Source organism: Chelonoidis abingdonii, chromosome 5 (assembly GCF_003597395.2).
Source record: "Chelonoidis abingdonii isolate Lonesome George chromosome 5, CheloAbing_2.0, whole genome shotgun sequence".
In the NCBI taxonomy this organism is placed as follows: domain Eukaryota; kingdom Metazoa; phylum Chordata; order Testudines; family Testudinidae; genus Chelonoidis; species Chelonoidis abingdonii.
The window spans coordinates 69402047-69474135 of NC_133773.1; the positions used below are offsets into that span (position 1 = coordinate 69402047).

Below are 72089 nucleotides of genomic sequence, written 5' to 3' on the forward strand. Positions count from 1 at the left end.
ATCTTTACAAACACTAACGAATGTATCTTCACAACACCTCTGTGAGGCAAGGCAATATTATTCCCATTTTACACATAGGGAACTGAAGTATTATAGCATCTCACATGTCCAGAATTGAGCTCCCATTGATCTTAGTTACAGTTGTGAGTGCACAGCAATTCTGCAAAGCAAACCCCAGATGTCTCAAGTTAGGCACCAGAAAAGAAGGAACACATAATGGTCATCGTTCAAAAGTTTGATTTACACAAGTTGCAACCTTAACATTCTTTAACATAGTAAATTACATTAAAAATCTAAGTTGTTTAAAAACATAAAAATTACATCATATAGAATAATATTGATCCCCACAGAACAGTTCTTTATCACTTGAGCAAATAGAATAACTGGTAGCAATAGAAGGTTGTTATCTTCTACCTGGACCTGCCTTTAAGGGGAAGAAGTCCCTTTGCTAGTGGGTTTCACAGCTATTTTCTAGCTAGTAAAGGAATGTTGAAACTCAGAAATAGGGTTCAGTACCATAGGAGCATTCTCTAACAGTTACAGACCCTTCTGCCCTGTCCACCCACCTTCTCCCAGTTCCCTTCTGCTCCTAATCCCTGTTTCTTCAGCTCCTACTCCTGTTCCCTCCCTTTCCCGCTATTATCCTCTCCCAACTATGGTCCATTCCCCCACACCGCATCCCTGCTTCCCCCTACTCCTATCCTCCCCTAGTCCATGTCCATCTTCTCTTCCTCTCCACTTCTATCCCTTCGCTACTGCTCTTTCCTCAACTCGTCTGTTCCCCCACCCCACTCCTTTGTTCTCCCACCCCACTCCTTTGTTCTCCCCTGCTCCTATCATCTCACTTTCCATAGCTTCTGCTCCCACTCCTCACTCTACATCTCCTACTCCTAGTCCCCCACCCACCCATCCATCCATGTATGGCACCATTCATCATACCTCTGCATTCATGTCAGGCTGCCTCATACTTCTTTTCAACATACTCTGGGTGCCAGCAGGGGGAGCAATGAAAGCAGAAAACAGTCTTCTTGCTCCCGTTCTATTGTCCTGCTCAGCCCCTGCAGATCTGAGATGAAACTCTTGTACAGTAGGGATGGTTCATGTTCAATCTGGTCATCACAGTGCAGCACAAATATTCAGAGAATGTAGCCACCGAAAACTAAGTCTCTACTGCGTAGGTGAACTGAGATTTCTTCAGAGGCTGATAACATGGCAAAATGTGGGCATATGTTCATGGAAATGGTAAAATAATAAATAATGATGATATCTAGCTCTTACATAGCACTTTTCATCAGTAGAATTCAAAAGCTCTTACAAGAGAGGCAGCTAACAGTAGGGAGATTCTCCCCCACCACCAGATTTTAAGTCCTTGCTCCAAAGTATGAGTTGCCAGAGCTTCTAAATGAAATGCTTGTAATTTTTTTAAAATATAGGCAAATTAATGTATTTTCCTCTAATCTTGCTCTCAGAAATGGCTGAATCATTTTAGATTTTAGAAACCTTTTGGGAGGAGAAAAAATAATCAGTCTTAGGCAGGCAGCCAAGCATAGAAAAGTTTCTTTCAGAATGGTTTAAGTTTGGGAAAGGTTTAAACAACTGGAAATGGGTCTTATACTGGAATAAGTCAGTCGTCCTTAACTTTAGGCATTGCTACCTGCACTGTCTATAATATTGATATTAAGGAAGATCAGAGAAGGGAAGTAAGAGACATGCCTTGCTCTTTTCTTTCAAATAAATAAAAAATGACCTATTCTAGTCTCCACTATTTTAACACTAACTGCACCTTTACTTCCCGATTGTTTGTGAGCAGATAACTCCACCCATTTTTTCACATGAGAGAACCCTGGACTGGAGTAGCAGCAGCAATAACCCAGGTAATGAACAACAAAGTCAACCTCTGCTCCTTTTGCTGCTGTTTCTCAACAACTAAAGAGGCTGAGGGTAGAAATCCATTGATCCAGGGAACCATTCCTACAGCACAGAGCATCTGCCAGCAACATACCCTACACTTGTCCAGATCTCCAATGCACCTTTGATTGCTTTCCCATTTCTTTTGGGCCAACTAAAAAAAGATGGGGAGAAGAAATACACCATCATGTTTTTGTTTTATTTGTGTCTGTTCAAGCACTAAATATGACAAAAGAATTAAGTGTAGATTTGAAATAAATCTAAATTTCAAAAGAATTATATATCAAAAGTCAAACTATCAGTTTGTCAGCAATTTCTACAGCAGGAGCATGTCAAGGAACTCTCTAATCTAATGGCACGGACCAGACGTAAATTATTTTTTGTATAATTTTAGATAGTATACTGAATAAATAATGTAGTCAGAAAAGGTAGAGAATATCGAGCCTAGAATGCTGTATATTATTTTTATGCCTCATATTTCAGTTGTATCTTTAAGTACTTCTGCTCAAAATATTTGTAGGTTCTATAGCATGAAAGGACTGCATAGCTTGGGGAAACTGGCAATGGTCTATCTTTTTAAGTATTTACAAAGTACCTATCACCCTGGAATTTAAGCATTTTTCACCTCTAAGGCCAGGTCTACACGATGCGCGAAAATCGATTTTAGATACTCAATTTCAGCTACGAGAATAGCATAGCTGAAATCGATTATCTAAAATCGATCTACTCACCCGTCTTCACCGCGCGGGATCGATGTGCGCGGCTCGCCATGTTGATTCCAGAACTCCGTTGGTTTTGGTGGAGTTCCGGAATCGATGTAAGCGCGCTCAGGGATCGATATCTCGCGTCTAGATGAGATGCGATATATCGATCCCTGAGCAATCGATTGTAACGCGCCAATATGGCGCGTCGTATAGACATGGCCTGAGTTATTGGTTTGAATCAAAGGCAGGTCAGTGCTGATTGAAAGTCTTTATCCTTTAGGAGCCTGTATGAAAGGAGTCAGACACAATGTTCTAATTCCTAGTGAGCAGATATCCATACCACCAAAAAGGTGGTCCTGTGGATAGAGTACTGAACTAAGATTTAGAAGATTTGGTTTCTAATCCTTGTTCTGCCACTTATTTGCTGTGTGATCTTGGGCAAATCAGTTTCCCATTCAGCTCTGTCTTTTTAGATTGTAAACCCTTGGGCAAGGAGTATCTGCCAACAGGAATTTATACAGCATTTAGCAGAAGTGGCCCTGATTTCAGCTGAGATTTCTAGGCACTAGAATAATAATTGGAAGTCTAATCTAAAGGGCTAAAGACTGAATGGACAGAGAATGAACTAACCTCTAAGACCTGGGGGTTAGTGGGAATGGGGACACACCACTGACCAATGCTGACTTAACCTCCAGTATCAAAGCAGCTATTTCAACAGAAGTATTCCATCAACTGGGGAAGGTGGTGTTCAAACACCAACAGAAAAACTCCTTTTGGTAGTGTAGGCTGAGTCTATACCACACTGCCATAGTGGGCATCATTTCCATAGCATAAATATACCCTAACTTTTAAAGAGAAATCTGGGGAAGTTAACAATGTCTGTAGTACACCAGCTCTATGATTCTATCCATCAACAAAGGACTTCATTTTCTAGTGCTGTCAGTCTAGCACCTTCCTCAATAAATTTCAAGCTCAAATAATTATTTGGATCAAGTTGCAAGTTACATTTTTATTATTCGATGTGGTTTACACACACATCTCTGATTCATATCAGATCACTAGTCCCATAACCATGTCCTTTCTCTTATGGAAAAGTTCTATAGAATTTAATAGGAGGGAAACGGAATACAGTTTTTAAAGAAACTTAGAGAATTATTTAACAAGGATTTAATTCTCTATTAAATGTAATAGGATGAGGTAAACTTTTCTGTAGACAAGTCTCTCTATAAATTCTACAGGATATTTTCCCCATTTTCTATGGTACTAGTCTGTATTCTTCCAGCAAATCAGCAGATTGAGAATAAATAATAAGGATCACTTTAATAAAATTTTAACTCATGCCAGTATTTCAAAGACACTATGTGCCTCAATAAAGGTTTTGCAAGGTTAGTCCTTAGGACTGTCTCTTTTCTCTGAGCTCTATATAGCTGTGTTTTTATTGTATATTAAATTCTTTCAGCACAGTTTTGTTAAAGGTAGTTTATCACCTTATTTGAGTAAAGAATGTAATGAATATCTAGGTGGGTTTTATAAATACTAAATCCTTTTTAATCTCTTCCCCATATTCAAATTGTTGCAGCACAGTTAATAATATCATTTAACAAAGCCATACCTCTACCTTTTCATTTTACCAAAAGAAGTGTCAAAAGTCATATATTCACTCCAGGATATTCTGAGCTTCTAGGAACACTTGATGTTACAAAAGCCACACATTAGGTTTAACAGGTTACAGTTTCACTTTGAATAGAAACTACTTTGCAGCTAGTTTAGAAGAGAAAGCATTTGGGCAGAACAAGGACCACAATGCTTTGGGGGAGCTTGAGTTTGTGCTTCAGAATTTTCAGAAGGGACAAAAGGGCTGGAGGGACTTCCTGTCATTTCCATTGCTTTCTGCATATGGGACCAACATGGGCAACGCAGAGTTTAAACAGTTGCAAATGGAAGGAGGGAACATCGTGCCTTGTTTTACATATTTCTCCCCGACTGGGTTGAATTTAACATGAAGTTGCTCCATTGTTCACATGGCTCCCTGCCCCATATACATTGACAGAAGCTACTGTTTACATGGACTTTTCATTCCTTCATTGTTTGCTTATGGAAAATAAGGGGGAGTGACAAAGAAGAGAAGGGAAAGGGAGAGAGAAAAGAGGGAGGCACTGACCACAGTGCAGAACCACCCAATAACCTTGTCTTATGTGATCATTAACCTTGCTGGAAAATGCAGCTGGCAGTTTACATTAGAATGTGAGCAGAGACACAGATACTGCAGAGGCATTTCAAGGATTTTTGATTTGCTGCAAGTATTATAAATATTTCATCTATTTTGTGTGACTTCAAAATGAGATTCCAACAGCTCCTTTATATCTTATTTTTTCTCTTGATGAGTCTAATCCTTATCAATGGACAGAGGCCAGGTAGGAATTGTGTCTTCACATTACGTGTTAATATGTATATTTTATATGAGTACCGACTATACCGTTTAAGATTATTGCTATGACTTTGTTCCGCTTATGAATTCTTAGTTATTGTACTTTCATTGTTATTGTTTTGCAGGATTTTTAAAGCCCTGGGTCTACAGACATATGAATAGTAATAAAGATATACATGTATATAGTGTAACTACTAAAAGGTCTAAAGAAATTAATTTAAACTAGATCTAAAGATGTTGCATTTCCATGCCTGCTCATGAGAAAACACGCTCAGACAAATGCTGTATCAGCTACATCAAACGTACCTTGGTATGTAGCATCCACAGCACTCAGCTTTTGATGATTGACTTGACTAGGTTGAGTTTAAGCCCTGATAAAAATCACGGTGAAACAAAATGAAGCTGTTAAGACGTCAACAGCTATAATCACTGTGGCGATACAGATGAATTCGGACACTTACGGAGCAATACATATGTTTAAAAGGGTGTAAGTAGCCTCTTTAGGAATATTGGCTGGGGGGAGAAAGAGTTCTACACTTGCTGCGATGGTAACCTATCATTCAAATCTGGTGTCCGTGTTGATTGCAATTTTAGAGTTTCCTATGACGGCTTTAAAGCAGTGCTTTGATCATATCTATCATAAAAAGCGATAGTAAAAAAAGCAGCAGCTTGTTTCCTGTACAATTATTGTTAGACTGATCTGAAACAACCAGCCATTCAAAACTTCCACACACCTATTTAAGAAAACGTCAGGAGGTTTTTGAATGAACAAAATATGGAAGCAAAATTCCAAGCAGTATAATTATAGTCTTTAAGTTAGGCAACTGTAGTAACTCCAGCAAAATAAACTAATTTCACTCTATTTTGTGATTAAGGAAAAGTAAAGTTGTCAGCAGGAGCACAGAAGGTTGCATTTCTGACTCTTCTTGGTTAAGGGAAAGTTTTATCCGGAGGGGGGGCAGGGGAGAATCTCTCAAATGTGACCCTATGTCTGTCTTCATCGGTGCAGAAATCAACGCAAACTTCATAACTAGTACGCCCGCTGTAGAGCCAGATTAATTTCAAGTCAGGGCGCAGATACATAGAAAGGGGGCTTGATATACAAAGTATATAAGGAAGGGATTCATCCTGTAAGGTAGAGAGCACTATAGCCCCGAGTCAGAAATGCATTTATTTTACGCAACTGTTCAGAATGTTTGAGGGTGATACACCTTCTGCTCCAGGAATGGTGGCTGCAATTTTTGAATATGCTCTGTCAACAAGCTTATGGGGGGGCGGGGAGAGACACTGCTATTTCTGAAATAGGAAGATATCTAACTTTAAGGGATGTTTTTAACCCAAAAAAGTGGGGAGGGGGAGGGGAGCAAAAGGCTGTGAGGACAGCTAGCGCGAATATGGAAGACGCGATATGGTTCAGTGCAAAGACTTTTGGTCTTTCTTTCCGTTGCTTTGCTACTTAATATCCAATAGCACTTGCCAGAAATTCAGAAGGGGAAAAATGCAAAAACAAACAGGTTGGTGTAGGACATCAGCGCCCGCGGTGATGCCTGAACAGCAGGTTCTTTTGCATGCTGCGTGCTGAGTATACACAAGGGTAATTGCGTGATTGTTGAAGTTTTCGATTCAAACCGTGTGGTTTCAATTCCCGCTTCTGCCTTTCAGCTAACCTGGCCCTGCGCAGAAAGCTGCACAGACACAACTGCTCCCACAGGCGCTGTATGCCTCTCCACTCCAGAGTGCCCTTTCCCTGAGGTATCTGAAATCCAACCTTACTTTGCTAAAGTCAGGAGAGTCTGGTAATAAAACCAGGCGCCAAGGAGGATGTAATTATCAAAGCTTCCCAATATATTTCTTTGGAAACACTGCTGAACATGCTCTCCAGAATAAGCACATTTCCAAATTCTGCTTATATTTCAAAACAGTTTACGCTGCATTTTACTAACCAAACCACAGACATGATTTCATTTGGTCTCCAGTCTTTGCGATTTCTTTGTTCTGAAAACAGGGCTTTGAAAAAGCAGTGGGGAGGAGGGGAGGGGATGCTGTATTTAAACTCCATGGCAGGATCCCAGATGTGCTAGAATTATTGGACTTGATTACAGTGTTTTCAGTATGGCAGATTCTGCACAAGAAATTAGCTCGTTCGGATAACGTACTGTCCCACATTAGCGTTCCCTTATACTTCTCCTCTAGGCAAATTCAAACTCCCTCCCCTCCTTACACAGGCTGAAAATTCTTGAATCTGTTACATCCGAAACGTTGCTGGGCTAGAAACACTTCCCACTGTACTAGTGTAGTTCTGAGTACATTTCTCTATGTATGAAAAGCTAATCCCCAATGTTTAAAAAGGAAGTGCGGGACAGTGATGAGAACTTCAGACTAGGCACCAAGAGTACTCGGTTATAGCTGTAACTTATTTGCTGCGTGAAGTGGCACAAGTCACTTGATCTCGCTTACTCTTTGCCCTATGTTCCCCTATCACTAAAATGGAGATACCACTTACCTACTTCAAAGAGGATTGTGACACTTAATTAATGTCAGCAAGGGGCTCAGATCCTTGAATGAAAGACTATGCATGGGAAAAACATTAATGCTCTATAGCAGATTACAGTATGTGCATTCAAATACGTGCCTATTCAAACGCATTCCTGTGACTCCAGAAGGATACAGGTAGCATATGTAAATACAGTAGGGTAGGCATCAAAAGGATATCAAGACTCCCTTTCAGGGAAGCATGGAATTTAAGAATGAATAAAACATGCAGTCAATAGTTTTGCATCCTTTAAACTCTTTGTTATAGTAAAGATAATGTGCTAGCCCTAGGCATGTCAGCATAATTAATGAATAAATGACAGAATCTATATTAGGAGGAGCCAAGAGGTTTCAATTTGCTAAGTAAGCATTTGACTGTATAAAACAAAGACCAAAGCAGAGCTTCTGACAATGCCATGAATATAATTTGTATAAAGCAAACACACACCACTCCCAAAACTACCTACCTAAGGGCATCCTTGTTTCTCTGCTGCTACCATGACCAAGTAGCAACTGGCTACACTGGTCTATAAACACAATGGTATGTGTATATGACATACATAAGAAAAGCACAGGAAGCTGGAAAAGTCCAAGCCTAAGGAATGATTGAGAGATATCTTCAGCATAACCCCTGATTTACTCCAAGGCTGCACTGAGGCAGTAACTAGAATATTTTCAGGATGCAGGTTTAAAAAACATGCTCATATTAAAGCGCTTAAAGAGAGATCTGCCTAACTGGTGCTTCAGTATTGAGCACCAAGGCCAACCTGCCTGCTCATTTCAAAGGACACAGTCTGAGACAAGATCCCTCATCAGTATCAGTATAAAGATAACCAGCTAAGCAACCAGATCAGCTCACTCAGCAGGCAGGCAGGAGCTAAGTGAGCTGAATGTAGAGAGGGATAGTAGAATTTAGTTTAGGAGCAGGGGGTTTGTTGAGTCATTCCTGAATGACTTGCTTCAATTCTGATTAAGACAGTGGACTCAACACCCCTTCCCCCAAACCCTGCATCTATAGGCTAGAGAGAGTCTGTGCACAGAGTAGCTACATTTTCTCTAATTTGCCCCCGAAATAGTATATCATACATTTGGCTTCAGATTGCACTGTCTGGGTGATAAATATGGACTTATTCTGTTTTTTTCTTCCCTATACAGTATACCAATTTGCCAGACTAAAAGCTATTTTCAAAGTTATCTGCTTTCGTTCAGGGAGCTGACTTCTAGTAACAAAAAGTCAGTGACATAGCAAAAAAGGTACTCATTAATGCATACCCAATTTTATAGGTGTTTAGCTAAAGATTGTTATAATTCTGTTCTGTCAAGCTGTTTAGAAGTCTACAGGGCTTGATTTTGGGAGGAGGAGGGATTTAGCATCTGCAGCTCTTACTGGAGCTGTGGGTAACTGTGCTTTTGAAAAAAAAAAAAAAAATCAGGCTTTATATCCTAAGTGGGCTTTACCGTTGAGTTCCAGTTCCTTTCCAGTTTTAAACTGGAAATTTATTTTTGTGTATTTACCACAATTGTAATTTAGCATCTTTCTTTATTTACAGTGGCATCTAGAGACCCCAACCACAATCAGGACCACATTGTAGCTGGATATACCTATAGTAAGAGACAGTTCCAACCCCAAAGAGTTCAGTCTAAACCAGGGGTGGCCAACTTGAGCCTGAGAAGAAGCCAAAATTTACCAATGTGCATTGCCAAAGAGCCACAGTAATACATCAGCAGCCTCCCCTCTAAGCTCCCCCCTTCCCATTCCCAGCACCTTCAGCCCACTGGCAACCCCATTGATCAGCACCCCTCCCTCCCCCCACCACCTTCTGATCAGCTGTCTGGGGGAGGAAGAGGTAAGGGGGGGCAGGGCTTGTAGCAGAGCCAGGGATTGAGCAGTGAGCACCCCCTGGCACATTGGAAAGTTGGCGCCTGTAGCTCCAGCTCCGAAGTCTGGGCCTATAAAAGGAGCCACACATGGTTCTGGAGCCACATATGGCTCTGGAGCCATAGGTTGCCCCCGGTCTAAACAGACAAGACACACAAAGCAAGTATTATTATTCCCATTTTACAGACAGAGAATTGAGGCCTGGATCCACAGAGAGACTGAATTGATAGGTTGCAACCTAACTTTAGGTGTCTTGAAAATCACTGGGATATACAAGTTGCAGTGAGGCACCTAGGCTCCCTATACAGGGAAGCGAGAGAGAGAGTTGCTTTACAATGGGATCCATAAAAGCCAGCATGCTGGGCAGCAGTCACCTAAGCTAGCCAATGGGAGGTGGTGACAAGAGGGGTGTATCCTAAGCCCTGCCCCAGACAATGTTCAGCTCCTAAGTCCAGCTGCAGGGAGGAATCTAGCTGGTGATCCATAGTGGACACCTTCCTGGAATCAGGCAAGTTAGGCCTTGAAATAGCCAGTTCTTGCAACACCCAGCTTAGGTACCTGCCTGCCTCTACACAAGCCAGTGACTCAGCCAAGATGTGGAAGACCCCACTTTCAATTCTCACCTATGCTTGATGAGGAGGTGAATACTGTAACCACTGGCCTGCAGAATGCTTCACCTTCTCTCTCTCTCTCACACACTCTCTCTCTCTGACCCAGTTAATATTTAATTTCAATGGACAGGCTTTAACAAGAGAGACCCACATCAGAATATCCCCCAGTTTAGTGGTTATGGCATTCTCCTGAGAGATCCTTGTTCAAATCCTTTTTCCTCATCAGGCAGAAGGGGGAATTAAACCATGGTCTCCCACAGCCCAGGTGAGTGCCCTAACCACTGGACTAACAGTTTTAAGGGAAGCCACTGCTGTCGCCTTCTCCCCCTACCCTTTTGCACAGAGTTGGGGCCTACCAAATTCATGATCCACTTTGGTCAATTTCCCAATTAAGGGATTTGAAAAATCATGAATTTCATGATTTCAGCTATTTAAATCTGAAATTTCACAGTGTTGTAATTATGGTTCTTCTGGCCCAAAAAGGAGTTATGAGGAGGTCACAAGGTTATTGTAGGGGGGCTGCGGTGCTGTTATCCTTACTTCTGTGCCACTGCTGGCAGCAGCGCTGTCTTCAGAGCTGGGCAGCTGGAGAGTGGCAGCTGCTGTCTGGAAGCCCAGCTCTGAAGGTGGAGCTATCGCCAGCAGCAGCACAGAGGTAAAGATGGCATGGTATGGTATTGCTACCTTTACTTCTGTGCCGCTGCCTGCAGAACTGGGCCCTCAGTCAGCAGCTGCCACTCTCCAGTCACCCAGCTCTGAAGGCAGCAGCGCAGAAGTAAGGGTGGCATGGTATGGGATTGCCATCCTTACTTCTGCACTGCTGCTGGCAGGACACTGCCTTCAGGGCTGGGCACCCAGCCAAAATCTGCCACTCTGCAGCCACCCAGCTCTGAAGGCAGTGCAGAAGGGTGGTAATACTGTGACCCCGCTACAACTCTCTTTTGGGTCAGGACCCCCAATTTGAGAAATGCTGGTCTTCCCTGTGAAATCTGTATAGTATAGGGTAAAAGCACACAAAAGACCAGATTTCAAGGGGGAGGGGACACCAGATTTCATGGTTTGACATGTTTTTCATGGCTGTGAATTTGGTAGGGCCGTAGCTATCAGCTACACTTAAAATGCTGCAGCTGCGCTGTTGGAGCACTTCAATGTACACTCACTACTGTGACAGAAGGGGTTCTCCCATTGCTATAGGTGATCCACCTCCCCAAGAGGCAAAAATGAGGTTGACAAAAGAATTCTTCTGTTGACCTAGCACGGTCTATACTGGGGGTTAGGACAGCATAGCTACATTTCTCAGGAGTGTGGATTATTTTATACCCCTGAGACACATAGCTATGCCAATGTAAGCTTCCAGTGCAGACCAGCCCTTTGGTGTGCTTTAAGTAAACCGCCAGATCAGGCCCTGCAGGCGAGCTAGAACGATAGGTGCCTATCTTCCCGCACTAGGGCTTAGATGGGAGATAGATAGGCACCAGGATGCCTAAGGCAGCAAGGTGCATGCCCAGAGGCAGAAACTTAGGCACCTAGGAGACTTTTTTACAGCAAAAGTTAGGCCTGTCTGAGTTTAGATCCCTACAGAGTTAGGTGGCAGCCAAGTGGGGATTTTGTGGCTCACAGTGGTGCCTAAAAGTAGAAGTTAGGTACCTGAATCTCTCTGTAGATCTGGCCCTAAGCGAGTTCTCCACTGTGGTACAAAAATCTGGGGCAGAACTCAACCCAGATGTTCCAAGTCCCACTCCAGTGCCTTAAGCACAAGACCATATTTCCTTCTGTCTAATGAGCTGTTATTGCAAAGCTTACCATTTGTTTTCTGCAATCTGAGCTGTCACAGGAGACAGTTGTAATTTATCTGGGAATTCAGTAGTTGGGATCTATTAGCCCTTCCCAGACCACTTGAAACAAAATTATGAGACTCACAGGCTCCTCCAAGCCTACACAAACAGGCTTGAATGATTTACTTATTTAACAGATTTAAACAAAATGAGGCCCACTGGGTGAATATCTACTGTTTACCTGACTCAAATGAAGCAGAATAAGCAAACTATGACCACTTCATTTAAGGATATTGGCTTCCACTACAAACACCCTGTTCAACCAGTACAAATAAAAAACAAACCACCAAAGAAAATCATTGTTTGATTAACCTTGATTTTCTGTAGTAATCACATCCTCTAATTAAAAGGAAAACACTATTGGGAATGTGGCACCATAGTGAAAGAGAAACTTAAATAAAAAGAAAGCCATTCCTTCCTGGGCCAGAGGTCAAGAATGCATTTGATTTTTTTTTAAATCTACACACTTCACAGCTCCTTGCAACCACACATCAGCAGAAGCGAGGTGCCTAATTCATGCAATCAAAATAATGAGATGAAATTCTGGTAACTATTACAAAAACAAAAACAAAAACGATGGTGGCCTTGTAAAGTCGATACACTTTCTCTGCGTCAAAATGTGAGGAGCTACTGAACATCCATGAACCTCTTTAAAGATTAATGGAATTGACAGTGCAACGATTTTAAATCAAGTATGATTTTTGTCTTCCCAAACCATACTTTCTAACAGAAAGAAGAATGAAAGAGGAAACCAGTAAAGAAAATGCGATGTGATAGCTGCAGCATTCTAATCAGTGCAGGTGTCCATGTAAAAGCCGTCGCCACATTCAGAACCTTATCAGACTCCTCCTGGAACAACTTCACAGGAGTTTCAGATTTCTCTAAGTTGGGAAAAACAATGGAATCACAAAGGACCCCTTTTAGGAACTTGGGAAAATCAAGAGTGCCATAAAAAGATAAGTCATTCTTTCTACATACCAACAAATAGCCATGTGGGTAACAACAAAGCATTGTAGCTTTGAACATTTTCAAAAATTAGACCATTATACCACTGAAAGAGCTAATATAGTTATTATTTACCATTCACATATGTCTGTGTATTTCTATTTAGATTTAATACCTAGTAAAGAACATGAAAAAGAATGGTGAAAAAGAAATATTTAATAGTTACATTTTATGGACAAATATATGGGTTTTAATGTTTATGGTAGTACTGGATGTTTATATGTGGCCATAATTATGCAATTAACTTTACTATATTCCCAAGAAAAGCATAATGTATCTATCAGAAAGCTGTAAGTGCTAAACTCTCTTAGGAAGCAAAAATCTTCAATCTAGACTTTAGAAAAGAATCCTGAATGTCTTAGCTCTGTTTTGTCATGTTGCATACGATAAAAGACATAGGTCATGATCTTTGATGGTTATTTACGTTTATAAAATACCTACGTGCCTGTATATTTTGTAAAAAAATAATTATGGTCTTCAATTAATGTCTCATTTTAAATAAACTTTGTACAATTTTTGGTTTTAATTTTATACTCCTTATGTATAAAGGGTCCTGCACCCAAAGAAAAAATAAGAATTTACCTCATTTCTTTTGTAAATTTCAAAAGGGGTCAATGTTAAACTTTTCCTACTCAATTTCTGACATACAGTTAAATAAAAATCAGTTATTCACTTGATGTTACATTTTCAGCAGATTTTTTCCCCCATTTTTAATTTGCATTGTGAAAGTATTAAAAATAATTCTAGTAATGCTGATACACATAAACAACTTATTATGAGATTCTTGCATTTAACCTATAGGGCAGTATAGTCAAAGCATTATACTGCATCATGTCCCTTGATATGATAAAACAATGTGATTTGCATTGAGATGCAGACATAATTCCACATCTCTAAGTCTGAAATAAATGTGAGTCTTTTAACTGTCATATAAACTACACTAGGCCTTGAAAACTGAAATTTTCCTGTAAATAAAATGAAATGTCATTGCCCTGTTTTAGGGCAAGCAGCAACTCAAGCAGTAAAAGAGGTGGTCCTATTTCCAAATTGAGAGCAAAAGCCAAAATCAGCATTAACTCATTCCTGGAAAGGATGAATACTACAAGTAAATAATATGGTGCTTAACGGAGTCTAAAATGGGAAAAAAGTAGTAGCCATTGAAGTCAACAGGAATTTTGCCATCAACATTAGTGACAGCAGAATTGGAACTAACAGGCTCGATAGTCAACTGAGCCTCAAATCGCCCTTGACTTATGTACAGGGGTTTTGTTTGTTTGTTTTGTTTTTTGTTTAAGGTGCACTTTCAGTTGGAGTGTAGAATATACACATGCAAGCCCATTTATACCAATGAGCTTTTACATGTGAGAATCTGATATCACCCACAAAAACAGGAGACATTTGGGCCCCAGTCCTACCACAACAAACCCACGAGTAATCCAATTCATCTGCCTGGGTGTTAACAGTATTAGAGCCATTCTGTGTGTATACACCTGCAGGGTTGCACACATACAAATGGAAGCTGCTGAAAAAAAATCACAACTCAATTACAAAAGGAACTAACCTGACTTGAATTTTAAAAAACCTTAATTAAGTAGTGTTTAGTTCTCAAGCTGCCACAGTCAAAATGTGGGTTTTTGAGACCGAAATAAAAAACCCAAAATAGAGGAGGAATCTGAGATTACGTGGGACTATTTAACAAATTTTATCTCCAACTCCCTTTCATCAACTCTTTAAATTACATTAGCTATTTAGAGTGAAATTCAAAATGATATAAAACCAGGTCAGCAGGAAATAGGCTGTGGTGAGAAACAGCAGAGCGATATGTTCACAAATGATAAACAATTCACCTCTTTCCTTTCCAGTATAGAAAAAGGAAATTATAGAAGAATAAGTCTGGTAATGCTTCTCTTTTGCACACACATACCCTCCCCCAGATGTCTTAAAGCTATATACAAACAAATTCTGCTCTCGGTCACAGTACATTTATCCCAGTGTAATCCAGAGCAGAATTTGACCCACAAATGCTAGGGTTAGTAAGCGAAACTCAAATATTTTAACTCCATAGCACAAGTGAAACAAACTGATACAGACCAGTACTTTGTAACTGATCTCCTGCTAATATTTATCTTATTTCTTTCTAGTAATAGCAATCAATATATTTGTCAACCATAGCACAATTCTGATTCAAAAAACATTGTAACATACCTTTTTATTCAGGAGCAATGCCTAAGTGCTTAGCTAAATCCAGTAATGATGGTGCTTTTTTGCCTAACTCTCAGAGTTAGGCTGTTGATAGACTTGTCAGCTGAATGGCTTTATTCCTTGATTACTGTTAATTAAATTGGGTTAGTCTTGAACAGATTAGAGTCTTGAAATAGTAGAGATTTGGTAAAAGATCATTTATTGCAAGAGATCATTCAAGATACATTAATAACTGTTTAGGTAGAAAAAAGTTGTCTTCACAAAGACATAACTGTACACCAATGTCTACTGCGGGGGGCGGGGGGATTTGTTTTGCTTTATCTAGCATACATACATGAGAGCTCCTTTGGGCAGTGAATATCCCTTGTTGAATGTTTAGAAAGTGCTTAACAGATCTGAGCAGCACCTCAAACTATAAGAAAATAACAAACAATAATATTAATAAAATATGTGCATTTTGGTGCAAGTAGATTTTGTATGTACTTTTAGCATGGTTTTTATAGCACTATTTTTTCTGGAGAAATAAAGACAAAGCTTTTATTGACTGCAAACCAAAATATATACTTTGTAATTTACTTCATAGCCACCACTTCAGTGTTAATGATTAATTCTTAATGTTTATGTTCATACTATTCTGGCTGTGATCCTACAGATCACACAATTTAAGGCCTCAAACCTGCAAACATTTATGCGTGTTAGTAGCTGCATACACAAAACTAGTGCCAATGAGTTCTGTAGCTACCCGTGTGCATAAAGTTACTTGTGTGTAAGTGCTGGCAGGATCATGCCAAGTAGAGTTGGGCTAAATAGTCAGATTTTTAAGTAACAAGTAGAGTGCAAAAGAAGTAATTCATTAGATGTCACTCTTCTTGCCCATGCCTTAAGCATGGAAACTGTGCCCCCACACTTCTTCGTGGAGGTTCTTCTGTCTTGGCTAAAATATTAAACCCAGAGAATGACCACTGCAGTCATTAATTATTCTAGTGCAAGTTTCACAACAGCACAGGTGTTCACCTGGCTGTTATGAATAAACTCTAACGACATTTTGGCTAATCAAATACATCCTGTGTTTTCAATTATGCACTGTTAAACAGCTGGCATGTATGGTCCCAAAACTGCCTGCACTTCAATAGCAGATGAAATGAGCAGAGTACAGTTTAAATGAGCAGAACATTCTGGAATGAAGAGTTCTATCAAAATGTAAAATGCAAGAGAAACAAAAAGGAATGAACCAGCTGATTCAGCATCAAAGCCAGGAGCTGTGGGGTTTATAAAGCAGTGATTCAGTATAATTAGTATTTCTCCACTACAGAGTTTTAGTTTGGCCACCAAATGAGGGACTAAAAAGAAAACAATCTAAAGATGACCAGACATCTTGTTTTATACTTTCAGAAAGTCATCCAGGTTTGTGCTGGTGGATGGGGAAAGGTGGAATTTCCCCTTTCACTGAAGAACACCAGACAAAAGAATACTTTTACAACCATTATTCTATCATATGGCTCATTGGGGTAGTATACTGCACTTAAAACTAATTCCCCTGCTCAACTGACAAAGGGGGCAGCAGGGAAATCATGTTACTGGATACCCAAAATGATATTAACTATTGTAGGAATATACAATTGTTCTAGAGGTAACAGACGTATGAAGTTGATGTACCCTAAAGGTTCAGAAACAAAAAGGCAAATTAAAAGAAACCAAAACACATATTTTTTTTAATTTCAAGTATATAACTCAAGATTTTTTAATTCTTATAGTTGCCAATTTATCTTGGGGTTTTAGATCTATATTTAATAAAAATTACAGTATAAAATTGCCTTTGAAAAGGATTGTATACAAGACAGTGTAGTATCCTTAGAGCCAAATCTTTAAAGGTATTTAGGAAACTAGTGGGATTTTCAAAAGCATCTAGATGCTTTTGACCAGATTTTTAAAGGTTATTAGTGAATATTTGGGAACCCACATTCTATACACAAATTGCAACATGTAAAAAAAAATCAACACAATGCTAGGATGCTAGACAGAGGCAAGATAATCATTGACAAAAAATCTCCATTGGTGAATCAAAAAAAAAAAGTTTTGAGACCAACCCAGGAAATCAGTCAGCCTTAAAGTGACACCATCCCAAAGAATAAACCTGTGCATAGTGTGACTTTATACCCCATATTCTTCATAGACACGTTTCTGATACGAATATGGCATAACTAAGATATGTTTTATGCAAGACAGGTCATGTAAGGTATCATTGGAAAGGCTATGATTTACTGAATAGAATTATCCTATTTGTACACAGGTATCATTTCTGTATCTGAAGTTAGGTATTGACTATGTAACAATTTACAACTGTTTACACTTGGGGAATGCCTACCAGACCGTACGCAATCAGCCTGGATGGGCCATTAGGAAGGACAACAGGACTTTGAAGATGCTAATCTCCCTCCTTCCTGAGAAGTTTCCGGGGAGGCTGCTTGAACAGTGCAGGATCAGGTGATCATATCATCTGGTACTGAACACCATCTTGGACTTCTAGTTTTTCCATTGAGATGGTGAGACGTCAAACTGGGAAACAAAGGATTTCTGCCATATGCAAATCCTATTTAAGGCTGGGGACTGAGCTAATCTTCGTTCTTCTCCACTGCCTCCCTACCCAAGAAGGAAGACTGCTGAAAACACCTGAAGAAACAAAGGAACTAAATGAGAGGCAGGTGCTGAGCCCAGGCAAAAAGATCTAGCCTGTGAAAGGATAACCTGGAGATTTAAGCTACAAGCAGTGCAGTTTACCCTTGAGAAACTCTGCAACCTGCATAAAACAACATGTAGAATGAGAATTTGCTACTATTAAGCACTTAATTTAGAGTAATAAGCTTAGTTTGTGTGTTTTATTGGCTCAGTAATCTGCTTTGTTCTGTTTGCTATCCCTTATAATAACTTAAAATCTACCTTTTGTAGTTAGCAAACTTTGTTTATTCTATAACTAGTTTGTTTAATTCATAAAGCGGGGGGAAGCATATCTTACTCCAAATTGAGGGAGGGAGTGAATTTAATGAGCTTATGCTGTATAGCTCTCTGTACAGCGCAAGACAATATAATTTGGGGTTTACACTTCAGAGGGTGTGGGCACTTGAGTGCAAGGCAATCCCTGAGCTGTCTTCCCACACAGACTCTGTATGATGCTACAGCGGAGAGTGCCCCACCTGTGTGTAAGCAGCAGGACAGGGTGAGAGAGCCCAGGCTGGTGGAATGGGCAGGCTCAGTGGAACCCCAGTACATCAGGTGGCACCCTAGAAGAGGGGACAACCCATCACACATGAGGAAAACCACCAAGCATTTAGAATTAAAAACTAATATAGTAATATAAACAGGAAGTGTTACACCAGAACTACTGTGAAATGTGATTGCTGAAGCTCCCAGTAACTTCAAAGATTCTTACTAAACCTATGCACAATTATATCCATCCAATAGTCAAAAATGTAAATGATGAAGTGCTAAGAGTAAGAAATGCATTTTAAAAAGTAAAGAGGTTAAAGGAGCAAAACCACATTTACAGTGCATCACAAGAAAAAGGCAATCAGAACAGCAGCTCAAACGCATTTGGGAATTGCTGTGAGGCTCTATGCAGTCATGGGAGCTGATAAAGGATTCTTGTAAATACTAACACCATGTATAAATGTGAAAATGTTTGGACGGGGAGGGAGACTGCACGTAATTATTTCACTGGTCTCCTTGAAAGCTCCAGCACCACCTCTGACAGGGAAGAGCTCCCTTGTCTAGACACGGGGGTGCACACAGCCTGGGGAAAGGGGTGCTGAGCTGTACCATCCTGCCAGGGTGAAAAGACGCCTTTGGTCCTCATCTTACGTTTGCAACCACTGCAGCGAGCTCGACTCGCCAGCTAGGTAACTTATTCTCTCTGCCGTCTCCAGTGCCTCGTTCACAGTCCCCACTGCTTGCGCGTCTCCTGCGCAATCACTCCGCCGCTTGCCTTCGCTGCCCCCCTTCTAGCCCCGCACACAGTAACGCCCAGGCACCCGTTCAGCTGAAGTTACTGCGCAGGCTCCACCCGCCGCGCAAACCTGCTCAGTAACAGCCAACCAGCGACGTGCGGCAGCAGCAGAACGTAACGTTCCCCCGGCAGCCCCCACCGAGACTACAACTCCCAGCGTGCCGCTGCTCCCGGCAGGCAATGCTCTGCCATGGGCCCGGCCGGGGCTCGTGCCGTTGCATTTCGGGATCTGTAGTCTCCGGCGCACGGAAGTGTCACCGTTGTAATCTCCTCCCCGCGGAAAGGCGCACGGCCGGGGAGTGCTCGTGACGGGCGACTCCGTTGCAGTCTCGAGCAGAGAGGGCGTTCTTCGGAGCAGCTGGAAAGACTCAGCTAGGCTCGTCTCCGCCTTTCACAACTTCCGCTGCGTTGGGAAGCCATGCAGGAGGGAAGAGGGTATCTCTGATTGGCTGAAGGGAAAGTGAGGGGCGGGAAGAAAGAACCTTAACCCCGGTCGCTCTCCATTTTGATTGGATACAGGGCCCGAGACCGACGCGGATGCAGGGATGGAAAGTGCTCTCCTTATTGGCTGCGGCGTCTCCCGGAAGGGAGGGGAGAGGTGTTGGGTCTAAGGAGACGTGAGCGGAGGGCGCGAGCTAAACCGGAGAAGCTCCGGCACTGGGCCCTATGCTGGCAGGGTCACGTGGCAGGGCCTGTCTCAGGAACTGTCAGTCTAGGGCCGTTGGTGAGCGCGTGGGTACTGGGCGGGGCTGAGCATGGCGACGGCCCAGGCCCTGGAGAGCCTGCAGGTAGAGGCCAGCTGCTCCATCTGCCTGGACTACCTGAGTGACCCCGTCACCATTGACTGTGGCCACAACTTCTGCCGGGGCTGCATTGCCCGCTGCTGGGAGGAGCTGGAAGGCCACTTCCCCTGCCCAGTCTGCCGCCGGCGCTTCCACCTCCGCTGCTTCCGTACCAACCGCCAGCTGGGCAATGTGGCTGAGATCGCCAGGCAGCTCCGTGCCAAGCGCAGCCAGCGCCACCGGCGCCCCCGCCCTGATGCTGCCAGGGCTCTCTGCCACAAGCACCAGCAGGTCCTCAGTCTCTTCTGCGAGAAGGACCAGGAGGCTGTGTGCCTAGCCTGCCGTATCTCCTGCCACCACCGTGACCATGCTGTGGGTCCCCTTGACAGGGCTGCCCTGGCCCATAAGAAGAAGCTGCGTGCCTACCTGGGTCCCCTGAAGAGACAGGTAGAAGATGCTCGTAAATTCCTCTCCAGTGAGCAGAAGAAGCCAGCAGAGCTGAGGGAGAAAGTTGAGAGCCGGCGGCAGAAAATTGCATCCGAGTTTGAGAGGCTGCACCAATTCCTGCAGGAGGAGCAGCAGGCCGTGCTTCGGCGGCTAGAGGATGAGGAGAAGGAGATTCTGCAGAAGCTGAGTGAGAACGCTGCCAAGCTTGCCGACCACAGCACCAGCCTTAGTAAGCTCATCACAGAGATTGAGGAGAGGTGCCAGCAATCAGCCATTGACCTACTGAAGGGAATCAGGAGCACTCTGAACAGGTGTGAAAACATCAGGATCCCCAAGGCCATTTCCATTGAGCTGAAGAAAGACAGTTGCAGTTTTCCGTTACAGCACTTTGCCCTGAAGAAAATGATAAAGAAATTCAAAGCAGATGTGACGCTGGATCCAGAAACAGCTCATCCTAATCTAATACTCTCTGAAGACCGCAAAAGTGTGAGGTTTGGAGAGACCAAGCAGGATCTGCCTGATAATCCTGAGAGATTTACTTACTATCCATTTGTTCTGGGCTCAGAGGGATTTGTCTCAGGAAGACATTACTGGGAGGTGGAGGTGGGAGATAAGACTCAATGGACTTTGGGAGTTTGTAGGGACTCTGTGACTAGGAAAGGGAAGATTACACCATCACCTGAGGATGGATATTGGAGACTCAGGCTGTGGAATAAAGATGTTTACACAGCTCTTACTTCCAGTCCCACACCCCTACTGTTGAGAGTGAAGCCTAAACGGATTGGGATTTTCCTGGATTATGAACTAGGAGAGATTTCATTTTACAATCTGAATGACCATTCTCACATCTACACTTTCACTGAAACTTTTACAGAGAAACTCCGCCCTTTTTTTTATCCTGGAGTCCATACAACTCCTCTGATAATCCGACCAGTTACAGAGTGGGAATAATGAAATCAAAACATTAAAAAAATACTGGTTTTCTAAATCTATTTTATTTTAAAGTGGTCATCTTCACTTCTAGTAATGAACTGAAGACATGGTGGTTTAAGGCCAGAACGGACCATCAGATCATCCAGGCTAAGTTCCTGTATATCCTAGGCCACCAACTCCACCCACTACCCACACATTGAATTAAAAAAAAAAAACGGGACTTCAAAACCATTAGAACAGTTGTTGACCTTCTCACAGTAATTTCTTTCTACGAACTGAAGGCATATTTTCTTTTAACTAATGGAAGAATTGGCTTGTTAGCTGCTGGTAGATATCCCCTTCTTCTCCAGGGTGGAGGGGAGAATCCAGGTTATCAAGGAGTAAACTGATACAAGATGACATTGTCTGCAAGTTTTATAAACAACACTGATATATAGAAAGTTACATGTGCTGATGCTTTTATGGCTGTTTTGTTAGTGGAATGATATATGTTAACTTTTGCTGGGAGTGCAAATGGCAGTTAAAGTTGTATTTAGGCTTCCACTATAAGTTCTTGTTTTCAAGTATTCATGATTTTTTTGTGTAAAGTTCAGGAAAATCTGTTTTTTAACTTATGAAGCTTGGGGATAAAATGGCTTTTTTCTACCCTAAAACATGGTATTAGTTTTGGGTGATTGTCAAATGGTATAATGGATTTTCATGTGTTTTACTAATTCTAGACCAAATTTGTTCAGTTTAGAAGTTAATAAAATGGGGTTTGGGTTTTTTTTGTGTCAGTCCTGCAGACTCACTCTGAGCACTGACAGTCAATCTGGGTTCTCTTTTGTTTAGGCATAATCAATAAAGATTCTGCAGATTAAATTATCCTATTACAGATCCAGTTCAGTTATCTTTAGGAGGTTTCTATACATATGTAACTGAAGGCAAAATTTGTCCCTCCAAGTGAAATTTTAACAAAACCGTTTCACCATAATCAGACTGACAGTCATAGCATCAACCATTCCTCTTCCCTCCTCCTCCTCCTGCCAAAAAAAAAAAAATCTTACAGAAAGTTCTGTGCTTAGGGTAAACTGAAAAAGAAGAAAAAGCAAGAGGATCCAAGTAGCTTACTATGGCCTGTCAACATTTGGAAGCTTATGAAAATGCCCATTCTGGAATAATTATTACTGAGTAGTAACTTTGGTATAAACTGCTATGTGGATACTCTTCTTCCAGGATTCATCCCTTCTCATTCCATTACTTTCGATGAGGTGTGGATCTCCACGTCTGATTTGGAGCTACAGGAATGCTATGACATTATTTATGGATTCCCCCCCCCCCCCCCCGGAAACTAAACAGAAAAAACCTTAAATCAAAGCAGCAGTAAGGTCACAATTTAAATATGCACAAAAGTATAAAGGGCCATGCTGCCCCCGCCTTTCAGTTCTTTCCTCCCAGAAAGACATGGACATGGAATGGACACATGCAGCACATCTCAAAGAACACAAGGAAAGGTAGATAGTTTTTTTTCTTCAAGTGATTTTACGTATGCATTCCCCTGTAGGTGACTCACAAGCAGTTTGAACTGGAGGTCAGCTCAGAGTCTACTTGAACAAGAATTGTAGGACCCTGCATCAACATCTTTTATTGTGTCTAGGTTGATAGGAGATGGTATAAGAGGAGGCAAACGTATGGACTGATGACCAGATTGCCAACCTACAAATGTCCAATATAGGTACAGAAAGGATGCGGAAGCTGCCTGCAACCTGGCTGAGTGAGCCACATCAGCCAATCAGTAGCATAAATTAATACAGGTGGAAATCCAGGAAGAGATCCTCTGGATGATTTAGGGTGGCCCCTTACTCTGTCTGAAACCACAGTGAAGACCTGAATGGTTTAGTCTGATCCAGATAAAAAGCCAAAGCTCTTCTAACAGCTAGAGTATGAAGTTTTTCATTCCTTTTTCTTGAATGTGGCTTTGGAAAGAGTTGGTAAATAAATTGCTTGATTAATGTGAAAAATCAGAAGCCACTTCAGATGGGAATTTAGAATCAAAAGAAAATCTTGTCACTGAAGAAAATTGTATAGGGAGGCTCTGATACTAAAGCTTCCAGTTCCCTTGCTCTTCTGGCTGAGGTTATAGCAACCAAGAAAGCTACCTTTATAGACAGGGAGAACAGAGAACAAGTCACTAGCGGCACAAAAGGGACCCACCAGCTTTGCTAGAACCTAAATTTAAACAACTCTATGGAACTAGACTATGAACCTGAGAGTATAATCTGAGAAAACCTTCTAGAAATCGGATGGATGGATATAGGTTTTGAAAAAAATTGATAGTTATCCACAGGAGGGTGGAAAACAGAGAGAGTTCCATCAGAGTTCATCTGGCAGCTCAGAGCCAATCCTTGCTGTTTTAGAAACAAAAGATAGTTCAAGATTTGGTAAATCAGAGCCTGAGCTGGAGGGGGGTACTTTTTTGTATGAGACAGAGAAACTCCTCCATTTAGCAAGTTAAGTAAACTTTGTTGAAGGTTTTCTACAATTTAGCAGTGCTTCCTGCATCTCTTAGAATAAGGTGAGCAGACCCATGCTTGACTTTTGACTTTGGACAGGAGCAGAACTAGAGGGAAGGCATACAGCAAGCCTTTTGACCAGGGTATGAGGAAAGTATCTATCAGTGAACTTGGGCCATGACCTGCTCAGGAACAAAAGAGACATTCTTTTGTTTCCTCTTGTTACAAATAGGTCCATTTAGGAAATTCTCCACTGCTGGAAAATGGCCCTAGATACATCTAGGTCAAGAGATCACTCAGTGGTGACCTGCACATGACCCCTTAGTGGTGACCCAATCAAGTAGAGGTGACATGTGGGATGGGCAGCCCCCAGATTTCTGCCATGGTTTATACCTTTTTCTTCTTTTTTTTGGGTGGGGATTTGATTCAACATACAAGTTCTCCTTGCCCCTCTCTCACTATCAAGAGTTATGTTTCACCTCTGTGCTCAAACAGTCTGCCAGAGTGTTTTGAATTCCCATAACATAAGCAGCTTTCAGGCTGATGGAACTGGAGAGGCAGAAATTGCTTCTTGGCATATCAGGTCCAAGCACTTAAGAAGTGGGAAAGGTAGTTGGAAAAATTGGGTTGGGGAAGGATGGTACTCATTGATAAGTGGTAGACAGCTCTTGAGGACCCAGTTTGACTAAGAGAACTGGCAGCTGCAGAAGAGGAGGGAAGAAGGAAGATGTCTCTTGTAACTTCTGCTCCTCTTTTTGGATACGTGACAAGAAGGGCTGAAACTGTTGGGGCTGCTGTAGTTTTCTTTTTGTTGACAGTGTATAAATCTCTAGAGATTTAGGAAGTCACCTATGAATCCTTAAGACTATAAAGCCATCTTGGAAAACAGCAAGGAGCTTTCAGATGGGAGGTCTTAATGGTTTGTTGCACATCAGGGGAAGACTTGATGACTGCAGCCAAGATGAACACTGCATCGCAATGACAGAAACCATAGCTCAAGCCGCAGAGTCCACTTTATCCAGGCTTACTTGCAGTGCTGTTTTGGCTACTAATTTGCCCTCTTACACCATAGCAACTGAATTCATGTTTTGCCTCATCAAGAAGCTTGTCTTTGAACTTCAGGATTATCCCACAGGCTGCAATCATATCAACTCAGCACAGCCTCTTGGTTTGCAAATCCCAATCCTAAAATGTAAACCTGTGGAATAAAAAGTTACCTTTTAACCAGATCTAGCTTTTTAGCTTCTTTCCTTTTGGAAGTAGAAGCCTGGTGTCCCTGTCTCTATCTTTCATTAGCAGCAGTGACTAGCAGGGAGCATGGAGAAGGGTGCTTAGAGAAGTGCTCAAATCCCCATGAAGAGACATCTCTTTTCTCCATCCTTTTAGCAGAGGGAAGGCAGGGAAGATGAGGTCAGCCATAAAACCCAGGTTCCAGGATACCCTAACAGGGAGAGCTACCCAAGAGGCTTCTGCAGAGGCTAAAATGTCCATGTGTCTGAGAGACTCTTCTTACACCTCTTCTGGTTGGATATTCAGAGTAGCAGCCAGCCTCCTCAATATGTTTTGATGAGCTCTGGAATCAGGAGGGGGAGAAATTGACTGTTATTACCACCTCATCAACTGGCAAAGAAGAGGCTATAGGTTGTTGAGGAGGTTTTCCAAAGATTTTCAAAAATGTATTAGTGTTTCCTTGAATGGGTAGTTTAGTAAAAGTCTAAATGTGCCAAAGTACCCACTGCCACAACTAAGGTCTGATTTTTAGAGCCTTTCTTCCCCCGAAGTACTCTGTCTCTGCTTGGATGGTCTTCATCCAGTTAGGGATTTAAATTTCTAGTTGGAGGATTGGAAGAGAATTTTAGATTTTTCTCCCCCAACCCTTGACCTCATTAAGAGTTGATGCTGCCTAGGATCAGAGCCTTTTTCACAGAGGTAGGGTCTGACTAACATTCTTTTCCCTGGCAGAGCAGCACTTGGATAGGAATGTGGTGGTAGGTGATTTTTGAACAACATATCTGTTGGTCACCAAAGATGGCAATTGTTTCAAGTAGGAAAAGGATCTGGAAAAAAAACCAAAAAAACCTCTAAGAACTGTCTCATCTGGCACTTGAAATGTTCACCCAAAGCTAATCTAGTTCATGTCCTGAGTTGGACAGCTCTGTTCTGCAGAGGATTTTTCTTCTTTGTTACTGTCACATGGACCCTTTTCTAGTTAGGGTAGCACACAGATTGCTTCCCTATTCCTGGAGTTTTAAATGTATCTTGTCTTAAAGAAATAGACTTCTCAGTGAAAAGTAAGAAGTACGAAGCTGAAGAAAAAGCAGCACAGTACCTGCCACAAAAATCAGAAGTGGACAGTAATACAAAAGACACTGCAAAGCTTGGACATATATGGCTTTATTCAGTAACATTCACAGCATTTGTGTATCTAGTCACATAATAAACTGCTTGAAGGGGAAAACAGCTACTTTAACTCTTGTATTAATTTGGACAACTTGTTTCAATCCTTAGATATGTTTTGAGTAACTCAGATTTGAGAAAAGTAATGGTTACTGGAACAAATGTAAAACAAGTCTAACAATTACATGTTACTTATAGAAAGAGATGGGTCCTGTTCATTCAGTGTACATTGAGTTTGAATGCATGTGACATTGAGTGCTGGTGTAAATTGCAAAGTGTATGCTAGCCTTAGCTTTGTGCCCATAGACTTTGGTACTAGGTTATATGGGTACTCTAATCATTTCCACTAATGTGCTTCATATTAGCATAAATATATATGCAGAGCAGTCTTCCTTCTGGAAACAAACATCAAACTGCTGTGATGAGCATTTATAGTTAAAGGTTAGTATAAACAGATTAAGTAATCTGTAAAATAGTGTTATAAATTCATAGATTATAGGGCCAGAAGGGACCATTCTGATCATCTAGTCCTGGGGTCAGCAACCTTTCAGAAGTGCTGTGCCGAGTCTTCATTTATTCACTCTAATTTAAGGTTGCGCGTGCCAGTAATACATTTTAAAATTTTTAGAAGGTCTCTTTCTATAAGTCTAAAATATATAACTAAACTATTGTTGTATGTAAAGTAAATAAGGTTTTTTAAATGTTTAAGAAGTTTCATTTAAAATTCAGAGTCTCCTGGACTGGTGGCCAGGACCCAGGCAGTGTGAGTACCACTGAAAATGAGCTTGCATGCCGCCTTTGGCACCCATGCCATAGGTTGCCTACCCCGATCTAGTCTGACCTCCCATATAATACAGGCCATAGAACTTCCCTAAAGTAATTCTTGGAGCATATATTTTTTAAAAAGCATCCACTTGTTTTTAAAATGTCAGTAATACTGAATCCACCAAGACCCTTAGTAAATTGTTCCCACTGCTAATTATTCTCCCTGTTAAAAACGTACACCTTATTTCCAGTCTGAATATCTAGCTTGAGCTTCTAGACACTGAATCATGTTTTTTTCTTAAAAAAACAAAGAAACCTTTCTGCTAGGTTGAAGAGCCTATTGTTCAATTTGTTCCCCACGTAGTACTAAAATTGCAGTCAAGACACCTCTTAACCTTTTCGTTAAGATAAATGGATTGAGCTGCTTTAGTCCATCAGTGTAAGGCATGTTTACTAATCCTTGAATTAGTCTCATAGCTTTTCTCTGAACCCTCTCCAATTTTTCAACATTTTTCTTGAATTGTGGACATGTTATAGGTGAAACCACATTATACTGAACTTGCTTTGATCTGTTGGAGCGTGCAGCCTCGCCCCTCCCTGAGCACTGCTTTACCGCATTATATCAGAGTTCATGTTATATCAGGTCGTGTTATATCAGGGTAGAGGTGTATATGGAATCCTCCTTCTTGCAGTAATTCCTGAAAAGAGGGGCTAAACTACCCAAGTTAATTGGATATGTTGCTCTTTTTAGCTGTGTGGCCTCAGCCACCCTCTGAGTGGACTTGAGCTGCTGTCCATATACTCTGCCTGCCATATCTTCTCACATATTGACTGGAGAAGATGGTCCCCCAACTGATCAGGAACAGCTGTATAAGACGCTGGATTCAGACTAATATTAGTAGACCCTAAACCTCCAGTTGCCAAAAGCTGGGCTTGGGTCACTCAGTAATTGCCCTGTTCTGTTCATGCCCTTTGAAGCATATGGCACTGGCCGCTGTTGGAAGACAGGATAATGAACTAGATGGACCACTAGGTCTGACCCAGTATGACCATTCTTATGGCCCAATGGGTTGCTGTAGAGAGCCAGTGGGGGGAGGGAAGGGGGAGGAGAGAGACACACACACAGACAGAACCCAAGGCTGTAGGGTTGGGAATGAGGGAGCCTGTTGGCTGGAATCTGTAAGGCCATTGGTTGAGATGCTGGAAAGCCCAGGCCTTGGGTTCCCCCTCCTCCATCTCCACTACCTGAAGACAGCTAGTGTGTTCTGTGACCCACTGTTCAGTCCTCTTATGGTCCCTACAGGCCAGACCCTGAAGCCACCTGGAGCTCCTCCCATTACTTCCACCAGAAGCATTCATCTGAGACCATAAGGCCTCACTGAAGGAATATGCTGACCCTCAAAACACACCCACTGAGGAGGCTGGAACCTGGGGCCTCCCCCCTGCCCTCATAGTGGGCCCCAATTGTTTGTGAAATCACTCTGCTGCAAGGACAGAGGTGTCACATTGGGCCTGCGCATTGTTTTCCAGCTGCACGTTATCTCCACGAGTTGCCCTAACCCTGGCTGCTTAGGATGTGGTTCCCTTCCTAGCCTTTTGCTGTTTTTTCTCGCCTTCCTGACTTTTCGCATTGCTTTCCCACCTGGCATAGGCAACATAGCCCCCTGCATCAAGCAGCTTCCCCAGGTCTGTTAGCCCATCTGCTGCCCCACAGGTTCTTGGTCCCAATGCTGCAGTTGGCCAGCCACATGCCCTGCATATTGAGTTGATTTGGGTCATTGCTAAACTGCTGCCTCTAATTCATGTGATTATCTGCATACTCTGTCTACTAGAAAAAACAGGAAGTGGCCCTAAGTACAGAGCTCCTATCATGGTTCCAAGTCTCCTGAAAAATCTCACAAGATCTCCAGCCCACTCTGGAAATCCTTTGGGGGCTGGAAATCTCGTGGTACCTAGCCCCTCCTGTCCCTTTTTGCCCTCTGCCATTGTCTGAGCTACCAGACTCACCCCAACAAGGCTCAGAGACCTCTTATGTTGTGTTTTCCTGGGATCCTCTAAAGGAAGCTTCTAAGAGATCGAGCAATTAAGTCTCAGAACGAGACTGAAAAGAAACTGAGGTCACAGAAGGCAGCCATAGCTGAACCAAATCTGAATTTAAGATTCTATCCCCTATTATTACGCAGCAATAACAAAACCGAGGGCTTGTCTACACTTGCAGTGGTGAAGCTGCAGCACTTAGTGAGGATGCTACCTATGCCAATGGGAGAGATACTTCCATTGGTGTATGAACTCTATTTCCCCAGGAGGCGTAGCAGCCCTCCCACTGACATAGCACACTTTACAGCGAAGGTTAGACTGGTGTTAACTACGTTGCCCAGGAGTGTGGATTTTCCATACCCCTGAGCAATGTAGTTATACCGACATAGGTTCCAAGTGTCGACCAAGCCCTAGTTCCAGTGAGATTGTGAAGAAGTGCTAGATTCTAGTCTGCGAGCACTTCATTCAGATCTTAAAGTTTCTCCATTGGTGTGGCGCTAGAGGATTCACTGTAAGCGAAGCCATCACGTGCTCTGCTTGGGTTATCTCTCACTTAAGTACGTTTCCCACATGGCAAGTTTTACTCTAATAGGCCATGTGCAATAGTTTCTTCCACTGATGCAGTGGAGAAGTTTGCTTTAAGGACAGCCAAGTAAGTGACAATGGTATTACCTAAATACTTTGCTACAAGCTAACTTCAGCAGGATGCTCCAGTAGAAACCAGCGGCATCAAGCTAACCCAAACTTACTATTTTCTGGGCAGCAGGAGTTTAGAGGAACTTATCCATGATAGATAAGGCTGCCACCACCTTTGTAGGAACTTGCTGGAGAGAGATGTCCTTAAGAAGTTTTTACTAGCCCTCATGATACCTTTAGAACATAGGCACCTGGACTATTCATGAAATGAGTAGATCCTGTTCTTCCTCTTTGCAGGGTTTTACTGCGATCAGCAGTTTAGGAAAGTGCCTTCTCCATCTAAATGCTGCTGACTGGTATTACAGATTAAATGGCAATATCCAACTCTTGCTTTTCCAGACTGGTCCAAAATCCTTAAATTAAGAGATTCCATTTTAAATATTTGAAGAGTAGATATGATCATTGTAATGAAAGGCTTTAAACTTTTCCTTAATTGCATTTATTGTGCATGAACTTCAGTCACATTCTCAGCTTTTCAGACAGATATATGTACAAACGGTTATATGCAGTTACATCAAAACCTGAGTGTTCTAAAAACAAAGATATTCATATATCCCTCAAATATTCAGTATAAAATCACCTGTATTTTGAAAATTACAGCTAGGGAGAAAAGAATAATGTTGGATAGCAGCAGGTCTCCAATTTTTCCTATTGTCCCTCAACTACAAGTATCATATGTTTTTAATTACTCTGAATGATTACAACAGAATTGGACACCAAGTTGTGTCCCAGAACCAAGACAAGATGGGGTAGTTTGCCTTTGGTGTTCTCAGATGACCACCACTCCCAGCATTATACTGAGATTCTTCCTACTTTGCTCAGAGGCTAGCCTGTCTCTCCATGAAATACTGAGTAGGATACACAATGGGTAAGGTAAGGTATGGAAAACAAGGTGGCAGAAACTCAGAAGAGAATGGTTCTCTGGCTTTTAACATAAGTTTCAAGGAGTGGTCTCGGTATACTCCACTTCCATCTGAGCAGGCAAGTGTTCAGGCTTAAAGACTAGCTTCTCTAGAGAATTCACTTTAAGTACATAGAGGTGGAAGTTTACGGACATTGAGTAATGGATTCGAATTTTCAATTCCCATTTATGGCATGGCCCCATTGGCTTCAGAGCCAAAATGACGATACTTTAGAGAAAGGTTGTCAAACTGTATAAGCTGCTATCATTGCAACTGCAATAGTAGCATCTTTTACAGCATCTAACTTAACAGTGCACCATCCTAAGGAGGGGGGGAGGGAAGAATACTGTAAATTCTCATGTATTGAACTAGAGTCAACAACAAGTTTAGAGAGTAGTTTACAAAAAAGCTCTCTCCAAATATTTATATTTAATGCAGAATAGTTCCTGAGGAAAAAAGTTCAGCAAAAAAGCCACAAATACTTAGGACAGCTCTAAAAATCAGATTTAGACATTGTACACTGAAATTTTGTTTAGATGCTTGATCAGCCATCAATTTGATCAAATGTCTGCAAACCTAGTTTTTACAAACTATGCTTAGTGAAGCGAAATCCTACTTTTCCTGCATACGAAGGAGAGATGTGTTTTAGACCAAACACCTAATTCTTCATCTTTGCTTCATTTCCACATTTGTGTAGTTGCCCTTTTTAGGGCAAAGAAAAAAAACAAACAAAAAAACCCAAACAAACACACACCCACACAACAGCAAAAGACACTGATCCAGAAACTGAGTTTCTTCAATTTGCCCTATAGACTCTTCCACTCCAACTGTAGAAGCGTGTTTAGGGAATATTGAAATAAATAGCTTTTAAAAACTTCAATGAGCACAGTTGTTATAGCATGTTACAATATTGGAGTTCATCTCTCAGCCTCTACCACACAAAACCCAGAAAGTCAGGAGGGGCCAATGTTTCATTCTGGAAAACAAATGTTTGAGTTCTAGAAGCACATAAGACTTTGGTAGTTTGGAGTTTGTTACAGCAGTGCAAAAATCTCAATTGAACAACATTAAAACAAAAGTTTAGTCAGAGAGCTCAGGTCCATCTTCAGCCCAGCAAAAGTTAACATCCTCAGAGAAAGCGTTTGTTCAAAATAGACAGCATCTCCAGCTGCAGATTTTACACTTCTAATAGAATTCATACTTCCAACTTGATTACTGTCTTTAATGGAAGTAGTACAGGTCTCAAGTGGCGTTATCTGTCCTCCAAATCAAATTACATTGCTTTGGATTCTTCTTAAAATGCAGCAGCAGCTTCCTGGATATCTTTAACCTCTGATTTGCTGTGATGTTAGTGCTAGTAGTCTCTTGCTGAGCTGCGCATTGTGTCGTTGGAGATAATCTATTACATCTCCTTGCTTTTCAACTATTTCTTCCAAACTTGAGCTTTCCCTTGAAGGCATAAGAAAAAGGAGGAAAGTCATTCACAATTTGTGTTAAAGAAGTATATTACAATTTTTTTTATCACTACACATAAAGGAGATTGGAGATAACTTATGATACTTCTACAAACCCCTTCTCATGACTTCTGTTAAGTTCCTCTTGATTACTTTCCTACTCTGAGACAATAGTTTGGGCCATAAGAAGAATATCTGAGCCTTTAGCAAAAGTATGTGGGTGTTAGGGGATTGGAGAGGCCCTGTACAGGCAGCACCCTTAGATCTTCCTGGGTCCCTGAGGCAAGGCACTTTTGCCTTTCTAGTTCATCCCATCAGCATTTTACCATGTGTTTTGTTTAATGTTGTAGTATATGTTTGAGTTCCATATTCTTTGGGAGCAGGGGAGACTGTGGTTGGATCTGTCTGGGAAGCCTATGCATATGATGATTACAAGGCACATGCATAACCCCACTCCCTCTCAAGTTAAAAGCTTCTCTGAGTGGAGAGAAGAGACTCTGAACAGAGAGAGGAAGGTTCATCTGCCCGGGGAGGGAGTGAAATTGATCCCAGGATACTGTACAGCAAGTAAAGTAAGCATTAATTTGGATTCTACTGTGGTTTTCCAATAAAGTGGTTAAAAATCCACCTGGTCTCTCAAATTTAACAGAATTACCCTAAGGGGGAAGGGTAGGGAGTTAGCCATTAAACACAGGCCCTCTTCCAGGGCCTGGTTTGTAGAGGCAAATAGTTTAACTTTAGTGTTAAACATCTTCTGCCAAACTCAACATGGTTACGTGACAATGTTACAATAACATTCAGAAGAGTTTTGGTAAAAAAAAAAAAAAAAAAAAGACACAGTATGTCTAATTAAAAAGAGTCTAATTTGGAGTGCTGCACACCATTCTGGAAAGGTTGCCGACCCCTGGACTAGCAAAAAAAAAAAAGGTAAAAAAAAAAAAAAAAAAAAAAGTTATAAACTTAAGTTATGCTAGTGTTGTTCTCATCATTCAAAGATTTCTTTGGTGCCTCAATAGTGTATATAAACAAGTTCGTTTCATTTTGATGTAGCTAGCTTAATATTGTTTGCTCTGGTTTGCATAGAGCTTTTTAAGCTTCAAGCCATGTAGTGTACTTGCACTGAAATACTCTATTCTGGATATATGTCTTTGAAATGCCTCCAAATATCTTGCTATCAAATAAATCATAACTAAAATAGAACATGTATATAAATACACCACATGGCTTGATAAGAAAAGGTTCTGTAAAAAGGCTGAAGTATTGGGTGACTAGACAGCAAGTGTGTGTGGGGGGGGGTAATAGGAGCCGATATAAGAAAAAGACCCAAAAATTGGGACTGTCCCTATAAAAACTGGGACATCTGGTCACCCTACAAAAGTATCAAATGCAAAGTGCTTTGCTGTTGGCTAGAATTAAGTCAGTTCTCTTGTACTAAAGGATGCTGTAATGGCTTCTTCCTATACCCTGAATTAAGAAGTTACTTACCATAAAGAGTCAAGAAGAACAGACAGGAAGGTTTATAATTTAGTGGTCACTGCCAGAGCCCACTAGCTTTACTTAGACTCCCAGGAAAATGTATTCCAATTTACAGTTAAACTAAGAATGAACAGCACTTGTTTGTATGATGAAGTCTCCTGTGAACTATTTTCAACTGCAAAAAGCAGTGTCCTCCGTACTAAGTGATTACTTGGATCGGTTTTTCCTTTGCAGTTCAGCACCAACACCATTATGCTAATAATTACATCCAAAAGAACTATATTTAAACATTAAAAGTTACAAAGTCAAGCACCTAGAATTAGCAAGTGCCAGATTTAAGGTTATCTGGTTCAACTTTAATTCAACTCCTTGTGCTTATGTAGTATTATTTCCCCTCCACCCCCTGAACAAAATCCCTGACATGTTTGCTGAAAAATGTTCCAAAAGTTCAGAGGCAGGTATCTGAATTGCAAAATTTCAGCCCAAACAGCAAAAGTCTGGTAGTTATATAACAGAAAACAGGTTCTTTAACAGAGAACGTTGTGCAACCTTAACTATAATTGGTGCTAGTAGTGCCACCCAATGGCCTTTTTCCAGACATAACAGTCAAGATTACATGCTGGCTGAAATTTCATTCTTGTTGGCCTAGAGAAGAATTCTTTGGCAATCCAAAGGATTGTTTTTATTTTTATTTTATTTTATTTTTATTACTGTTTTTATTTTATTTATTTAGCAAACAATATTAAGCTAGCTACATCAAAATGAAACGAACTTGTTTATATACACATTAGGAGGAGCACATCACACTTAAATCCTAGAATTTGTGCTCTAATAAATTTAATAAATTTTATAAAGCTTGAAACAGGTGACTGAACATGCATATAGTCTTGTCCACATAGACCCAAATATATACTTTTGTGGACTTCTAAGTACAATACTACATGTACTACAGTGCAATTCTACTCTGAAGAATGACTTGGCACAGAAGGTGCCACATTTCAGAAGCTTCACTAGTTTGCATTCTTGTTAACCCTACAGAACCAGCACAGCCCTGAGAATGGAACTGCACTCTCTTCTTGGACATCAAGAGTTGTCTAATAGTTACAGTTCCAGGCCTGTCAGTTACACCAGTACAAATCCACTTAAGCCAAAAGGGCTGCACAAGTTATAGAGGGCAAAAGATGGCCTGTAGAACTTTTACTACTGGTTAAGCATGAGAAGGAGGGAACAGCTCTTCTCAGATCCCAACTTGGATTGTCAGCCCTGCAAAGTTATTCTTAAGTTGACATCTAATCTAGATAACAAGAAAGCGTGGAATTCTCGAATATCTCTGTCCTCCTTTTACGGAACTTTTCACAGCAGTCTTGCTCTTTAAACAATTTACTCAAGGTGTCAATAAGTCTCTTGCTCAGTACAGGTGGTCTTACTACAGAGTGGTGCAGAAATGTTCTCAGAATGTTTGAGACTGAGTCAAGAGGGGAGTTGAATCAATAAGGGTTGTGATCTCTTGTACACACACACACACACACACGTGTGTGTGTTTTATACCCAGATAGGCAGACACTGTGATAAGGTAACAGCACTGAAAACCTTCCCTACATCGTGGGTTTCTGCTCTGCTCAGTTTTGTTGGGAGTGGGGGGGGGGGGGGAAGGGCCACACCGCAGTTCCTCCAGAAAGTGCATGTAAGTTTGAAATTGTGAACATCAAGGTTCAGAAGAGAGGCTGACTAGCAGAACTGTTAGAATTTTCTGCTGGGTTCTCAGCACCCCACCAACAGACTGTTTTCATGCTAGTATGCCATGACCTATGGGGTATTTAGTCATAGATTTGATCTACATGTGCAATCTAGCTTAGACGCACGGAGGAGTAGTTCCCCCACAAGCAGTACACTAAATTTTTTAATACAGACTTTTGAACTCCTTCCAGTTGCTGAAATATGTAGTAGTAAAAAGGGTACATGGGTCAGGGTGTTTGTCAGGTTAACATAAGCAGGCTGAATGATTGGTCTCTCCAAATAGGATTATTCATGGTCTGTCTGCCCTCTGCCACCACACACAAAATATGCAATCTGTAGAATTTCTCTTACAGTGGAAATATACTTCCCACGCTATGCCAGCTGCCAGATACTCCTGACCCCAGCCTAAAAGAGAAATCCCTGACCTCAAGCTGCAAATGAACTTCTTACATTCTAGCAAAGAGCACCCAATTCACTTCTCTCCCAGGTATCAACCCACCTCCTTCTGGGCAAGAGCTTCTTGGTTTATACAGAGACACATTTGAAATAATATCCAAGACAGCACTATTTCTCTGCAAACTGCTTAAAACCAACTATGTTAGGAAATTAAGTGCAGTTGGTTTAATAAGCACAGCTAGTTATGTTTAGCACATCATAGTAGAGATTCATATAAAATTTCACCAATAATGGTCATATGGTCCCTATGCACCTTTCAAGGCAATGACATACAAAAATACTTAATCATGAAAAGATTATTTTATCAAGTTACCATTGCTGAGGGGAGACTATCTTTACAGTTTCTGGGTTTTGTGTCTATAATACAGCAGCTGAAATGCTACGGAAGTCCATTAAGGATTTTAATATCACCTTTCTACTTTTCCTTACAGCTTTAATGTCCCACACACCATTCTGTACAGAAATTGATGCTAAGTGTTTACACAGTTACCCAGATAAACTAACTGAAGATAACAGAAGAGGTTACCTGAATCCAATCTCTGAGGTAATGTGACTGGGGTAAGCATACATCTTTTCTTCTTCAATTATATCAGGCCTTGGCCTTGCTTTGTTGAAATTGCTTATTTTTACTGAAATAAAAAGAGGTAGTTAATGCAGACAGTTTTTAATAGCATGGTCTGGCTCCTCAACTCAGAGTCCTACACAGGGTTAAAACCTGCCTCAAAGGTAGCAGTAAGGGAGATAACCAGGGAGCCCAACAAGAGGGTCAGGTTACATGTTAGGAATTGGCATTTCCTTTGGTCCTGCTGCTCAAAATTCCACAAGGTCATGCCTGAGAATCGTGGTGCTTGCACTAGCTGCAGAGTGCTGCTTGGGGCTCTCGCTTGTACTTAAGGCTGTTTCCGGGCACCCTACCCCAAAAGCTGGGGAATGTTATATTTCCTGAAATGATAAGAGGCTCTTTGAAAAAAGAGTACTTTTGAAAGGGGGAAAAAAAAAATGATACAGGAAGATGATAAAACTTGCTTGCTCTCACCTGTCTGTACTGTCTTGTTCTTAACTGTGTACAAATCTGCCAAGTTTACAAAACAAAACAACCCTTTAGCGAGCAGGCTAGGAGCCACATTGTCTGTATCATTAGTGGTCATTTTCCTTTTCTATTTGCAGCATTCCAATCTCATGTACAACAGCATCTTGTGTGGGAGTGCTGTATAGTTATGATCAACCAGTCCTAATAACTATATTAAAATTTCAGAGAATCCCCATGAAAGTCCTGATATTTGTGTGTTAACAATATAGAATGAAACACATTATTTAAGGACTTACTAGCTGCTCAGATTGTGTCAATTCCTGAAGAGTTATGATTGTGCACCCCATGTGTGCATTTATAGGACACCACTTAAATGAGTCTCCATTATCATAGTCCATGCTGAATATGCTTTAAACTAAAAGGAGATTTTAGTCAGTTCTTGATGCACTTTACCCTTTTCATATTTGCTGTAACAATTATTAGAAGCTATCACTTTTAAACACAGGAAAGGGTAGCGTAGCTGGGGCCAGTATGCCCCAATCTGATTTTAGAGGACCAGTTACAGGAATAACACGTTAGCTCAATCTTGATGCCTAAAATCAATTCACACTCAGTTTGCTGACAAGACTGCCATTAATGGTGCCAGCTGGAAACTCAAAATATGTCCATAATCTATACTTCCTAACATATTCAGAAATAGTTAGGTTACAAATTTGGTCCAAGTGCAAGAATAGTCCCCCATAAGCATGTATAAATTGTACTAATTTTTCCATGACAGCTTAAAAGACATTTTTAATACTATTCCCCAGCAGTTCTGCAACTCAAATACTGCAGTATCATGCAAATGCATGTGAAGCAGTGTAATCTCTAAGATACAGTTTCAAGTACAGAGACATCAAAATGACTTTAAACATTCAGCTTTAAAAACTAAGCTAATAATTGTAACAGACCTTTCTGAAAAATATTACCCCTTGAAAGTGAACTGAGCCCCAGTCTCCGATCCTTTCTAGGCTATCCAGGTTAGCGTGGACTCAGATCCTGGTTAAGCTAGAGATGTATCACATAGTATATCTGGTTAGAAGAGGGACATTAAAATAAGAGTTTGGATGACCTATTTTATGTAATAGTCCATTCTCTTCTATTCCAGCCTCTCTAGCGAGGAAAGGATGTTTCTCTCTCACCCCTCAAAATTTTACTAGGCCACCTGCTATATAGAAGCAGGTTGTCTGACTGATCATAGGAATAACTAAGGCTAAAGTGTCTCAGCAAGTTGTAAAGTCATCAAACCAGACTGACCCTCAGTGGTCTGCTGCTTCCACCTAAAACTTTATCTGAGAAGGGTCATTCAAGTGTGGGAATGAAGTTGACACCTATTGCAAGTTCACAGGCACTGAGGAAGGAAACCCAAGTCCTTCAAATGGTCATCTTCATTACATTTAATTGGGGGAATAGAACAATATGGAATTGAGAGGAAAGTGTAGAATTTGTCATGCCTGTTAGATATACACAGGATACACAGAAGGCTTTGTTATGATCCCCCACATATGGTCCAATCTTGCAAGGTGCCAAGCACCGTCAGTCCTCTTTGAAATCAACGGGAGCTGGGGATGTGTAGATCTTAGCATGATTACTCTCTGAGCAGAGGTAGACCATTAGGAAAATATATTGTTTACAGGCCAGACATACTTCAGTAGGGCTGCTTGTGGAGTAATGTTAAGAGTAACTGGGATTATCTGGAGCAAGGTATTACCTAACTGTGAGGAAGGTTATCACAATCCGGATCTATGAAAATGAGTCAAGCTACTTTGGCACTTAACTATGTGGAAGAAATTGTCCTTTACCAGTCAAGAATGCTGTAGGGTTTATTAAAAGGTCACTTTGCTAGAATACTACAAGACCCTCAAGAGATTAGCCATGTCAGGCTAGGAAGTTTATCACACCTATCATAGTATTATACAGACATAACCAGCTTAAGGAGATACCAGGAATTTCCAACATGACTTGTCCGTAAGAATATTTTTATTTGGCAGTAGCGCAGAGTTTAAAGAATTACATCTCTGCTGAGAACAGAAACAAGTTATAAGGTGCCTCCCATTGCTGCCAAGAGCAGAGAAAATAGCCAATCATTTTAGTTAAATATATATTTTAAAATTTCTTCTCACCCCTGCCAACTCAGGAGGATCAGATATCAAGTCTCACATATATGTCACTATGTTTTACATCAGCTCTATATTGACAGTAAGTTGCTACATTTCATTCAATGACCTAATTAACGACTGAAATTAGCATAAAACTGCAGACAAAGTAAGTAGCTATTTTGGTTAGGGGGAGTGATTTTTCTGCCAGTGTAGTTGAAGTGGTACAGCTTATGTGTTTAAACAAGGCCTTGGTGGACAGGTTCCCCCACTGCAACTAGTACTTATTAGCACCCTTCAAGATGAGTCACCAGTCAGCAGCTAAGGAATTAATGGGACTGGATACAAAGTTGGTCCCACCCTCAAGAGGTGGTTCCTCCAGAAGAGGGAGGCACACTGACAGGGGAGAAGGAAAAGCTGGCATTCAGTGCCCATGATGTACCTGGTTTGTAGAAAGAGGATTTACAGTATCTTGTCAGTGTCACAGGGGAACAAGGAGTGCTTCATGTAGGCAAATTTGATTTGGCCTATGGTATTAGGCATTAAAATAGTATTACAGCCCAGCCTGTTCTGCTTGGCATGAAATTACATCACAATTGCTTGTAGACAGTCTACTCTTTTGTATACAAGGAAGTTTAAAGATTCATTGCAGAAAGACAAGTTGGTCTGGGACACTGCAAGCCTCTGAACAGACATTCAGCAGTTCAGCAAGAAGTATGTAGGGCAGAGTGTAACCAGAAGCTTTTAATGCCTGCATTTAAGAAGTGTTTTAAAAGAGGATTAAATATTGGTGTGATAAGGAAATGAGCTTTCTGAATTTTGACTCCAGAGTAGTCTATTAAACGTTAGCCTGCTTTTATAGAGTTCTTTACATTACATTGTATCCCATAAATCAAGAACATCTCAGTCCAAGAGATTCTCTGATATTGGAGATTACTATGCAGTGTACCATAGTCAATACTGATTCCACATCAATTGTCTCCCATGGCAGCAAGAGTGGCAGTGGGTCAACTAGGAATACAAAGCTACTCATTCCTTAACAAGCTTGTGCTGGACACAACATGTTTGACCAATAGCAAAAAATGGGATATCACAGACTTCAAGTACCTATGTAAAACTTGCTTTACATCTACTTCTGCATACTGGATTTTAATGTTTGTGTTCATACAAATGCATCAACGCTTCACAGATTACTAAATATACTAATGAACTGTATAGCTAACACACACACGGAAACAGGACAATTATGATTCAGTGCTGTTTGTTTCTGTGCTAGGGTTTTCTGGCTTCAGGGCTGTATTTTTTTAAACTATAGGAACATGTTGACTTCTTCCCATCCCACCTTTTTCCAGATAGTTTTCATTCCTGAGCCATATAGTTAACTGAACTCCTGAGCACAAAAAAGATGCAGACTAGAGACATTTATGCCTAGCCAGTATAGTTACTGTATGCTCCATTAAGAACTAAATTAAGTTGAGCACTGAATAAAACGTGTGTAAACTCTTCAGGGCAGGGAATGTTTGGGATTGGTACAGTCCCCAATATGTTTTGAGGACAATTGCAAGACAATTCTCAACCAATGTTGTGGGACTATTTCAAATGACAGTGCAAGTGTTTTGCTAGCAATACAAAAATCTACCAACTCATTCTGGCTCACACATGTTAGAGAATAAGAAAGTTTACTTTCTGGTGCCAGAAGAGAAATATGTTTGAGATTGTTTTTGATCTTTCAGCTGAGTTAATGTAATTTGTAAGTGAAAAGATTACTTTAGTTTAGAAACAAATAAGAAGGCTACATCAGGAATAGATTAAAGTATAACACTTCTGAGGGGAGAAGAAAGCTTACCAAAAGTAGTTTATCAGAAGGAGAATTACCTAACCTGAGAGGCTTCAGAGTTCCTTAGGCCAGGTCTACACCTGAAGCTATAGTGACAGGTATAATTTTGCCACCAAACCCTCCTAGTGCAGACACAGTTTATACTAGCTTATGCTTGTTTGAGGGAAAAGCTGTACTGGCAAAAATATTTGTATGCTTGTAGAAACTGCATCTCCATAGCAGGATTTGCTGGTATTACACCTGTTGTAAGAAAATTATGCCTCCAGCATATGTTACTATACCGGCAAAAGTTTCTAATGTAGACCTGTCCTCAAACTGACTTAAAATGTTCATCAACACTGCTTTCATCTTAGAGCCACATACTTTAACAGACATCTGTGTACCAGAAAGAATGTGAGGCAAATGTTTGTTTTGGAGGGGGAAATTCAAGCATTTGAGAGAAAAATGCTCCAAGTTCTGTGATAAGAAACTAAACATCCTGCCAGAGAGCCTTAATGCTTGCACTCAGGTAGTGCTCTGCTGTCAGAAATACCAAGATGTAAACTAAAAGGTGGGATAGACCCTCAGTTTCTGCCTTTTCATTGCTGCAACCCATCCCAAATTAGTTTTACTTCAGGAGTTTGGCATTTAACAGAATTTGTGCATGAAGTTACTATCTGTGGTTCCATAACAATTTAGTCTCTCCTGCTCCTCCCACCCAAAATGCCCTCATTTGCTTTTCCAATTTTGCAGTATATCTTGAACTGATATCAATTAGATGGGATTACAGAGACTCCTTGTCTTTTAAAGGGGTATGAAGCTCAGTTTCAATGAATGTGTGTTAAGGCACATGAAGGTTTAGATAATGAAGCTCAGCTTCCAACACTAGTATGGAGACCAGCTTTTTCTTGGTTGTTTATCCAGTTAGAATAGGACAACAGATCAAGGCTGAGAAAGAAATACCTAATTCTTTGCTCTTTGAACAGCAGTGTGTGCAAGGGAAGCAATGGAGTACGTTGTTTAGAATGTAACGTTTGCAGTAAGAAACCCTTAGGTCTATCCAGCAGTTTGAAGAAATTTGAGGAATGTGACAGTTCAGAAGACAGTTAGGAAAAAACAAGTGCTATTGTGGAAAGCCTGAAAATCAAAAGAGAGTGGAGGCAACCACCCTCAGAACAGGACCTGGAAGGTGTTATTATCACCTTCCCTTCCCCCATACCCAGGATGAAAGCTGCAAGTTGCGTAATGGAGGGGGGGAGCAATGGCGTCCCACTAGGTTATTCTGCTTGTGGTAGAAATCTTATTGCTAGTGCACCATCTGTGCTATAGTTTTTGAGGCAGTGAATGATAGCTGTTTCTGTCATGCAAGTCTTTGTAACTATGTTCCAGTCTCTCTCTGTCTAAATCAACTCTCACTATTTTCCATTAGGATATTCGATTTACTTTAATGTGCTTAAATGGAGAAAACTATTTCAACAATGTCCACTTATTAAAAGTAGATATCCAGAATGGAAAATATACTGACTACAGTAGAATAACTATTCTGCTATAAGAGTGATTTTATTTTGGAGTAGTTACTCTACTTCCAAAGTCACATTTGCTCCAGACTACAGTGTTCACCTGAGGAAGTTATACCAGCATAGCTATGGAGGAATACTTTGCTGCAGATATGTTGGTCAAATTCCCCATATAGACAAACCTAGTGTCAGAGCTTCTATTATAGCCAAGGGAGGTAGATTAGTACATTTGAGGCTGTAGTCTCAATGCTACTACAAGCACAAGTTAAAAAGAAAATAGTAAGTCAGATCTTGAAACAGTGTATTCAAAGCATTAATAGAATTTGGTAGTATACCATTACACTGGGAATAACTATACTTTGCAACTTTATAGCAAGTCACTAACTAGACTTTTCTCTAGTCATGAAGTTTCTCCTGGAGTAGAGTTTTAAATTGAGACACCTCATGGGTCAGTTACTGACAACCACTGGCTATTGAGAAGTCGCTTTGGCTTTAAGCATTGTCCCATGAGAATCAGCAGCATAATGTTACAACAGCTGTTTCCTCTCTCCTCCCTGAAATTATTTTGTTCCCCTTTTCAGCTCAGCCTCTTCTCATCCCTTTCCTTCTTTTGTCAACACCACACTTCTACTTTTGTAATTGGTTTCCTTTCTAACTACTGGGAGGAGATCCAGAACTTGAATTCCAGACCGCAGTAGTTTTGCTGAGCTACTAGCAACCACCTGATACTTCAGGCAGCGTTCATTTTGTTGTGTAGGAGACACTGGGGCAGCTCAATTCCCGCTGAAGTCAATTAGTCTGTCTCTCTTCACACTAAGCTGTGTACACCAGCCCATTAGGAAGTAAGCAAGTACAGCTGATAAAAGCCTACTTGATTTTATTTAAATACCTATCAGTACCCCCTCCAATTAAAAAAAAAAAAAAAAAAAAAAAAAAAAAAAAAGATAGTGTAAAGAAAATGAAGATTCCCAGGAGTTAAAGGACAATGATGTTTAAAAGCAAGATATAAGAATAAGATACCACTTTGTAGTATTTGTCTGTGTATTTCACTGTAGCAATAAAGAATCTATGTGCAACAGCTCAAGATCAGATGTTTAAACCAAGTGCATAATCTTATTTAAGAACATGAAACCTAATTTCTGCTTTTAAAAAAAAAATCAAACACTAGTTTATCTGGTTTTATTGTGTTTAAACACACTTTCTTTCTTAATAGTGGTAGTCAGGAGTAGACGTTTATTTCATGTTGTCTAGGTCACTCCTATGATCTTTTAGCCTGGCATACAAGCAATCTGGCCATCTAAATTTGAGTTTTATTGTGATGGTTTAATAGAGTGAGCCAAGACAGAAACAAACAAACAAAAACATGGCCCTGGAAGATTAGACCAAACCCATCAGGCCAGTAATGCTATATAGTATTCTACATTAAAAATTATGTTGTACTAGCTGTTAGTGTTATAGTGAACGTGGGCTAGAGATACATATTGCGTCATATAATTAAGTAGGGACTCCAAGAATTTGAGTGTCACTTTACAACTACTATCCTTCAAGAAATAATACAGGAGATAAGATTGGGGGAAGAGGTAGAGAAGAGGAACTGGAAGGACATTGCAAGTTTGAAGATGGAGACATGCCATATACCAGCTTAAACATAAGTTCCACATGCCAGAGGAAAGTGGTTTTGACTAAACAAGAAAAATATTACTTCTCTTCGAGTCACAGTATAAAACAAAACCCTCCCCCCCATATCTGTCTGTTTGACAAAATGGTCATGAAAGCACACGAGCAATCTGTGTTAGACAATTACTTCTATTTTAATTACTGCAGTTTCACCATATCACTCACTTCATGGGAAAGTGCCTTACACTCCAACAACTGGCCTAGTTTTAAATTTGGCAACATTTAGAGTTCAAGCCATGACAATAACTTTCCAGTTTGTTTTAAACAAGAACATCTGATTGTCTACAATGGCACAGATACTGAGAAGCCAGTTTTACAACCATAGCTGCAAACAAGTCTTCTGGTGCCAAAAGTTATTGTACTATGTTAAGAGAACAGAGAAAATAGAGTTTAGTGCCTATTGTAAGGCAGTCACACAACAAGGCAACAATTGCAGTTTTTACCTGTGTAAATGACTATGCATGTCAAAGAACAAATCAGCTCCAGACACAAGACTCCAAGGATAAGGTAGAGATACTTCTTACTATAGTCAGGAAAGGAATGCTGAGCTGACAGTATCAAAAGCAGGGCTGCATTTCCTTAAAAAAAAAAAAAAACAAAAACAAACGACATGACATTTACGTGTTTTAGTCTAGTTAATAACCAAAAATGGCTCAAAGATTCCCTTCTCCAATATCTACATTCCAATGGACTCTTGTTTGTTAGGCTAAATGGATCATAGCTATGGAATGGAAAAACATAACTGATGTGTGATTCAAATTGCATAAAAAAGTAAGACAGCTATTCATATTTGTGAATATTTGTGAAACTGTTATAGTTATTTGTGAAACTGTTAAGTTAGAAGTCCTACTGGACCAGACTGCTTCATTCTATAGTTCTTGAAGCCTTCAAGCGAATGCACAAAATTCAGTGACAGCCAAGATATACAATAAAATCAGTAATGTTGTCATTGTCTGACAAGAATGTTAAACCTATTGTCTAATATTTGACCTTTCAGTACATCAGTCTCATTCTACATATCCAATATAGAACTCCAATTATGGATCTGTCTTGTACTACAAACACAGCATTTCAGTTTAACTTTAAGAGAAGTTGCAGATACTTAAGAACTAAATTCTCAAATATGTGCACATTTTTAAAAACATACACGCAGATCAGAAGTTTTACATACATTAACGTGTAGTTATACTCACTCAGCTGTAGAGCCCATTATCTAAATATGATTTTTACTTGAGTGATGCTTGAAGTTATTTCCCAAATCTAGTATACCAAGGCACTAGCTTCATTTAATTCAAATCCTTCTTACTTATATAAAGTGCAACAGCTCCAACAGGAGAAACTATAAGACCCACTTCAAAATATCCAGTAGCCTAGTAGTTAGGCTACTCACCTAGGATGAGGGATACCAAGATCCAATTCCTGTTCCAAAGCCAGCAGAAGAGACATTTGAATTCCCATTCTCCTCCCATGTGTCATCATTTCCATCCCCAACACTTCTTGTGTCAGATATAAAATAGAAACTAAGTTATTCAGAGTAGGAACCATGTCCTTTTGTGCTGTGCTGTAGAGTTCTTAAACAACACATGCTAGAGAACATAAGACATCTTTCAGCTGTTGAGGGTAGGTGTAGAACTCATTTATTACACCTCTACCCCGATAGAACGCCGCCCTTGGGAGCCAAAATGAAACTAAAAAAAAAAAAAAAAGAAGTTCTTACTGCGTTATAGGTGAAATCGTGTTATATTGAACTTGCTTTGATCCGCCAGAGTGCGCAGCCCCTCCCCCGCAGAGCACAGCTTTACCGCATTATATCTGAATTCATGTTATAACAGGTCATGTTATATCAGGGTAGAGGTGTACTTTAAAAGCAGAGCATGAACAGTATGCTATGTTGGAAGACTGAACTGTCAAGGCCAAATTGCCACTTTATGACATGTGGCACTACATTTAATTTCCACCTTCACTTCTCAGTGGTGTTTGAGGGAACTTGACCTTCACTCCCAACAAGGGGGTTTGGCTTGGGTGTTTACACACTCGGAATTTTAACCATTACATATACTAGAAGCCTTAAGCTTGCCAAAGGAACATAGTTAAACATAAGGAAATTAGTACATCAAATTGCAAGACCACACATGTTATCAAGCTAACTGAGAGAAGTTTCCATTTCAGCTATTTGAAGCACATTATGTACTCAGCTTACGTTTTATTCTCCACAATCAGTGCCTTCCTATAAAAAGGACCCGTATTCAAAAAAAAAGAGCCATGACCATCTGATTTTAGGCAAGAATTAAGTTCAGCTTCTGGAAAAAGCTGGACAGCTGCTGCTAGTTAAACACCTTCTATGCTTGCTGCCACTAAGAAAAAGTAAAACTAAAGAGCGTACAGAGTTAAAATGCTGCCAAGAATCCTCTTCACCCCAGGGAAAGTAGGGATGAAGTAGCATTCATAACATGAATCCTGCTGCAAATTAAGTAGTTTTATTTTGCTTGAAACTTCAGCAACATGCAATCTAGGCCTGGGCTACACTAAAAAAAAAAAAATATCAGATCAACCTTACTGATCACTCAGGGCTGTGAAAAATCATCGTGAGTGAGTTGACTGCCACAGTTATGTCAACCTAACCCCAGTGTATACATAGCTAGATTGATGGAAGAGTTCTTCCATCAACCTAGTTACCACTTCGGTGGAAGGGATTTCCTTCATTATCTCTAATATAGGAAGCATCTATGCTACAGCAGCACACCAGTAGTGCTATAGCTGAGCCGCTACGGTGTACATATGACCTAAGACACATTAGAAGTTGGAGTATGTGGAAAATGGCAAGGGGGGGGATGTGACCTCTTCAGACTTTCTTCCATTTTTCAGTTATGGAATGCACCCTTGGAAACACTCTCCACACATGCACATGATCTCTCCATACATTCATATGGAGAAGTCTGTACTGTTTCATAATGATATAGAGTAGACCACATTGTTCCCCACCCCAGCCCTTTTTATAAAATGGGGCATATTACATGACTGTTTTTCTCCAACCTGAACACCCTTTGCTCTTCAGTTCTGGAGTGTGACTGCAGAGTCAAGATCAGAAGCCTGCACACTGACTATGTAGTGCAGACTCTTAATATATGAAGCCTACAATGGCTTCAGAAAGTAAAGTCAGACAAGAGCATTCCTGGGGCCCTATGGATGCACGCAAGTCAGCATTTTAACAGCCAACAGTCCATCAGAAACAGGTTAAAATTACTAGCAGCCAAATGCAGCGCATGTTTGCTCTAAGGACATTATGGCTACCACATTCAGTTGATGGGACAAGACATCCAGTCACTGGCTATTATTTCTGAATCTATTTCAACTCAGGTGTATTCTGGCCTGCTGCTCTAGTGATAAATATAAAACCTCCCTACTCTTGTTTAACTATTAAGCACAGCACTCAAACAAACTAGTGTGCCACACCCTAAAAATTATGTGTTCATAAAGCATAGATGAAGTAGTTCAGTTCACAATATTTGTTGATACAGAATCCATAAAAGAGAAAAATTCAAATCGGTTTCTCTCACCTGTAGAATGTATAAGGAGTGGCAGCCTTTTAAGATGTCTTGTTGATCGGTAGATCAGGAGGTATCCTCTGCATCTGACTTTACCGTGATGATGCTGAACATATCGTTCAAAGACAACATGCAGAATCCACAGAATTACCTTTGCAATGATTATGACACTTTGCACCTTAAGTGGGTTGGTGTAGTTTCCAGGGCATTCATCCTCATTTGGGTTTACATAAGAACAATATATACCTACTAAAAATACTAAAACAACAAAAGCAACCTGTGAAAGAAGGGAAAGAGAGAAGAAAGACCTTAAGATTAATAGTTAGAATATAAACATTATTACCAAAATTTAACTATATTTTCTGGACTGGTTCAAGTGAAAGGGGGAAAAAAAAATATCCCTAGAATCCCTAATGCAGTTTTCTAGAAGATACTTCATCCTTGTACAATAAGTATGTCATGCTGCTTCTTCCTGAATACAGAACTGAAATATTTGTTCTGCTTTTTTTGCATCATCATTAAATTTTACCACCTCCATCTACCCACGGACCAATAACATTGCTAGGATTTTTTTTTTTGTTCCTAGCATACAGGAACAAGACTACTTATTGTCCTCCGCTTTACCAGCAATGGATTTTTTCCAGAGGTCTTTAGCTTCCCTTATTTTATACATTTCATGATTTCTACTTTATGTCAACTACTATCTATTTCTCTTTACATGTGCTATATTGCTTTTGTAATTTATAATTGCTGCCTTCACTGCACCAGGATGTACTTTTAGCCAAAGCTGTCCTCTTTGTGAAGCTGTGGCTTTTTGGTCACCTAATTACTCAAAGGATTCTCCCATTTTTCAATTTTTTCCTCCCAATCAGCGTTGCTCATAATTTTCCTCAGCTTTGGGAAACTAGCCCTTTTGGAACACCAAGTATACATTACGGTTTGGGACTGTCCTCTGGTTGCCCATATTGAATGTAATCGGTCATGACAGCTGATCTGTAGATAACCACTAACTTCCAGTCCTGTTAGTGCCATTTTTAAAAAAGCAAAAAGCCACCAGAAAGCAGCTTAGTGGACCAAGGCCTTGAGTGGCTGAAGAATTAGATAAGAGGACACAGTTTTTTAGTCAAGGGTATTAAGTCTAACACACTTCCTTGTACTGTCTACAAGATGTTTTTTGCAGACTAAGTTGGTGACTCAGGCTTCTTCATGAAGCTGAAGAGGAAGGTATAGTGGCTTTAAAGAAAAAAAAAAAAGAAGAAGATTAGTTAAAAGGAGGCATTTAAATTATTATTTTACTGCCTTATCCTCTTATGGGATTGTCACAGTCAACTAGTTGTAGCAGAAGGGACCACAATCCCGTAAGAGTGCTCAAATATAATCATCCTGTGAGATAACAAGGTTGGTTTGTTTTTAGTTTATACTGTGTATACCAGGTACCTACAAAACTAGTCTACACAATTAAAGACCAAAAAAAGTAACAGAGGTTTTAATTCTAAGCCTCCCTAATCTACTAAAATCCTGAACAAGAGCACTTTAAATTCTGAGGAGACCAAACACACACAAAATTGGACTCCAAGCTCTCCAAACCTTTATCCACAAGTACTTATAATACTAAGCTGCCATTTAATAGTAGGTCCACCTCAGAGTGATCTTAAGTTTGAAGGGAAGAAAGTAAATATCTTACATTTTTCCCCTCCTCCTATGATTTATATCTTCCATACCCTGTTACAATAATTCTCCACAGTATAAGCCCATGCATTCTAGAGAGAGAACTAACAGGATAGACTTCTGCAAATTTTTGACACTTAAAAGTGATTCTTCCCCAAACTTACATGTATAAGCAACAGAAAATTGGCAACCAAGACTGTAGGAATAGCATGGAATCTCGGTCTCAACTGGGAATGTAATGCATGAGGTGGAAGAAGTGGTGCATCGAGTAGAGGATCATCTTCTGTGCTCTGCGTTATCTCCAAGGAACCCTGAAATTTAATCATGAGTTTCAGATTAATTTTCCCACATTAATCTTTCAATGGGTGTTTCCAAGGCAGGCCATCTTCTTGTACCACAAAATTTCAACCAGTTTTAACTTTCTGGGAGAACGTGGAAGTAAGTAATTTAAACTAATCATTAGGTCATTAAGAACTGACATGGCAGATGATTTGGCTAGTTCTAGAATTGCTGTACTGCTATGGAGGGCCTTTAGTCTTCAAAATACTTTTCAAATATTTGAGTTTAATTGAGACTTCTGACACCTTCACATTTAAGAAGCAGTGAAACACCTCTTCAACTACACTGAAATCTCAACCAAGGAAAAGACCAGCACCACAAGAGGTAACTTTACTGCTTCCAGCTCAGGGAACAGTGAAAAGCAAAGTAGCCTGCTGCCATATACTAGCTTGTCTAGTTTGGATGAGGTTAGAATTTGCATTTTAGCATGCTCATCCTATGATAACTTAACAGAATGTCATGCCTTGTCCACACTAGAAGTCTGTCATGTTAAATATAAAATAAAATACAGAGAAGCAGTCCTGGTCCCCTTCCCCATTTCTGCTACAGAAGAGATTTGAGTGCATACATATGCTATGAAGTGACAGATAACAGGAACCTAGCACTTATAGGGGTGAACAGACCTTCAAATGGAAACCATGTCACCTTCCAGGAAGGCCTAGGAGCTGCAGCCCAACATGGTACCAGAATCCCCCAGATTTCTTGGTCCCAGTAACCTCACCCATCACATACAGTTTCAATGGTTCAGTAGTTCATCTGATCATCTCATCCAGGCAGTGTTAAAATCCATCCTATCAGGACAGTGAGCAACCACAGCCCTGAAGACTCCAGAACCCCCTAGGTTTTCAACTCTAAATATAAGGCCATCATCTAAATATAAGGCCAAGTTACAATAAGCTAATCCAGATACCTTACCCCAAGCCCTCCACATCAACCAAGAAAAAATCACCAAGATTCACAGATGACCTGTGGGAGATGAAGTGCAGAGTAAGTAGTTTAGAAAGCCATTGGGGCAAAGGAAAGAAAACCCCCATACAAAACTCTGAACTCCTCTGCCAATAGTGCAGACTCTTACATGACTGCATCACTGCCTTAAACTAGCCTCTGCAATTAACACGGCAGAATCACAACAAGCAGACTATATTGCTTGGTCAACTCGCTAAGTCAACCCATAACCTCTCTCACTGTGGCTGAGGCTTGGGTAACATACCTCATTGATATGGTCAGTGAAGTAGATAGAGAGCCAACTGAGACAGAAAATGCCATCCTAACAAGCATTCCTAACTGAGTTTGTCCCACATGCTAAAGCTAAAGAAGGCGGGGGGGAAGAGTATTAAAGCCTCAACCTGTTGAACTGATTTATGCATCTCCCAGCTGGCAAAAACCAGTGAAGAACAAATAGTCAGTGCTCCTTCAGAGAAGCACATCAAACTCCACGAAAAATGAGCACTGGTCACGCTATACTGCAAGACACCAATACTCAACTCTGAAGATCTTTCCAGCTACCATCCTGTTTCCTAGCCTCTCATTCCGTCAAATAAAAAGCACTAACATGGTGCTCTCATGTTACTATAATATAAATGAAATCAGAAGTGCGAACATTCACCTTCAACTGACTGAACAGTACAAGATGTGGGTGTAATTTTGCAAGTTTCATGTGAACAGCAAAAAATACCTGCAAGTATGTATCACTTCCCCCTTTTACCAGCACTACTAACCCATGACAAGTCTGTTTTCAGACATTACTCTTTGCTACTGTACTCAGCATAGTACTCTTAGGTTTTACATGAATGGCTAAATCTGATGGCTTCTAAGATACCCTGATGGCATGAAAATTAATTGACAAGTGATCTGTCAGAACAGGTATCATTACAGTGCATTCACTTGAGGCCTGGGCTACCTTTCTAGGTAAAGCAAATGGGGGCACCCTCAGGAGGAGAAAAATGCAGGAAGTCACATTTGTAGCTTGCTACTGCAGTTATGGTTTCAAGAGTACAAAAACATCTCTTTATACTAATTCTAGTTACTCTCACAGCATAGATCCCCAGCTTCCAAAAACCTCTAGCCACATTTCCATACCAGAATCAGAAGTTATCTACATTTTGTTTGTAGAGACTGTGCATCTGGGTAGTCAAATGCACAGATTTTAAAATTTTATTAAAGCTAATGTTAAAAAAAATTATATAATGTATAGGTTGGGAAGAGTGTACATCCAGGTATAGTGCTTATATTATCCACAAGTATAAAATTAGTTTGTAAAAGTCATTTGATACATAAGAGTACATAATCAGCAATAACCCAAATTTAGGTGAATAGATTTAACAATACAGTTAAGATATTAGAATCTGAATATTTGGGTACATCATTCATGCAAAGTTGTACAGAAATTTGGTTGCGGAAAGCAAAATATATCAATGAATGGAGATTGTCTCTCAGTAATTGAGGATTAGGTTGGTCGTCTATTTAGACGATACAATACCTGAGGAAAGTATTGGTTACTTTCCTGACTGCACTTCTCATCGGCACTCCAGCTCATCCCTCCTCGTATTGCTGATGTCCCTTGACCACCTGACTGCATCTGACACCATAAGTTGCTGCATCAGCTGAGCTGAGTGTTGACCGATTCCACATTCTCTAAGCACTTGCTCATTACTGGGGTCCCATCAGTCTAAAGCTCTGACAATCAGTGCAGGCGTCTGGACCTGCTAACCCTTAGCTCTCAAGGACTCAGCTAAAGGAGCACATTTGTCTACCTTTTGAGCTCAAGCATCGTGGAAGGCCAGGGTCCTGGTCTCGAAGGGCACTGTACTGTATCAACAGTGTATATATTTTAAGGTCAGAGTCTTTTGTGTATTAAATAGAGAACTTAAGTTTCATGGCCATTCCACTTCCTCCACGTCCTTCTTAAGGAAGCAGCATTACCAAGTTTGGTACTACAGATCAGGGGTCCCCAACACGGTGACAACAGGTACCATGGCACCCACAGGGGCCTCTAAATGCATCCACATCCTGACTGGCAGTCAAGCATCCACCGAAATTTGGCAGCGTTTCGGCGGTGACGCCTCTGGATGATGCCCCTTGCTGCCGATAAGCGACATCATCCAGAGGCGCGGCTGCCGCAATGCTGCCGAGTTTGGCAGCATTTCGGCGGATGCTCAATCACCGCCACAGTCCTTCGTCTGGTGCCTGCCAGACAAAAAAGGTTAAGGCCACTGCTATAGATAAAATTTGGGTGGGGGTTGGGGCTGTTAAATTTATGCAGCAAAGTTGCTCCTAGATGCAAGTATTTGTCTTTCATATACAAAGACACACACGCACTCTCTCTCTCTCTCTATAGATGTGCACACACACAAAAGAGGTATCCTACAAGTGATGTTGTTTGAAAAAAAATCAATCATGCATCAAAATAGCAGTCAGTATTTTACATGCTTACCAAAAAAAGCAAGTACTGTTCCATATTAGAGCCCAAACAAAACAGGAAGAGATTATGTAGGAACATAAATAAAAAGCCTTTTCAGAAAAAGAGTTTTAAATTGTTTAGTTTTGGAGTTTAACATAATGACCACTCCTTCCTACAAAAGCCCATTTGATCCACCTACAATTATCTTTTAGCTGCTCTCAATCCTGTTGACTCACCCCTCCACATGTATTTCAATTCACTATGGGAGTTCCCCACTGGCATCCATTCCCACAGGCCTCTTGAGCCCATCCATATAGCGTTCTGAAAACTGAGAAGCTACCCAAAACCACAAAGAGAAGATGCCTCTGTTGAATAAACTTTGGTATAAATTTGTATATATAATAAATCTGTTTGTTTTCTAATAAGCAAATAAATTCAGGCTGCCTTTTGTTTTCCAACACATCAGTTTAAAAGACAGTTTGAATGTGCAAGTTACTTGTATGCCGTTGGACCTACCTTGTAAGGAAGATTTCTTAAGTCATTTAAAAATAACTAATAGTTAAAAAACCAGGGCAGGGAGAGGGAGGAGAAGAGTAAACCACCAAAAGGAAGATTACCTGCTGGATGCCAGTTTGTTGTTATAAGCACTTCTCGCCTGTTTTTTTTTAAACAGCCTCCAAAGCACTTTTACAAAAGTAGAATCATTAGTCTGACTGTGCAGTTGGGGAAACTGAGGTACATGTCACATGATGAGACATCTGTGCAGGGCTGGCCAAGAGAGGACCCAGCCCCATGACTTCCCGTGCAGGAGTCCCGATCCACGGGCACCCGCTCCTAAGGGGCAGGGCAGGCGCAGCCAAAAGTGAAAACTTGGATCTGCGCTGTGAACTCCCCCTCCTTATGACTCAAGCCTGCATTTGCGGAACGGAGAACTCCATAGCGCGCTCTAGGGGACTGCCACCCGAGCCCGGGGGCCCAAACCCCCCGGAGCACATCGCACAGCCGCGACCCCTCGGGGACCCCCGCGTGCTGCGCCGGCAGGGCAGAGCCCTCATTGCCGGGCTGCGCCCCGGTGCTCACGTTATCCAGCTCCCGCTGCGGCCCCGCAGCTACTTCCGCCGCCATCTCGGCCAGCTGCCGGGCTGGGCTCCCCGGCTGTAGCGCCACCACTGCAGTCCCCAGCTCTATTAATGGGCAACTCCCCTCCCACAACAGGCGGGCGAAGCCTCCCGGGTGCAACCCACGTCTCGGCCCGCCCCGCCTGGCGCTACCCGCCTTAAGCCCGCCCCCACGCCAGCCTAGCCCCACCCGCCGGCCGCCCGGCGCGCGCTCAGTGGCGGTGATTGCTAGGCAACTGGGCTCGTACCTGCCTCGTCTGCGCCGGCTCCCGGCTGCTTTAGCCGAGGCAGCAGCGGTTTTGTCGTAGATAGCGCACGGGGAGGTCGGGGCTGGGCCCTGGTGCCGGCCAGATACGCACCCCTGGGCTGCAGTGTCTTGGCTGGCTGGGAAGCTACGTGCAACTGCCAGCAACTGGCTTTGAGCTTTGCTGGTGGTTTGACCCAGCTATTTATTATAGCATTAGCATCATAGAAGATTAGGGTTGATGACCTAAGGAGGTCACCGAGTCCAACCCCCTGCTCAAAGCAGAACCAACACCAACTAAATCGTCCCAGCAGGGCTTTGTCAAGCCTGACCTTAAAAACCTCTAAGCTTTGTATTGAAGTACTGGGTCACAGCTCAAGCCTGGATGCTACTTTCTGTACAAACAGGGGACACAGTCCCTAACCCCTACAGAATCAAAGCAAGCCCCAGAGTGCTAAGCTCCCATTAGGAGAAACTGCTCAAGGTTGCTCAGCTCCAGGGCTGGGTTTAGCATGGGTTCATGTGCACCCATGGAAATCATGAAAACCAGGGTGCCAAACCCAAGTGGTGATCTGCTCCAATCCTGTGTGCCAGGTAGCAAAGCCTGGTAGCGGGAGCCTAGCCCAGCTCTGTCCTGCAGTAGAGGGCTTCTTGTCCAACCCTGGCCCCTTCCTCTCCATACCAGGCTGGGATTAGAGGTGCAGTGGGTGCTTCTGTAGGTTTTCTCTGTTTCCCCTTTACAACAGGATGGGGCACATATTGAATCAGGAGGCTACATCCACCCTTGCCCAGCTCAGTCACTCACAGAAGGGATATGCTTTCTCACTCCATGCTAGAGGGCAAATTCCATTGATCACCATCTGCTATGTGTGGCATGGCCAGTGGGTCTGCGACTATGCAGATCCACTCACCGAATACGGCGGGGTTGTCTCAGCAGACTCCTCGACAGCCCCAATCATGCAGCTCTTGCAGAGGTGATCTGTCACCCACTGTAGGATTTCTTCATCTTTCCTGACCATGTTACAATTCCACTGCATGATGCTTGCCTGGGTTGATAGGCGTGGAGGTGAAAGGTATTGATAGTTACAACACAGGCAACTGTAGTGCACATTTCCCTGCCAACACGCCTGTTCTGGAGCAACTAGAACTACTAGTCTGAGATGTCATTACATTTCCACACCCATTCATTCAGATGAGGCAGCTAATAAGGAGCCCTATAAGGACTCCAACTAGTGCCAATTATTATGGTGTTCTTGGGAATGTGGGTACTCTTAAATTGGTTTGAATGCATTATTTTAGTTTAGCTTAAGTCAGTTAATTACTGACTTGTCAAATCAATGTGGGGCATTTTAATGACAAACATTTCTAAACTAATTTAGTTAAAATGGTACAACTTTTGTTTGCAGATAAGACCCAAAGCCCCCTAACATTGCTCTGGCAGTAGTAAGTGTAAATGTAATTTATACCTACTTTAAGGCCTCTTTTTGCAGTGAAAGTAAGAGCAGTGGCCTTAGTGAAAATGAGAGTTAGATTCAAACATATGAAGGAGGTATGAAATGTATTTACATTAGTTGGTAGCTGGAACTGTTCTTTTTAATGAATGAAGTCTGGCTTTGTAATATTTCTGTCTTATATTGATAAACTCAGAGTAAGCCCAGATCCTCATCAGTACTTAGGCACCTAACTCCTATTGAAATCAATGGGAAATAGGCACATAAATATCTTTGAATTCTGGGCCTGAGAGTCTGCAGATGGAGTGTGTCTAGTAGTTAGACTAGGGAACAGAGAGTCAAGACTCTTAGACACTACTTCTAGATTTGCCCCTAATTTCTTATGCCACTTTGGTTGCCACTTAAACTCTCTCTGCCTCAGTTTATCCATCCATAAAACGAGGATAATACATACCTCCTAAAACCATTGTGAGGTTTAATTCTACTTGATCATAGCCAAAAGGTGAGAACTAAAGTTTGGCTTAATAAATATTTGTAAAGTGCTTTGGGGATTTACATGTGCAGATAGATAGTATATGAATATAAAAACTATTATTACATTAACCAAGTGATCTATCACCATTTCAGATTCGCTTGTTCACAAGTAGAAGCAGCATTTGTAGGTGCCTGTATCGGGCTTTTTTGCCAAAAAAAAAACACAACAAAAAAAACCCCCACCGTTGCTACCAGTGGTTCAAGTTAAACAGAAGCATTAATAGTCAGTGTGAGCCACTATAGGCAGGAAACTGGTGCCACTTTAGGTGAATTTTATGTTTTCTATGCCCATGAAAAAATTTAGGACTTGTTTTGTAAAAGCACAGAGCTCACAGCTGAACAGCCTTGGATTTGGATTCTGAATTTAGTATAGGTGTCATTTGAGCTGATGCCAATGAAGAAATATGAAAGATAATCAAAGAGATTAAGTGGCTTAGCATAGTTATTCTAAAAGCTATGAACAAAGAAGATGAAATCCTGGGGCCTGATTCACCACTAGGTGACAAGTTTTTTCCCCTTGTAAGTCCAATTGTATTAGAATTACAATAATATTTATTGAAGCATTTCTTTTCATCCTTGCTTCCTTCAGTAAAAGTTGCTTTTTACTTGGTATATTCTGATCCCAAAATGTAAGTATTTACATATATCTTTTACAATGTTTTAAGATAAGAATATACCTATAATTCTTTTACAGCGATTCATGTCACCAGCAAATTAAAATATACTAATACATTAGTTAAGTAGCTGTCTGTTTTCCTATGCCAGTTCAGTGGAAATTGTGTGATACTAGCCCTAGATGGTCAAATAGTTAGAATTTGAGTCTATTCTCTAATCTACAAATACACGCGGCTGCATAATTTGAATAATCTACTCTGGAGGTTGCACAAGGATATGTAATAGAGAATTTACATGATGTAGCTTATTATGCAATTGCCTATCTGAGACCTGGTCTACAGTTAACATTTAGATTTACCTAGTTATATCATTCAGAGGTATGAAAAAATCACACTCTGGAGTACCGTAGTTAAGGTGACCTAACCCCTGGTGTAGAAATGGCTAAATTGAGGGAAGAATTATTTTGTTGACCTAGCTACCATCACTCAGGGAAGTGTATTACCTACTTTGAGGGAAATATCCTTTCCATTGTTGCAGAAAACATATACACTATGGATTACAGCGGCATTGCTGCAATGTCTTGATGTAGACCAGGGGTAGGCAACCTATGGCATGTGCGCCAAAGGCAGCACACGAGCTGATTTTCAGTGGCACTCACACTGCCCAGGACCTGGCCACTGGTCCGAGGGGCTCTGCATTTTAATTTAATTTTAAATGAAGCTTCTTAAACATTTTAAAAACCTTATTTACTTTACATACAACAATAGTTTAGTTATATATTATAGAATTATAGAAAGAGACCTTCTAAAAACTTTAATGTATTACTGACCTTAAATTAGAGTGAATAAATGAAGACTCAGCACACCACTTCTGAAAGGTTGCCAACCTCTGATGTAGACATACCCTTTGGGTTGCATGGATTATAAAAAAAGATGTCCTAAAGCCTAGTGAATGTGCATCTATCAATATTGGCTTGAGTATGCAAAATTACGTGGTATAATAAGTAATGTTTCCACTGAATGTAAACTGAAATAGTTCTTTCAATCTGTTATTAAAGAATATATTTTTGGAGCTAGAATTAAAAGTGTATTGTAAACTTTTCACACAAAAGTAAACATTTCTTGTACATACTATAGGTTATCTAGTGTTTCCAAAAACTGCAACTGTTGTTAAGAGCAGTTCAGGATTGGTTTGTTTGTTTCAATCAGTTTATCTAAAGCACCAATCTTTGTAGTATCTATGCTATTCTATTCTGGTTATTATGCCACACCCATCACCATTGTATCTAGGTGTAATTACTGATTTACCAGCCTTGTAGATAATTAAACTGAGACAGCCTACGGTGATATAAATTCGGCAGATTCTCTCTTCTGCTCCATCCCTGTTGTACAACTCTAGCAAATGTCACCTGCAAATGTTGTCACCTGAATGTTAATAGCCTATCTTCCCTAATAGGGATTGCCCCAGTGTTAGAGAGTCAACTATTAGCTGTACAATCAGTGTAACCAGCTCCTATACCCACCTCCCTTGCAGCCTTTACTACAGGGCGGGGTAATAATGGTAATAGTGAAGGGTCTGTTGAGGGCAGGGAAGAATAAAGAGGTGGCCTGAGTGATGCACTATGGCTATCCTCACTCAGCAGACAGTTCTTTAGGGACTGTTGTCAACTGACAAAGGTTAGAGAATTCCCCAGGGTCTGCCCTGGCCAGGGCCTCTTCTAAATAACCAACAATTCCAATATTTGGGGACCAAATTTCATAATTGCCACTTGACAAAGAATTCTTACCACCACAGGGCTTGCTCTTACTCCCAGTGAAGTTCACTTTGACTTCAGTGGAGCAGAACTGGGCCCACAGGCTCTTTTTTATCAGGCTGTAATAGACTCATAGACTTTAAGGCCAAAAGGAACCAGCATGATCATCTAGAAGTCTGACCTCCTGTAAATTGCACAGAACCTTGCCCAACCATTCCCGACCCATAGACCCATAACGTCTGACTGAGTTACTGAAGTCTTCAAATCATGATTTAAAGACTTCAGGTGTGTAGTTATTACTATTACTACTATTTATTGTTCAGATTGCAGTTCAGGGCTGGATCTAGCTTTTTTGCTGCCCCAAGCGATGAAGAAGAAAAAAATAGGAAAACCTGATTGAGCTGCTGCCGAAGTGCCACCAAAGAGGAAGAGACAGAGTGAAGGACCTGCCGCCGAATTGCCGCCGAAGACCTGGATGGGCTGCCCCTTTCTATTGGCCGCCCCAGGCATCTGCTTCCTTTGCTGGTGCCTGGAGCCCGCCCTGTTGCAGTTGCAGTCTGGACCCAATTGTTCTAGGCTCTGTATAATGAAAATATTCCCTGCCCCAAGTTCACAATATGCGATTATGACAAAACACAACATGTGGATAAACAGGCAAATGGGAGGTAAGGGGGTCAATGTATTAATAAAGACAATAATAAATATGTGACTATAATGGTCAGAGTAGACAGAGTGCAGTTAATTATGCCTGTAATCTAGCCTCAAATTAGAGACAGTTTATCATTTGGAGGTTTAAACTTCTATATGGTTTTAAATTTCTACAGAAATTAAGTATCAATTTACTGGTAAGTATTTATTTAAAATAAAGGAAAACTCCTATCTTTTAATATAGCTCTTAATGGCTACATAGAATCAAATTCATTTCTTGTCAGTTTCTCTCTGGTGAGAAGCACAGGACTGATAACCAGGAGTACTCACATTAAAGTTGAAGCAAAAGATCGACAAAAATATCTAGAAACTTTCGTTTTGTCGCATAAATTTACTGAGAATTCTGCTGTCCAACATTTGTATCTGTTTAAACAAAAAATATTGAAAAGAGGAAAGTGTGTGTATATATTGATTATCGTAACACTCAGTGTTGCCTACTTAGAAGAAGAGAATGTAATGCTGTTTAAAAAAATCTTCCCACAATCTTCCAAGATTTTCAGGGTAAAATTCTAATCTCAGACATTCAGCATGGTGTTTTACATATTTTTATTGCTCTGCTACTTTACTAACATAAATAATTAGCAAAGTGCATTGTTCAGGTTTAAAAGAGTCCAGAGATGGGTGACAAAAATTATTACACACGAAAAGACTTCCATATCAAGAAAATTTGAAAAGATTTGAACTGTTTAATTTGGAGAGGATATAAATAAGAGTCAACATAGTGGAGGTATATTAAATAAATGAATGATAAAGATAATGTGAATAGGCATGCCTATTTACTTTTTCTCATAGTACAAAAAGAGGTCATTCAATTAAATACAAAGTAAAATTAATTGAAACTGAAGAAAGGAAATAATTTTCTAATGTATAATGAATTTGTGGAACTCAACGCCACAATATATTGAGGCCAAAGCTTAGTGTGATTCAAAACAAAGATCTAATGTTTATAGTCACAGTTATTTTAGATAGTTTAAAAAGAATTAGGGATATAAATCTTCAAATTTCAGGCAATAAGACAACCACTAACTATCTGGGGTTAAGAAGAAACTTCCCCTTTTGTAGATTATTCCAAATTTGTCCATGATATAGTTTCATAGAATCATAGATATGCAGGGCTGGAGGGGTCAAAGCTGGAAATTGGGTTGACTTATTTTTGATAAATCCATGCTGGCTATTCCTTATAACCCTGTTATCCTCTAGGACAGGGGCAGGCAAACTTTTTGGCTTGAGGGCCACATCGGGATTCTGAAATTGTATGGAGGACTGGTTAGGGGAAGCTGTGCCTCCCCAAATAACCAGGTGTGACCCAGCACCCACCCCCTATCCGACACCCTCACCCCTGCTTTTTGCCCCCTGATGGCCCCCCTGGGACTCCTGCCTCATCCAACCCCCCCTGTTCCCTGATGGCCCCCTGTCAGGACCCCTACTCCACCCACCCCTTGTCCCCAGACTGCCACTGGACCCCCCACCCCTGACTGACCCTGCCACCTCATCCAACCCCTTCTCTCATTCCTGACTGCCTCCTCGGGACCCCTGCCCTTGACTGCCCCTTGCCGCCTCATCCAGCCCCCCCTCCTTCCTGACTGCCCCCCCTGGGTAGGGTGACCAGACAGCAAGTATGAAAAATCAGGACAGGCTGGGGGGTAATAGGAGCCTATATAAGAAAAAGACCCAAAAATTGGGACTGTCCCTATAAAATTGGGACATCTGGTCACCCTACCTCTGGGACTTCTGCCCTGATTCAACCCCCCTGTTCCCTGCCCTCTGACCCACCCAGCCCCATCTACACTCCTTCCCCCTGATGACTACCCTGAACTCTCTTGCCCTCTATCCAACCTCACCTGCTCTCTGTCCCTTACCACGCTGCCTGGAGCACCAATAGCTGGTGGCACCCTCCAGAGCACCAGGACAGGCTGCCATGCTGCCCGGCTGCAGTCAGCCACGCCACCGTGCAGCACAGAGCACTGAGTCAGGCTGCGGCTCTGCAAGAGCCCTGCCGCCCAGAGCATTGTGCCAGCGGCGCAATGAACTGAGGCTGTGGGGGAGGGGAAACAGCAGGAGAGGGGCTGGGGGTGAGCCTCCCAGGCCAGGAGCTCAGGGGCTGGGCAGGAGGGTCCTTCAGGCCGGATGTGACCTGCGTGCCGTAGTTTGCCCATCTCTGCTCTTAGATCTTAGAAACTGATTGTTAAATAATTTATTCCAGTATCTTTTCAGGTATCAAAGTTAGGCTGACTGGTCTACAGTTCCCTTGGTTCTCTTTGTTCCTGTTTTAAAAGATAGGTACTATGTTTGCCCTTTTCCAGTCCTCTGCAGTTTGTCACCTTCTTCTGAAGCATCTGGTACTGCCATACCCAGAAACAGGATAGATGGATCCAGTATGGCAGCTCCTATTTTCCTATTAGAATTTGTTTATAGCAGTTGAGTTGTTATTATTTGTATGACAGTAGCTCTTAGAGGCACCAACAGAGATTAGAGCCCTGATAGTTCCTGCCCAACATACTGTCCCTGCCCCAAAGAGCTTACAGTCTAAATAGATAACTTGTTTTACTGTTTTATTTAATCCAGTGTGTTCAAGTTGAAGTGACTGGGTAAACCCATTTGGGGTAACATAATGTGTGCATATTATTCCCTTAAAGGAATAATGGATTCAGTATATTTGTACTGTCCAGGAGAGGGATGGGCAGTACAGCACATACATTTTTGGGGGGAAATCTGGAACTGGGAATGTGTTTGGGGTCATCCTGTGATAGTCTTTAAGGCTAGCAAGAGCCAGCGTGTGGCTAGCTGGCTGCAGCACACACAGACAAAGTTGGGAGTGACTTATGTGTTGGAGGCTGTTTGTGAGCAGTCCAGGCACGTGGCTACAGTAGCAAGGTATTGTAAAGGGCACCACAGGTTACAGAGCAGGGATGACACAGCTACTCATTAGCCTGGATTGTACCCTGGTATGTCACACTCACATTGCTACCTATAGCACAGCAGTTAAATAATTTTACAGATTCACTTGATGATACAAAGCTATTACTATTATTATGCCTTGTGACATGCAAGGTTAAATACCCTGTGTAACTGACAGTGGCACACAAGACAGATAAGGTGCATGAGGTAATATCTTGTGTTAGACCAACTTCACTTGCTCAGTTACCTTATATCTTTCCTATAACTTTGTGCACTGAAGTTTACACAGGTTTAACTGTGTACAATTTAGGTTGAAAAGGAATATAGCTTCTTAAAGAATTACCTCACTGTAATCATCTAATTACATGGAGGACCTTAGCTATGAAGAAAAGTTTATATGCCTATTCAGTTGATGAAGAGCAAGCTAGGTGGGGGCGATCTTTTCTGCATTTTATAAATATTTTAAAGTGACATTCTATTAATAACTGACTAAAATTGGGGTGTTGAGAGGTCCCATATCTTTCAGTGACTACTAAATCAGCTTTGCTCAATTTAAAAATAAAAAGAGTTATAAAGGCAGCCTGAGATGTGATAATCAAGCTAAGTTCTTTTTGGCTGTGGTATCATCAAAAATAAACTTTAGCAACTGGAATTTTAGTTAATAATTCTACTGATGCTGTATGAACCAGTACAAATTACAGCTCACTCGCCCACGTAAGTGGGGGAGATTCTCAGCTGGTATATGTTCTCTGAAAAGTGTGCAGATATGATTTACTAACACACGGAGAGCTGATGTGTGGAGTCAGATTGTGCCATTTTTCGTAATTGGTTTTCTGTGCACACTGCATTTAAAAGAGAATCACAGTTGGGTAGCAACTATAAGATGTCATGAAAACACATGGGCAGTCTTGGAAATAATTAAATATAGATTATATTATATACATACTAGAAGATAATAAGTGTTTGGGATACTTTGCCTCAGAAACTAGCAGAAATTAAATAATTGGGATCCAGCAGCAAATTGGACCCTGTTTCATATTTCTAAATGTTTTGTCTGAAAGCCATCAAATGGACATGATATGGACTAATTTGCATAAACTAGTTAGAGGCATTTTACAATACACACTATACTAATATTGACTTCAATGGAGTTATGCCAGAAGAAAATTTGGCCTATAGGGTTATATATATTAGCATTCTTATAGGTATTAGACTCTGAGGATCTCAGACTTCCTCTCAACTATATCAAGTCTGATCACAATGTTCTTCTTTTGCACAGGAGAATTGACAAGAAACTTTCTCTGTGCTGGTGAAAGTGTTACTCCAGGAAAGCTACAGAATTTTCATATTATTAGCATATGCCACTGTTGTACCGCTACTATTCTGTTCAGAATTTTATGTATCTCAATTAATTTTCTCCTTGATCGCCTCTATTTTCCATTGTCTAATAATAACAAATCTAGTTTTTCTGGACATTCTGCATAATTAAGCTTCCTGATTCCATGAATCACCTTGTTAACCTTCACTATGATCTCTCTATAATCCTTCGGTAAATCCTTCTTATATGATTAAAAATCTAACAGGTTATTCCAAACACACATTTACCCAATTCTTTCTATTGTGTATACTGTTCCTTTTGTGTTCATACCTCTGTTCATAGACTCCAAAATTATATTCACTAAGCACACAGCTGAATGTTCACCCTCAAGATCATATGTCTATATTCTCTTTTCCTATTTTTGTCCCTAAGTTCATTGCCTGTTGTTGCTCTTTGTACACTGAATTGCATATGCCGCATGCCAGCAATTGCTCCTGACCCACAAAAGCTTTCTAAATTTGGCTGCCTCCCTTCTCTACTGACTGATCCCCAAATATCATATCATCTGCAAATGGTGTTTCCTGAATCCAAATGATATGTAAATAAAACAAAATTAGCTCCAGTACTGATCCTTTAGCATTCCACATCACTTTTCATAATTTTTAGCAGTTTCCACTTATTATTATTATTTTTGTTTTCAGATGAGTTCATTACACATTTGAGTCCATTCTGCTGATGACTTTGTACTCCCTTTATTGTCACAAGCCATATTCTGCTATCAAGAGTACTATTATAATTAAACAAAATTTCCTTTCAAACATTTATTCACTGACCACTGGATGGCACTATAAAGATTTGGGAAAAGTAGTAATTTTAATTGATTGCACTTATTTATCACTGAGTTTAAACATACAGACATATGTATATACTCTTTTACTATCAGTATAGTACAGAAAGTTAGATTTATTTTCTACATTGCTAACAAAGATGGTTAAAACATTGCTAACAAAATGCTATCTTAATGAAACTCCAGAGGAGCTAGCGAACAGGGCTGTTTTGCAAGGCAGTTTTAGAGAGGGAGTGTGAGAGCCAGATACAGAGATTAACATTCTCTGAATTAAGGCCAATTAAAAAAAGCATCCGACAAAGTGGGTATTCACCCATGAAAGCGCATGCTCCAATATGTCTGTAAGTCTATAAGGTGCCACAGGACTCTTTGCTGCATCACTGGGGGAGGGCAGGAAAGGAAATACTAAAGAAGCCCACCACCACAGTATTTATCTTTAGAAAGGGGAATGTAGGGAGGCACCCTGGCTCCCCACCGTGCCTGAGAGGGATGAGCCAGAACAGGTGCCTCAGTGGGCGGAGCCACTGCTGCCTGTCCCCCCCCCCCCCCTGGAATTCAAGGGTGGGACAGAAGTATAAAAGCCTGTCAGCACTCAGTTGGCTGCAGATTGCCAGAGAGGACAGATACTGGTGCCTAGCTTCTGCTGGTCCAGCCTGCCCGTGCTCGCTACCGGAGGGTGCGGCTGAGTTCCCTGTGCCTGGTATCCAGAGAGCAGCCTGAGCTTCCCTATGCCTGGTATCCAGAGGAACCTATGTCTGGACCTGCCGGATGACACTGGTGAAGGACAGATACCTAGAGAGTGGAGGTTGGAAGTGCCTGGGTGACTGACCCTGGTTTGGTCCTGAAGAGCCTGAACCTGTCACTGTGTTGCAGCCAGGATCCCCGCTGACGCAGCATGCCTTTGCCGCTGCTAGGCCCAGGCTGGACGCAATGAGTGGGAGGGCCTGTGTTCCCCTGCCACTTCAAGGGTGGCAGATTCCCCTCTCCTGGCTGAGGAGCCTTCTGTATAGACTTATGTTTAAACTGCTGCTCAGCCCCTGCTTGAGGGTCTGAGCTCTGTACTTGTTGGTTGCCCCACCTGACCAGGCTTGGGCCTTATAGACTCACTGTTGAACTGCTGCCAGCCTTGCTGAAGAGTGCCTGAACTGCATCTGCCGCCGCCCTGCCAAGGCCTGGCTTATATGCTGTTAACTAGTTCTTCAGCCTTTCAGCAAGGGCTGGAGCTGAACTGCTTACTGCCCTGCCCATCCGGCTGGCTATGTACTCTGTTTGCTCAGCCCCTTGCTGAAGGAACTGAGCTGAACTGCTTATGCCCCCCTACCCAGGGCCTGGCTCCTAGAGCCATTGTGTTTGCTCAGCCCCTGCTGAAGGCCTGAGCAGGACTGACGACTGCCCGCCCTTGCCTCAGGGTCGGTTCATAGACTCCATGGCTTAACCGGCCCCTGCTGAAGGGCCGGGATCTGCTTGTTAGAACTATTTGTTGCTCAGCTCCTGCGAGGGTCTAGGCCTGGACAGATTGCTGCTGTAGGAGGCGCCCTGGCTCCCGTCACGCTCTGAGAGGGACGAGCCCAGCACCGGACCTTACAGGAACTATGCAAAATAAAGGAGCTAGTTAAATGGAAATAAAAGCTAGTCACAAGGTGAAATTGCTGCAAGCTGCATGAAACTTTTAAAAGCACATACAGAGATTCAAAATCAATGTATAACTGAAATTTAAAAAACATATAGAACCAAAAGTGCCACTTGGCTAACAACAAAGTAAAAGAATCTAGTTAGAGGCAAACAGCATCCTTTAAAAATTGGAAGTCAAATCTACTGAGAAAATAGAAAGGAGCATAAACTCTGGTAAGTCAAATGTAAAGTACAATTAGGCAGCCAAAAAAGAGAAATAGCAAAGGACAGAAAACTACAGCATTCTTTTTTTAAGTACATCAAAGCAGGAAGGCTTCCAAAAAATCAGTGGGCACTGGATGATCAGGGTCTAATGGATCAAAGAAGACCAGAGACAAACATTGTGGAGAAGCTAAATGAATTCTTTGCACTGGTCTTCACTGCAGAGGATCTGAGGAGATCCCACACCTGACTATTTTTTTTTTTTAGACGACAAATTTGAGGAACTGTCCAGACTGAGGTGTAAAGAGAGGTTTGAACAAATGATAAACATAATAAGTCACCATGACAGATGGCATTACCAGGAGTTCTGGGAACTCAAATTGAGATGCAGAATTTCTAACTGTCGTATGTAACCTATCACTTAATCAAACTCTTGTACCAGATGACTGGAGATAGCTAACAGGGCGCCGCTACTGTTTAGCGCTAGGCAATCGCCTAGGGCGCCAGGATTATTCGGGGCGGCATTTGCCGGGAGGTGGCAGGCGGCCCGGTGAAGCTGCCGCAGTCGTGCCTGCGGAGGTTCACGTTGTCCGTGCTCCGGTGGAGCTGCCACAGTCGTGCCTGTGGACGGTCGGCTGCTCGCGCGGCTCCGGTGGACCACCCACAGGCATGACTGCGGCAGCTCCACCGGAGCCACGGACCAACGGACCCTCCGCAGGAATGACTGCGGCAGCTCCACCGGAGCTGCGGGATCAGTGTGGGGGGCGGCGAAATGGCCGTGCGCCTAGGGCGTGAGAAACCCTAGCGCCCGTCCTGATAGCTAATGAGACACCAGTGTATAAAAGAGGCTCCAGAGATGATCTTGGCAATGACAGGCCAGTAAGTGTAACTTCAGTACCAGGTAAATTGGTTGAAGCTAGTTAAGAACAGAATTATCAGGCACTTAGGGCTAGCCTACACTAGCAATGCTAAAGCGATGCCGTGGCAGCACTTTAACGTGCCTCGTGTGGTCGCGGCACAACGCTGAGAGAAAGCTCTCCCAGCGCTCTAAAAAACCACCTCAATGAGGGGCGTAGCTCCCATGCTGGGGCACTGTTTACACTTTGGCCTTGGCTACACTGGCGCTTTACAGCTCTGCAACTTTCTGGCTCAGGGGTGTGAAAAAAACACACTCCTGAGCGCAGCAAGTTACAGCGCTGCAAAGCGCCAGTGTAAACAGTGCCCCAGAGCTGGGAGCACAGCTCCCAGTGCTGCAAGCTAATCCCCATGGGGAGGTGGAGTGTCTCCGCGACCACACTAAGGCCTTGGCTACACTGGCACTTTACAGCGCTGCAACTGGGGTGTGAAAAAACACCCCCCTGAGCGCTGCAAGATGCAGCGCTGTAAAGTGTCAGTGTAACCAGGGCGGCAGCGCTGGGAACGCAGCTCCCAGCGCTGCACGCTACACCCGTAAGGGAAGTGGTTTACAAGCAGCGCTGGGAGAGCTCTGTCCCAGCGCTGCAGCTTTGACTACACTCACACTTCAAAGCGCTGCCGCAGCAGCGCTCCCGCAGCGCTGCTGGGGCAGCGCTTTGAAATGTCTAATGTAGCCAAGCCCTCACACTTCAAAGTGCTGCCGCGGCAGCGCTTTGGAGTTTTGAGTGTAGTCGAGCCCTGACACTTTATAGCACTACAACTTGCTGTGCTCAGGAGGGTGTTTTTTCACATCCCTGAGCGAGAAAGTTGCAGCGCTGTTAATTGCCAGTGTAGACAAGGCCAAAGATCAACATGGCTTTTGGAAAGAGAAATCATGCCTTAACAATCGACACCTCTACCTCGATATAATGCTGTCCTCAGGAGCCAAAAAATCTTACTGCATTATAGGTGAAACCGCGTTATATCGAACTTGATTTGATCCACCAGACTGCGCAACCCCCCCCCCCCGTTTTACCACAGTAAATCCAAATTCGTGTGTTGTTGGCTGGTGTTATATCGGGGTAGAGGTGTATTAGAATTCTTCAAGGCGAGTCAACAAACATGTGGACAAGGGTGATCCAGTGGATATAGTGACTTCAACTTTGACAAGGTCCCTCACCACAGGCTCTTACGCAAAGTAAGCAATCATGGGATAAGAGGGAAGGTCCTTGTATGTATCAGTAACTGATTAAAAGACAGGAAACAAAGGGTTGGAATAAATGGTCAGTTTTCAGAATGGAGAGAAGTAATAGCTATGTCCCCCAGCGGTCTGTACTGAAACATATTAATAAATGGTCTGCTAAAAGGGGTAAACAGTGAGGTGGCAAAATTTGCAGATGATAAAAACTTACTCAATATAGTTAAGTCCAAAGCAGACTGTGAAAAGTTACAAAGGGATCTCACAAAACTAGGTGACTGGGCAACAAAATGGCAGATGAAATTCAATGTTGATAAATGTGAAGTGATGCACACTGAAAACATAATCCCAGCTATGCATACAAAATGAACTGTGATATCTTTTTCTTTCACAGAGGCAATGAACTTGGGAGGGACAACAATGAACATGATAGTGTATATAAATAGCCTGGCTCAGTATACAGTTCTTAACTATAATTACTTGTCACCTCTTGTAGCATCCTTTATCTTGCTTGTTGCAAGTCCACTGTATGGTGCCCACATGCCTCATTCCATCTGCTTCTTAAAACTCCCTCACCTTACCATGACCATGATCAAAGAGTGGTGAGAACCTGTTTGTCAGGCTCAGTGTGTGTCATGTCAACTTTTTTGGTGATTAGGCCAGCTCATGCCTATTCATCTTATGTCTTTAGTACAGGGGTCTTAACTTTTTCAGAGAATAAATCATATCTTAATTGAGACACTGTTTTGAGAACTGCCTCTCCTCCTGTTTTCAGTCACATAGACTACCCCTTTACAGTACAACATCCTTATGGTGCTTCAGCAATTGCTTACATGGCAAAATAATAGGACAGAAATGTAATATTTTTAATTGTGTCAATTGATTTAAATTGTATTTTTACCAAAATAAGTTTTAGGGGCAGAAGTGTAGTCATACTTTTCCCCATTCCTTTGTTTCATATCTCTGGGCTTGGCTACACTTAAAACTTCCAAGCGCTGCCACGGGAGCACTGCCGCAGCAATGCTTTCAAGTGTGAGTGTGGTCGCAGCACCAGTGCTGGGAGAGAGCTCTCCCAGCGCTGCACGTACTCCACCTCCTCATGGGGATTAGCTTGCAGCACTGGGAGCCGAGCTCCCAATGCTGTGGCATTGTTTACACGGGCACTTTACAGTGCTGTATCTTGCAGTGCTCAGGGGGGTGTTTCTTCACACCCCTGAGCGAGAAAGTTGAAGCGCTATAAAGTGCCAGTGTAGCCAAGGCCTCTTTCTTATTTGTCCTGTCTCTCTCTCTCTCTGCCTGCTCCTCTTCATGAGTCTCACTAGTCCAGTGTTTTTCAAACTGCGGGTCGTGACCCAGTACTGGGTTGCGGAATGTTAGGCACTGGGTCGTGGTGGCTCTGGTCAGCACTGCTGACCGTGCCATTAAAAGTCTCGTTGGCAATGCTGCCAGGCTAAGGAAGCTAGTTCCCACCTGTTCTGACACCGTGCTGCACCTGGAAGCAGCCAGCAGCAGGTCCAGCTCGTAGGTGGGGAGGGGGGCACAGGGCTCTGCACGCTGCCCCGAGCACCGGTTCCACACTCCCATTAGCCATGAATTGGCCATTTGGGGAGCCAGCCCCAACCCTGTGGGATAGGATCTGCCACTGCAGGGTGAGTGCACCATGGACCCACCCTGATCCCTCTTCAGTGGTAATTTTTTTGGAAGGGTGGGGGAGGCCTCAATTTCAGATCTTGCTCTGGGCCCCCCTAAACCTCTGCATGGCCCTGGTTCTGCATGGTGCCCTTCAAAATGCGCTCATATTCAAAGAAAACATTATAGAAAGAATCAAGCTTTCTAAAAGTTAAACTAACATGAGAGATTAAAAAAAATGGAGCCTGAAGAGGGTGAAAAGGAAATGAACACTGCAAAAGAATGAAATGTGGCTGAATTGGAAATGTGAAGTGATTCATATAATGTTTCAATTTCTTCTTGTTAATAAGGGGCAGAATCAGACTACTCTGCTACACCCTAACAAAGTGGCAAAGTGGAAAAGTTTTAGTGGGTACATTTAGGAGTCATGAAAGTGAGGGGGTCACCACTGTCTTAGAACAATGTAGAAGACAGCAGTTTAAGCTCCTACACATCATTCAATGATTAGGTAGCCTGATGAGGCCCCTTTAACTATGGATTGACTGGACGCAATTAGGTCATGTGACCCAGTGAGAATGAGGCTATGTCTTGGCGGGTAGCAATCGATTGCTCGGGGATCGATATATCGCGTCTAGATGAGACGCGATATATCGATCCCCGAACGCGATTATATCGATTCTGGAACTCCACCAACCCGAACGGAGTTGTGGAGTTGACATGGGGAGCCGCGGACATCGATCCCGCGCCGTGAGGACGGTGAGTAATTCGATCTTAGATACTTCAACTTCAGCTATGTTATTCACATAGCTGAAGTTGTGTATCTGAGATCGATTCCCCCCCCCCCCCCCCGTAGTGTAGACCAGCCCTGAGAATGCTCTGCCCTGGCAGAGCAAGTTCTATACCAGTTCACTTCAGTCCTTCAGATTTCCACATACAGATGTGACAGGGAATTGTACTAGTCTAATATACTGCAGCAAGAGTGGCTTATGTAACACCTATATATACGCTATACTGAACAGAATGGAAGGAACACTGTTAAATCTGCACTTCAGAAAGCATTATTGCTAGCATTATTCCTAGTCCACTCGCTACAGATTGCCTAGCAAGCAGATTTTGCAACAGCTCTTTCAAAGCTGTAGCAAGCAGCCTGTCTTCTGCTAATATGCAAACATTTCTGGGTACCTCCTGAGCAGGGGTAGCTTCAAAACTGTGTGGTGGTCAAAATTTAGACAATAAAAAGGAGATTGGTTAGTACAAATGTTTCAATTTTTTTAAAAACTCCAATGGAAGTTTGTTAATTAATCCCTCTCCCTCAAATGTTCCATTGCACTGTTAGCAAATTAACTATCCCAGCATGGTAACAGAGTGGAAGCAAAAATGTTTCCAATGGCTTTCATTGTTGAAGTGGAGAGGAATTTTTAAGATTAACAAACATAGTCAACAGTAAATTGTATTTTTAAATTGCTTTTAGTCTTAATAATCTCAGGTGTTATTAGAAACATAAGTAAAGATTGTTGTATCCCTTTATTTATTCTTCACTCAAGTGACATCTAACATTTTCTTTCTAGGATGTGTTCCTCTGATGCACCCATTCACTTTTTATGAAAAGATTTTTTAGAATTAGTAAATCTTGGTCATTTGGTGGGATAGTAATTCATTTTGGATTATTTTTAAAGCAGATATTACTCTTTCACTCTGAAGTATTTTGTTTTTACAGACACTTAAAACCTCTCAGGCTTCTTAAAACCTCCCTAATCTTGTCCATTCTGAGATGCAGCATTATTTCCATTACATTCTTTTCTCTATGTGACCTAGAGGTAAATGTCAGTGGTTTAAGCAGGGTAAAGTCTCCTGGAATCCTCCAGGTTGAAAGCAGCTATGCATAGTATCTTGGGTTTATGACAACTGTTTGAATTAAAAGTAACCTAAGTATGATTTTTTTAAAACGGATTTATGTCTTTTTTTTGCTTCTTTTTGATGTATCTCATCAAAAAATACTTTAAAAGAGCATTAAGGTTGCAAGTTAAGCATTCAAAAAATTAGGAGATGGCATCATTAAGGGAAAAATAGTATGTGATTACATAATTAAACACATCATAATGCATATACACAGGAAGGCCGAATGAAGATTGCCAAGGGAACCCTTAATGATGCCATTTCCTAACCTTTGAGTGCTTGATTTTTGCAACCATAACATTCTTTTAATATAGTTTATTGATGTAACAGCAATATCAATAATTAATA

At 41.5% G+C, this 72089-nt stretch overlaps 2 protein-coding genes and 1 pseudogene across 3 annotated transcripts; 2 read left to right on the forward strand and 1 right to left on the reverse strand.

The window, feature by feature from the left end:
* The first annotated feature begins 4854 nt into the window (after nt 1–4854).
* On the forward strand, nt 4855–13973 carry APELA (apelin receptor early endogenous ligand). The gene is made up of 3 exons (XM_032788852.2): nt 4855–5026; nt 6703–6792; nt 12628–13973. The coding sequence occupies exons 1-2, from the start codon at nt 4951–4953 to the stop codon at nt 6789–6791; spliced, it is 165 nt and encodes a 54-aa protein (XP_032644743.1). The 5' UTR covers nt 4855–4950; the 3' UTR covers nt 6792; nt 12628–13973.
* A 4970-nt stretch (nt 13974–18943) lies between these two features.
* LOC116829808 (E3 ubiquitin-protein ligase TRIM39 pseudogene) lies at nt 18944–27217 on the forward strand (annotated as a pseudogene).
* A 2859-nt stretch (nt 27218–30076) lies between these two features.
* TMEM192 (transmembrane protein 192) lies at nt 30077–54013 on the reverse strand. 2 transcript variants are annotated; one of them, XM_032788854.2, is made up of 6 exons: nt 53886–54013; nt 49231–49377; nt 47411–47675; nt 44297–44431; nt 36205–36307; nt 30077–32004 (listed from the first exon to the last, which is right to left on the reverse strand). In XM_032788854.2, the coding sequence occupies exons 1-6, from the start codon at nt 53928–53930 to the stop codon at nt 31881–31883; spliced, it is 819 nt and encodes a 272-aa protein (XP_032644745.1). In that variant the 5' UTR covers nt 53931–54013; the 3' UTR covers nt 30077–31880. The 2 variants fall into 2 exon arrangements, with proteins under 2 accessions (XP_032644745.1, XP_074922456.1); XM_075066355.1 differs by lacking the exon at nt 44297–44431 and having other exon boundaries at nt 53886–53995.
* Nucleotides 54014–72089: the final 18076 nt, after the last annotated feature.

Coding starts and splice junctions, on each gene's coding strand:
- TMEM192 (XM_032788854.2), bottom strand. CDS start 53,930: ATGGCGGCGGAAGTAGCTGCGGGGCCGCAGCGGGAGCTGGATAAC. Junction 49,378..53,885: donor CGCAGCGGGAGCTGGATAAC/GTGAGCACCGGG, acceptor ATTAAATTTCAG/GGTTCCTTGGAGATAACGCA. Junction 32,005..36,204: donor ACCTCAGAGATTGGATTCAG/GTAACCTCTTCT, acceptor TATGCCTTCAAG/GGAAAGCTCAAGTTTGGAAG.
- APELA (XM_032788852.2), top strand. CDS start 4,951: ATGAGATTCCAACAGCTCCTTTATATCTTATTTTTTCTCTTGATGAGT. Junction 5,027..6,702: donor TATCAATGGACAGAGGCCAG/GTAGGAATTGTG, acceptor TCTGCCTTTCAG/CTAACCTGGCCCTGCGCAGA.